Below are 55,716 nucleotides of genomic sequence, written 5' to 3'. Positions count from 1 at the left end.
TGGGCTCTCTGCTCAGCAGGGAGCCTGCTTCCCTCTCTCTCTCTGCCTGCCTCTCTGCCTACTTGTTATCTCTGTCTGTCAAATAAATAAAATCTTAAAAAAAAAGTGTTTCCTTCTCTTGACAATAGGGGTAATCATGCCTCCCTCAGTCTCCTGTAAAGATTACATGAGTGAGTACATTTGCTATGCCACAGATTGGCCTTCCCTAAGACGTGAATCCTGTCCCCTGGGAGCTTACTTAGAGTATGGTGGAGAGGAAGACTCGAGGAGAAAGGATAACATGAAGAAGTTTATGAGCAAAGACCAGCAAGAGTGGCTCAGTCTTATGTGCTGGGCAGTTCTGAGGATGGGAGATCAGGCACAGGCTGGATAACCGGGGAAGAATTGACGCTTGAGATGCCGCTGGGCTCTGATAAGTAGAAAGGAAGGAGTATGTTTTGCAGGAGGAGAGCATACAGTGATGTCTGGCACACAGTAGTAAGTGTTAACTGGATGTAGCTGTTAATATCTGAATTACAAGGGTAGGGGTGTCTCGGTGGCTCAGTTCATTAAGCATCTGACTCTTGGGGCACCTGGGTGGCTCAGTGGGTTAATACCTCTGCCTTCAGCTCAGGTCATGATCTCAGGGTCCTGGGATCGAGCCCCGCATCGGGCTCTCTGCTCAACGGGGAGCCTGCTTCCTCCTCTCTCTCTGCCTGCCTCTCTGCTTACTTGTGATCTATCAGATAAATAAATAAAATCTTAAAAAAAAAAAAAAGCATCTGACTCTTGATTTTAGCCCAGGTCATGATCTAGAGATTGTGAGATTGAGCCCCAGGTTGGGCTCCCTGCTGGCTGTGAAACCTGCTTGAGATTCTCTCTCTCCCTCTGACCCTCTCCTGCCTTGCAAACACACACACACACACACACACACACACACACTCCCTCTCTCTCTCAAAAAATAAATAAAAATAAAATAGGGGCATCTGGGTGGCTCAGTGGGAAAAGCCTCTACCTTTGGCTCAGGTCATGATTCTAGGGTTCCGGGAACCAATCCCTGCATCGGGCTCTCTGCTCAGTGGGGAGTCTGCTTCCCCCACCCCTCTCTCTGCCTGCCTCTCTGCCTACTTGTGATCTCAAATAAATAAACACACTCTTTAAAAAAAATAAAATAAACTCCAAGGTCATGATGATCTCTCTTTCCCTGGGCTCTGACAGCACTGTGGGCACATTCCTGGTACATCAGACATGCTTGGTATATGTTAAATGAATAAAGGGTGGATAGACTAGCCAAGAATAGAGGGGAGGGAGATATGATGAGGTCTAATTAAGCTGGGGAAAATGAGAGTCTCCATCCATCCATATATCCATACACCCACCTACCTATCATCCAGTAATACCCACACACATACACAGACTCAATCGTCTGTCCATCCATCCATCCATCCATCCATCCATCCACTCATCCATATGTTTAAGGCATAGAACAAGACAAAGCCACTGCCCTCGTGAAGCTTATATCAAGTGGGGAAGGGGTTGCAGATATGAATTAAAAAATTACATGGATAAGTGTAAAACAGCAACTGTGATATTTGCTACAAACGAAAGGTGTCTATAGTGCCAGGAGAGCCTGAAACAGGGCAATTTGACCAATTCAAGGAGGTCCAGAAAGCCTCCCCAAGAGAGTGACCATTGAACAGAGAGCCAAAGGGTGGGTAGGAGTAACTAGAAGAACTGGGGGACATAGTAGGGGTGAGAATATTCCAGGCAGCTAGAGCAGAGCACATGGAAGGGCAAGATGAAGTTGGGGATATGGGACTGACAATGCAGGCCTCCGGGGCATGTTAAGGATTTTGGTTATTATACTTAAAGTCTCTAAGCAAGCCTCAGGTAACAGGATCAGATTTGTATTTGTAAGACACCGTCTGGCTGCGGTTATAGAAAATGGAAGCGGGGGATGGGATGAGCAAGTGCAAAAACAGGAAGCCCGTGAGAAGCCAACAGTTGTCCAGGAAGTTCATGATGGAATCTCAGCTGGGGAAAGTGGTGGGGGGAGGGGAGTAGTGGGAGACTTAGAGGCCATTTAGGAGATGAAATGATTAGGCCGTGGGTTTGGTGGGAAGGATGAGGATGAAGGAGTGGTCTCTGGGATGACACCTAGGTGTCTTGAGAGAACTGTTGCCAGGCAACAGAGTAAAAGACTGAAGAGAGTGGGGAACAGGACGGACACATTTTAACTTGAAGTTATTATGCCCATGTTTGCAAAATTAGGGGCATGAGAAGATGGGCGTGCATAGCTCTCTGATTGCCTGCACGGAGGTGAAAAGGCTGGTTTAAGCAGGTTGCACCTTACAGGCTGAAGAGTTGAGCCTGGGAGTTAGGGCTTCTAATCTTGGCTCTGCATCTATCTTCCTGAGTGACCTTGAGGGGGCAGCTTTACCCCTCTGGGCCTAGGCTGGTCTGGCATTTTAAGGGCACAAAGCAGCCTGAGTCTTATTTGTGTCCACTGGCACCATTTATAGGGCTCCCCCTGGGAAACTTATTCCTTGTAGATCTGCTTTTCCAGAGCCTGAAGATTAAACGAGCATTAAGTCTAGAGTGAGAGATCTGAAGGGAATCACAGAGCCCATTTGCCCAGTCTTCAAATTGTACAGAGAGGGGCAACACCTGTGTCTGACCTTGATCTTGATCCCCCTTTGTACCCTGCCCCTGGGGGGAGAGGTGTTGCAGTTTGTGCCAAGCCACAAAGCTACAGGGCAGAAGAGCACTTTTTGCGGGGTAAGCCCTGTGTTCCCTTTCTTACTTTGGGGCGGGGTGGGGATTCTTCTGCAGTCTTCAGTCATTTCTTAGGACAGATGGAGCTAGGTAGATCCGTGGGGATGGGCTAAGATCAAAGACATAAGTGATGCTGAGTGTATCATGGAAGCATAATGAAGGGAATGTCTGAAGCTGTGCTGTGCTAAGCTTGGGGTCCTTTCTCACTCTTTGAAGATGCCTCTTGTCGTGCACCCCTAATGCAACTCCTGAATGTTCTCCCGGGGTTGTGAGATGCTCTTTGCCAAAAAGGAATGCAGAAAACCCAGCCTACCCCCTCCCCATCCCCCTGCAAAGGAGGCATGGAGATAAAACGCATTTGGAACCTCAGGGCTGAGGTTTCCATGGTGGCCCCACTCTGCTGCTCTTCCCATTGGCCAGTCGTCCTGCTGCCAGCTTTAGCAACAGAGGCTCAGATACCCATCTCCTTCCTGATTGGCCAGGCTGTGCTGCAGCACCATGGCAACAGGGGCAGAGGGACCAGTCTGCAGAACTTGAGTCACCATCTACCTGGGGTGGAGTTGAGATCCAAAGGGGGCACAGGGGATGCAAAGGAAACAGTTAGCCCCATCCTCAGCTCACAGTTGGGTGGGGAACCTCCTCCGTGGGTTGCCCAGGGGTTTGGGAGGCTGGTAGGCTTCATCTTTTTATCTCATCTGTCTTGTATCTGACAGTATCTTCCCTGGCCCTTCTCTTGCCCTAGGGCTCCTATGTCCTGCAGAAGAAAAACCAAGCCCCTGTCAATAACAAAGACTAACTCATTTGCCTGGAATCATGCAAGTTGCGATCTAGAACTTGACCTCGTATTATACTGCTTAATTTAAAAGCTTTAGTTGTTGTTGTTGTTTTGCTAGAGAATCCAGGTTTGTTTCTTTTTAAATAGACTTTATTTTTTAGAGCAGTTTTAAGTTCACAGCAAAACTGAACAGAAGGTACAGAGATTTCCCATAGTCCTTTCAGTTTTAATAGTTTTCTTCATCAGACAGCTAATGCTTTCCAAAACATTCTTGCATCTGAATCATTATCTGATCCTCCAACCACCCTATGAGTTGGTAATTCAGGGATGAATGACCCATTTTATAGATGAGGACACCAGATAGACCCCAGAGAGGGCAAGTGACTTATTCCATGTCACACAGCTTATTAGTGCTAGACCTGGGCCTCCAACCATGGCCTCCTGAATCCCTACCAGGCCTCTACCCCCAAACCATTGCCTTTTCCATTCTGGGGGTGCTCCACGAGGGTTGGAGGACTGCTCTGAGGGGTCCTCTCATAAGCCTTGTGAAGAGTGCTAAGTAGAATCAGGCATTCCAGTGTTTCCAATATGGACCAACGGGTTCACAGTGTAAACCGAGTCCCTGACACGCAGCTCCTAAATGTGGCTCCAATCCCCAGGAATGGTCTGAGTCTTACTCAAATCTTGCTCTCCACACACCTCGCCCCCCACCCCAACCCCCAACAGCATATGGAGAGGTAAGGAAATACTTAGAGAACTGAACCGTTGATCAGTTCTGTTGCTCGGCGCCGTGCTGCGCATGCGCAATCTCATCGACCACCCCTCCCTCCGACAACCAGCACAACTTTAGACTTTCGGTTTTCATTGTGCGCCATCTGCAGATGCAGAAGCTGGTGCTCAGCGAGGTTAGGTAGCGCACCAAAGTCACACAGCTACCCAGCAGTGCAGCCAGAATTTCAACAGGAGCCCACCCGGCTGGAGAGCTGCCTGGTTTGGACCGTGGCGATGCGCGCTCCGCCCCCACAGAACGCCGCACGGTAGCTTGAAGAGACCTCAAAGCAGATTCTATTGCTCTTGGCTGTGCAGTTTTCCCTCAGCTGAGGTTGTGGCTTTACCCAGTTTTAGGCACTGGAGAAAGCAGGCTCGGAGGATCTGCTTTGTGTTAGGGACTCGGAAATCCTTGGGCCTCTGAGGAGTGACTCAGTGTCCCCGACACTGTCTGCCATTGCCTAGATCCTCAGCTTTTGGCAATTTCCTTTCATTCCTGCTCAACTTGGGCTCCCTGAAGCTCTTGCCCATGAGAGAAGCCTGGATACCTGGCCTTACCTTCCTGACCTCCCAGGGGCATTGGTTTTGGAGGACGCAGCCAAGTGGGAGCTCACACCTACAACTCTGCCCCTGAAGTGCCACACCAGCAAGGGGCAGGCACATGATTTCACCACCATCACCAACTGGGGGCATCTTCCTTGTGTCACACCCCACACAAGTGCTAGGGAGATGGCAGGGAACAAACCATTATGGCCCCTGGCCTCATGGAAACTGCTGTCGCATGGAGGAGAAGAACAAGTCCGTGAGTGAATATATCATGATTTCAGATGGTGACACATGCCCAGGACAGGATGAAACAGGATAATGGAGTAGAGAGCAACCGGTGGGGGGAGTGTGCTGTTTTAGCCAGGATGATCGGGAAAGGACTCTCAGAGGAGGTGACCTCTGAGCAGGTACTTGAACGAAGACGAGCATGTTATGGATGTCCACGTTACAAACACGAACTGTGTGACAAACCCCCAAACTTAGTGGCTTATAACAACCATTTATTATTTCTCATGAGTCTATCTTTGGCCTGGGTGGTTTCTCTGCCTGTTTCTCCTGCATGTAGCTGGAGGCACAGCTGGGCTGTAAGGTCCAAGAATGCTTCACTCAGCCTTCTAGCAGTTGGTATTGGTTGTTGGATGGGGCACCTCAGCTCCCTGTTGCACAGGCTCTCATCCTGCAGTTGGCCTTACATGGTGATTGAGGGGCAGCATTCTAAAAGGGGGAAGGCGAAAGCTGCACTGTCTCTTTAGGCTTAGGCTCTGAACTCATAAAATATCTCTTCTGCCACATTCTGTTGTCAAAGCAAGTCACAGGGCCAGCCTGGATTCAAGTGCTCGGGAGAGACACCACCTCTTGATGGGGCGAGTGGCAAAGTATTTGTGGTCATCTTTAATCTCCTATCTTCCCAGAAGATCCAAGGGAAGATCTTTTGGGAAGAGTGCTTTGGGCAGAGGGAAGAGCAGGTGAAAAGGCCCTGAGGTAGGATGGAGTCCAGAGACCTGAACCACAAACATTTGGTTCCACCACTTCCTTTGTTTGCTGTTCTGTCAGGTCGGAATGAAAGATGCTTCCCTGTCTCCTTTATAGGCATAGAGGATGCAGGTGGCTTTGCTACAGGGAGGGGTTAGGATTTGGTTCCTGACCTCTGAGTAGGGGGAGAATCAGACATAGGAGCTTGGTTTGGTATCCTCCAAACTCACTGGCATTTTTTGACTATCCTCTGGTAGGAAGGTACCGTACTGGGCACTGCAGGTCACGGGAGAGTCTGAGGGGTGCTGCTTTTGCTGAGTTTATGGGATAAAAAGATTTCTCGCTACACTGGAGAATGACTGAACTGGCAGGATCAGGTCCTGAGGAGGCCTCGAGGAGGTTAGATTTCAATAGGGTCTTGGGTGGCATGTAGGATTTAGCTGATAGATGTAGGTGCGAGGGCCTGTGGAATTTAGCAATCCAATATAATAAGTGTGTTTTTTTTTTAAAGATTTTATTTATTTACTTGACAGACAGAGATCACAAGTAGGCAGAGAGGCAGAGAGAGAGGAGGAAGCAGGCTCCCTGCTGAGCAGAGAGCCCGATGTGGGGCTCGATCCCAGGACCCTGGGATCATGACCTGAGCCGAAAGCAGAGGCTTTAACCCACTGAGCCACGCAGGCGCCCCATAATAAGTGTTTAATGAGCCTCTCCTCTGCACCAAGTGAATGAGACAGGCAGAGGACCTTCCCCAGGCACAGTGGGAACCCAGGGGAGGTACCATCTAGGCTTGGAGAGCCAAGAAGCCTTCCAGGAGAAAACAGCAAAGCTTCAGAAGCCCGCGGATGGGTCAGATAAAGCACAGTGGGGCAGTGACAGGAGGAAGAGGTATAGAGAAGGTCCCAGTGGAAAGGATAGCATCTACAAAGGCAGAAGAGAGGGAGAGCTTGAGATTCTCCAGAAAAGCCAACAAGCTGTTTCTGAAGCAGAGAGTTCATGTGCAAGAGAGGGAAAGGATGAGCTTGGGGCTACAATGGGCCTCATGGGCCAGTGAAAGACTCTGATCTTTTTTCTGAAGGCTGTTTGTGTCAGATTGCCAGATTTAGCAAAAGAAAATACAGGTTGTCCCGTTAACTTGGAATTTCAGATAAACAATGAAGAATTTTTTAAAAAGATTTTATGTATTTGAGAGAGAGAGAGAGAGCACAAACAAGGTGGGGGGTGGAGAGGGAATGCGGGGATCGATCCCAGGACCCTGGGATCATGACCTAAGCTGAAGGTAGACGCTTAACTGACTGAGCCACCCAGGCGCCCCAAACAATGAAGAATTTTTTTAGTGTAATCATGTGTGGGTGATACTTGGAACATTCATATACTGAAAAATAATTTGTTCTTTATCTGAAATTCAGTTTTAACCAGGCCTCCTGTATTTTCTCTGGCAACCCTAAGTGTGGGACCACAGAAGGGTTTTAAGCAGGGGATGCCATGGTTGGATTTATGCTTTGGGAAGCTCCCAGGATTTGCAGGGAAACGTATGGGAAGGAGACCAGGAGGGGGTGGAGGATGAAGGTCCTGCTTTGTCCAGTACTCAACAGGGAATGGGGGCATATCCTCAACATTACTGGTGGGGAAGGCAGGCAGACAACTGCAGACCAGGTCAGACCCCAGCTCTGCTGTGTGAGCCTCTGCTCCCTCCTGGGCCCTCGGCATCCTCGTCTATCTGGTGAAGGGGTTGGGCCATCAGAAAGGAGGGTCCACAAGTGTCCCTCTCTTCTGGCCATGCTGGCCAGTGAATGTGTGAAGCATCTTCAGTTCTCCTCACTCCAGCCTCAGGCCCTGCACCTGGTTTGGGAGAAGTATTTACCGAGGTCCTAGTATGTGCTGAGAGGGGTCCTCTATCTAGATCACTTGCTTTATTTAATCCTCTCACAACAGCACTTCAAGGAAGGTACCATGCCCATTTCATAGGTTGGAGAACGGAGGCTCGATGGTGCAGTTGCTCCCCGCTCACACAGCTGCACAGTGCAAACCTGGAGTGGAGTCTAGGTCCAGCTGGCGCCAGTGCTCACCCTCCCACTGTATCCAGAAAATCTCCCCGGGAGCCCCTAATCCCCCATAGGTTTACCACTTGGGCTCAGTCAGTAGTTTCCTTGTCCCCTTGCAGGCACACGCTGCCCTGGCTCTTTCTGAGTTAAGCCAGGAACTAAAATGGGTCAGTGTAATGCTCCTCTGCTGGGGGCTTTCCGGTTTGCGCACCCCTTTTCCATCTGTGCCCTGCCTACAACTCCATGGAGACGTGGCAAGGCCCCCTCCAGCTCTTCTAGCCTGCAGCTCTGCCGCAGTGGAGTCCACATTTAATATTAATAGGACGGCTCCTGGTGCTGCTGTGACATCAGTTACTGGGCTGCTGGGTAAGGGCTGTAGCTGCCTTTCCAAGGTGAAACAGTGACCGGAATTCAGCCAGCTCAAATGGCATCCCAGGGGGTTGACTGTCAGGACTCAGAAATGATGCTGCTAATGTAAGGCATGGCAGGAATCCAAAAGTCTTCCTCCCCTCTCCCCAGCTCCTCAGGGTCTGGGTGGCATCCTGATGCTGACATGATGCCTTCAGTCATTTGGCAAGTATTGACTGAGCACCTGCTATATGCCAAGCACAGTGCTAGGCTCTGGGGATACAGCTGTAAGTGCGACAAAGTCCTTGCCTCTTGGAACTCCCCTGCTGGCTGGTGGAGGAAGGGAAGAAAAAGTCTCAATGCAGAGGACCAGACCAGGTGCCCACCCCAGCCTGAGGTTGAGGGATTCTTCCAGGGGAGCCAAAAACCTGAGGAGCCCCCCGAGTAAGGCACAGAAAAAGGGGGGTAAGTGTTCCAGGCAGAGGGAACCGGATCAGAGCTCAGATCCTTGTTCCAACCATTCCTAGCCATTTATCTGCAGATTACCTCGCAGAGTTGCTATGAAGACTAAATGCAGCCATGGCTGGTGATAGCACAGGGCTTGGGGCATTGCGAGAGCTCAGGGTAGCTGTTAGGAAAACAGCCTGTGTCTTCATGTAATCTCTTTGTCCTGCCAGGAATCCTTGGGGAGTAGGGAAACTGCCGTTCAGAGGGGCGACGGCCCGGAGTTATATTGTGGATTAGACTGCAGGCTAAACATAGGACCCCAGGCTCTGACTTGGGCTTTTTGCCATTTGCCAGCCATGCAAGCAGTTGTCTCAGTTCAGTGAGATCACTCACCAATGATCCCAGTGAGTTCCTCAGCTGCATTTCCAATGTCCATCTCGGCCTTTGAGGTAAGACTGCCTTGTCTTAAGGATAAGCCCAGTTCTTGGCTTTGGGGGGACCTGGCATAGACCTGTTTCTGTTGCTAACCTGCTTTGTGACTGTGAGTGAATTACTTTCCCTCTCTGAGCCTCAGTGCCCTATAGTTAATACTGACTCACTGCCTGGGTCTCTGGTCCTCTCAACAGAACTATGGCAAAGGAATTATGTTTAATTCCATATTAAAATTGAGGAACCAGTCTGAGACAGGCAAAGTAACATGTACGAGGCCACAGAGCAAGTGGAGGCTGGATTTGGAACCAGGCTTATTTGCTGTCTCTGAGAGTGAGAAAGCCAACCTGAGTTGTCTCTAAGACCCTTACTATAAGTCTGTGATCCTGTGAGTTCCTGGATGCTCTCAGACCTTTAGGGCCCACTGATTTCATGGGGAGGGCATTTCATGCTGGGCTGATCCTCCAACTGTCCCAGGAGGCAGCACTCACTCTCTCCCTTAGCACAACCTCATTCCTCCTGGCAGAAGCCCTGGGTGTTTAGGGTGAACAGCAAGCACTGTTGCAACAGGCCCATGTTATAGAGGAGGAAACAAGCTCAGAGAGGTGCAGCCCCTTGCCCCGGCTTCCCCAGCTACTGTGGAAGAGCCAGGGTTTGAGGAGGCTCTGAGTAACTGCCCCTTTCAACTGAGGAGCCCTCCTCTGAGGAGCCTTTCAGTCTCCTCCAACCTGCAATCTCGCCTTCTTCCCCCTTGCTTCCTCCCTTAGCTTATCCTCCTCACCTGCTGTCAATTAGTCAGTTAGCTGTCAACCAGTTAGAAGTGCTACGCCTCCTGAAAGCCCTTGCCACTCACAAAGAGGACTCTAGTGATGAATTTCTGCAGTGTGCGTGAGGTGTGATCAGATTCAATTCAGCACTCATGGAGAGGTACATCCAGGAGTGGGGGCTCAGACGAGGAATGATTCCCCAGTGCTTACATTCTGCAAGGGAAATGACGACTTCCTTGGAAAGTGGGAAGCAGGTGGTGTAAGTGACAAAGAGCGTGAACTTGACAGTCAGACCTGGGTGTGCATCCTGACTGCCCCTAGTAGCTCCATGACTGTGGGTAAGTGAGCTTCACTTTCCCCACCCCCTTGAGTGGGTATAAGAGGAATCCCCACCTCATCGTTGTCAGGAGGATTAAATGAGGTCATATGTGAAGCTGCATAGCATCATGCCCAGTGCCTAACAGCTGTCCAGTACACATCAGCCTTACCAAAATAACTCTACGCACATGGTGGATACCAGAGTCCCTGGGGGAGTGGGCAGAGGGGACAGTGCTTCCTAATGGAGAATCTGAAAGGCTCTCTAGAGGAGGTGAGGTCTCAGCTGGGCATTAAAGGACTTCAAAGCAGAGGAAGAGGCAGCAGGTTGGGAAAGGACATTCTAGTTGGTAGAAACTTTGGGCAGAGTCTGGGAATGTAATGTGGTGAACATAGGATGTTCAGGTAGCAAGCTTGGAAAGACGGCCCAGGGCCACATGATGAAAGGCCAGGAGGGAGGAGCTTATATCTTGTAAGTGGGAAAGGGTCTTACCTATGCCTCCAGTGGCTCTGCTGTGTGTCTGTGTCTCCCTCGTCTGCATAGGCCAGACCCCTGGGGTCAGCCTTCTCCTATGGCTTTGGTCCTCCCACATCTCTTCGTTTCCTGAGTGGGGGCCAGCCTGCTGCTCTTGTCTGGAAGAAGAGAGAAGGCTTCTGTTGCAATCTGCTCACCACCTACTAACATACTAGGTAGGAAAAGATTTTTTTTTTTTTTTTTTAAAGTACAGTTGCCTGGCAGGAAACCTTGGGGGAAACACAGCTACCCTCTCTCACTTACTTCCCAGGGTGTGGTTTAAGCAGCAGTGGAGGATGGCTGTGCTCACAGCTCAACAACCAAAAGGCTCTCAGGAGGTCAGAGCAGCAGTGGAAAGAATGGGGAAGGTGGAGTGCAAGTGCTGGCTCCGGTCCCCTGCTGTCTCTGCGGAAGTTGAGCAGGACACTTTACCTCCCCAGGCTTCAGTTTCCTCATCTGTAAAATCAAAAGGACAATACTGGCCTTACCTTAACTGAGTGGGCATGCACAGGGCAGACTGTGCCCCCACCCCCATCCCTGGCCTGCTATGGAGTAGGTCTCGTTACCCTCCTCTACTCCATGTTTCAACTGGGGGTCCAAACACTGGTCCTTTGAAGCATCCCCGTTTCATCCTCTTGAGTTGTCGTGCCGTTGTTTGCTGAACCTCCAACAGTGAAATACCGTAGACCTTCGGGGCTGGAAGAAAGATTGGACTCTACCATCTGTCAGTGCAGACTCCCATTTCACAGGCAAGAAGTCCAAGCCTCAGAGAGGGGAAGTCACAGCCCTCGAATGTGCCACACAGCCCCTTCCACCTGGTTCCACCTCAGTGGGAATCGCACAGAAACTTGAGACAATTACCCAGAAGGTTCCAAGCAAAGGATCTAGAAAATTCTGTCAAAGAAACACAAGGTCCTCAACCATCTGCAGAACTGAAGCAAAAAAAAAAAGCCCTCCCCCTGCTTTTTTGCCCTTACTCTCACTGTGGTTCCATGGGGGGCAGCTTCGCCAGTCTTCTCTCAGAGCTGAACTCCTCTGAACCAGCTTGCAGGGGGCGGGTGCCGAGAATGGGCTCTGAGCTCCACCGGTTCACAGATTGTAGCTACCAGGACATTTTCACACTTTGGAATACCAAAAGCTGCCTTGAGGAGCCGATCTGCTCCCCAAGTAGGCTTTGACAAAGTGGTGGAGGGCTCTGCATGGTCCTGAAATCTGTGGGCACAGGCCGGTCTTAGAGTGGGGTGCAATTTAGTATGAGCAAAAGGACACTGGGGCCACAGCAAGTGGCAGAATGTGGGCGTGAGTGGGAGGCTGTGCGTTGACCTTTCTACGTTTCATTTTCCTCATCCATATGAAGGGGAGAACCTCCTTCCATGAGTTTTAAGAATCTGGTGGGATAATATTAGGGGGGAAAGTGTTGACCCTTGGCCAGCTGCTGCTGCTGCTATTGGTGGTAGTGTTATCATTGCTTCAGCAAGGATTATTTGGGCAGCAGGAGGCCTGCATTTGGGGGGAAAACCCTAAAATCCTATCTGGGTGACACTAATCTGTGGGCAGGCAGCCTCTCCTGCTCATGGTTACCACCATGCCAACAGTGTGAAAGCCATCTTTCTGGAATAATACCAGGTCTCCTCTGTAGTATGTCTCTTGGTGACCAGACTTCTCAGGGACCTCAGAGTGTCCCAGAGTACACAAGGGGGTGGGGGAAACAGGACGTGCCTCTTCTGGGTCACCTATTCACTCGGCTCTAGTGGTAGGTTCTGGCATTGCTTCTGAAATCCAGTCCTGCAAGAGAAACAGTCGTTCCCCCTGGCTCAGAGTGGGATACAGCAAGGAATTATTCTTTCTTCGGTCATGATGGCTGGTGCCTCCCATGTGCCGCCTCCATGCAGGTGAGGAACATCTGTGCTTTGGCCGGTCCCCAACCCAAAGAAATAGGTGTGGTTGGTCCTATTTTAGGGACTTCCAGAGAGATTCATCTGGTAAAGGGCAGAGTAGAATTTGAAACTAAGTTCAGATCCTTCTTCCCCATCACACCACTCATGTGTCCTCAGGTGGTCAGGGGCAGGTTGCTGTGTTCCCTGAATGAGATTCTGTACAGGACGGAAACGCACTGAGGTTTTGCTCTGAGCTCTGAGCAACATCTTGATCTGGTTCAGGGCCTCTCTCTGAAGTTGTTCAAAGAGAACAACTTTATTGATGGGACTTAGGGCCCTGGGAGTAGATGTCCCTCCCATCCAAGGTAGCTGTCCTGGGGCTTGAGTTGGCAGCCCTTTCCGAAGGGTAAAGATGGGTGCCGGTCAGAGAGTGTAGACTCCAGGTAGGAAGGCTTGTTTGTACTGTTTACAATCTAAATGACTCCAGAGGGGAGTCACACTGTGAGCCCATCTCAGCTAACACCAAAGGCAGTGTTGGACCATCAGGTTTGGGAATCTGTTACCAGCTCTTGACTAGTCAAATCATGAAACATTTTTAAAAAATTTATTTTTTATTACATTCAGTTAGCCAACATATAGTACATCATTAATTTTTTCCCCAAGATTTTATTTATTTATTTGACAGACAGAGATCACAAGGAGGCAGAGTGGCAGGCAGAGAGAGAGGAGGAAGCAGGGTCCCTGCTGAGCAGAGAGCCCAATGCGGGGCTCGATCCCAGGAACCTGAGATCATGACCTGAGCCAAAGGCAGAGGCTTTAACCCACTGAACCACCCAGGCGCCCTACGTCATTAATTTTTGATGTAGTGGTCAAAAATTCATTAGTTGTGTATAACACCCCAAATCATGGAACATTTTTGAGCCAGTTTCCCCATCGTAAGATGGGAATGGACACTGTACTTACCTTGCAGGGGGGAATTTTGAGGGGAAAAAATATACCCATTTCTGCAAAACTCCTTGCCCAGAGCTGGGAATATGGGATATGTTCCCTCAAGAGTGGGTGTGGATGGAGTCACCCAGGATAGGACAGAGCAAGAAAAGCAGAGGGCCTGGGGAAGAACCCCAGTATTTCAGGGTAGGCCAAGAAGACAAGCCCACACGGAGACCAGAGAAGGGGAATAGCAAGCCAGGAGGGTGCAGTGTCATGAAATCTTAGAGGAGATTCTGTCTAGGAAGGGAGAGCAGTTGTGCCCAGTGTAGTCAAGAGGGCCAGGAAGGTGAGAACTATGAAATGACCTTGGACTGACAACAGGAGGCTACTTACTACTGGTGGCCACAGTGAGAGCTGTCTAGGTGAAGGACTAGGGGCAGACAGACCCAGAGTACACTGGACTGAGAAGTGGGTGGGATGTGAGGAAGTAGAGACAATGAACTTTGGTAAGAAGGAAAGAAAAGCTTCATGGGAGATCCAAAGTGTCCCCCATTGACATTTATTAGAATTCAAATGCCCTGATCTACCTAATTTTCACCGATTTTTTTTAGTTAGTATACTAACTATAACTAACTTTCTTTTTAAAGATTTTATTTATTCATTTAACAGAGAGAGAAATCACAAGTAGGCAGAGAGGCAGAGAGAGAGAAGGGGGGAAGCAGGCTCCTTGCTGAGCAGAGAGCCCAATATGGGACTCGATCCCAGGACCCTGAGACCATGACCTGAGCCGAAGGCAGAGGCTTAACCCACTGAGCCACCCAGGTGCCCCAGTTTTCACTGTTTTGAAATCAGTCTAAGTCCCACATGATCAGACAAGCTAGAAGGGTTCTAATCTCTCTAAGGGCTGGAAGGAACCATAAAAATCTCCCCCAGCGCTGGCCCGCCTCCTCCCATCTCTCACTGGAACCCCATTTTCATAGAGGTGGGGTGGACAATTAATTATCATCTATCATGCTCTTTAAAGATATCCACCAGGGGATAGATCAGCCTGGTTTGTTAACCTCAATTCCATTTGTAATTAGCAAAGGTGACCCTTCAAAGCATGGTGAAAACTGCGGCGGGGGCCTCCTCTCAGACTCACACTAAAATCCCGTTTCACAGGTAATGAGGTCCTCATTTTAGCCTCAAAGCAGGGAGAAAAAGGCCAAGAGACAGGAGACCTAGTATGGAGACCCCAGCTCTGCTCACTCACTGTGCAAACTGGGGCTAGCCTCTCTTCCTCCTCAGATCTTGGTTTCTCCTTATACGGGATAATGGGTTGGATGACAGTGACTCTAATTGTCCTGCCACCTTGGACGTTTCCGGATTTCTATTCTACGGTGCATTTAACAGTACTCCAATTGTTGGATGGTAAAACTATGGTCCAGTCCCTCTCTTCTCCCTTCAAATGCATCTTACTCTCCTGAGCAAGATTCCTGGCTTGAAATGGGACTTCCACTCCTCTTCTGGTTCCCAGTTAAGGATAATGACTCAAATCTTCAAGTTAGCATTTAAAACACTCCATTATCTTGTTTTGCCCAACCTCATTTCCCACTGCCTTTCTTCGCACTGTCTCTCAGGTTTTGTTTCTGTCCTCACTGCTAAGTCTTCGTCTGTCCCGGACCCCACTCCCTTTTACCTTTTCCCTGACTTTCATCTCCCTCAAAGTCTAGCTTACCTGCACTTGCATATTTAGATCTGGCTTATGAGACAAGAGAATATATCTTAATTATTCTGTAGCTACTCCTTTCCCCAGTGCTGAGCATGCAATAAAATTCTCAAAGAGCCTAAGGTCTTTCCCTTGGTATGTTGTACTCAAGTGGGCCTATGTTTCAGTCCTTGGAATTTTCCTAGTTCATCTGAGGCCCAGCTCAAGGCCTGGTATGAGGGACCCTTAGCATAGAATGCGACAGCTGGATGGGCTTAGTGACCAGTCAGCCCATCCACCCGACACCCCTTGCCACAGAAGGAAGTTCAGCTTGGGTTTGAACTCAGATCCTGGCTCCACCACTTAGGGGTTACTCAAGTAACCTTGAGTAAATCACTAATCTAGCTTTGAAAAATGGGGAGACCAGCTGTGCCCACCCGCAGGGTGGGTTGTGAGGATTAATTATGTTTATGCCTATACATGCCTAGCGCTGGACTGGCTCCTAGTACTTATGTTACTCATCCCAGTCAGGCCAACCTGTCCCTCCTCTCGTGGAAGGCACGGTATGCCCAAAGTCCATTGTCGGGGTTGGAGCACAGCTCTGCAGAGGGTGTGAAATTCGTGTTTGGGATTAGAGGTGGGGTGCTGTTCCCAAAGTTCGGACGGATAATGCCCTGGCCAATACGGATCCTAGCGCAGAGTGCGTCCCCAAGAAGCGCATGGGCCAGATTGGGGTCGAAGCTGGCAGGACGGCGAGGGCGGCCCCGGCCCGCCCCCCGGGGCACACGGCCTCCTGGCTTCTCCAAACAGAAGGGTTATTTGATTTTTGGGTCCATCTGGAGCCAGACCTCCAACCTGACCTCAGAGATGCGCTTCAAGGAGGAGTTGTGCCACTGAGCTACCTACGCAATCGCCATCACCACGCCCGCTCCTGGGGATCCGCAGTCCCCACCCCACTTTTCCTTCTCCCACCTCCACCTATGCGGCGGTAAAATGCAGCACTGACAGGGCGCCTGCGCAGTTCTCGGGCGGGGCAGCAGCGGCGGTGGCGGCGGCAGCTATTTATAGTAGGTGACGTCACCTTGAAATAGACCGTTAGGGCCGGCCCGCCCTTCCCCCCTCCCACTCCGGTCGCTCCCTGCCGCCAGGCCCGGCTGCTCCCACTGCGCAGGCGTCCTCCATCCTCCCATCCCCCCGCGCCGCCGCCTCTCCTCCCTCCGCGGCGTCGGCGGCGCGAGCCACAGCGTGCGGGGCGAGCCAGCGAGAGGGCGGGAGCGGCGGCAGAGCCTGCAGTCTGCAGCCTTGGGCCGGCCAGCGAGCCAGTGCGCGTGCGCGGCGGCGGCTTCCGCGGCGACCAGGGAGCGGGCGCAGGGCGAGCGAGCAGGCAGGCGAGCGGTGCGGGCGCGAGGCGAGGCCGAGCCACGAGCGACATGGGGGACCGAGAGCAGCTGCTGCAGCGGGCGCGGCTGGCCGAGCAGGCGGAGCGCTACGACGACATGGCCTCCGCCATGAAGGCGGTGAGCGCGCCGGGAGGCCCGGTTGGCCGGCTGGGGATCCCGGCGTAGGGAAAGGATGGGCGGTCGGGCGGCATCTCCCTCCCGGCCCAGAGCGACCCCGCGACCTCGCTGGGCGCGGCCGCCCGCCAGCAGCCCGCGCTTCCCGGGCCCGCCCCGCCATTTCCTGCGACCGGGCCCGGGTGGGGTCTCGGGGGAGGAATGTAGCCCCACGAGGATGGGTGGGTGATAGTGGCCCCTTTCAGGTGGGCGGGGGTCGCGGCATCCCAGCTCGGAGCCGTGGGTGGGGGGGAAGGGGTGCCTGAGGAAACGTGAGAGAACCACATTCCTCGTTCTAGACCGTTCTGCCCAGCGTGGGGGCTCACGCCCCTCTCTCCTTCCTCCATACCCCAAATTGTAATAAAGAATCATCTAGTGAGTGGCACCCTGTCTCCTGGTTCTCTTTGCCACACGACCTGAAGTCTGTTTTGATTCCGATCTGTTATGCTCTACTCTACGGAATCGCTCTCTATTCCATCTTCCCACGCCCGGGTCTGGCTTTGTGTGCGAAGACCCCCATCCTGCAGTCTAGACGTGGACGCGAGCTGGAGGGCGGCGGGCGGCGGGTGTGGAGCCCCACGCCCAGGTCCGATGGAGGGAGCAAATGCTTGGACATGAAAATGAGACGTGACTTCTTGGCAAGACAGGGCTGTGTGCGTTTGCGTTCCCGAGATCTTCATAGATTGATTTTGCAGCTTGATTTCCGGTGAAGGACTCGTGCCTAGCCACACCCTAGCACATACGGTGGATTAGACACCACCTGCATATATGAGACTAAGAGTTCCTGTTATCCTCTTACTGCTCTTCTTACCTTTATTTTACCTTTTCTCTAAATGAACATTACTTCTCTGCGTCAAGGTCACACAGTGGTAGAGCTACAGCTGACGGCCACCAACCTGCTATGTTTAACCAGCGTATATCCTCTGGAGACCTGGGAGGATCCTCCTGGGCCACCTTAGACCTAAAGATTCTGCATCTCTGGGGTCGGGACTCAGAAATCTGCACCCTAACATCCCTCATGGCAATTTTTAGGGGGCTGAAGCCTGACAGTTACTGTCCCGAATTATGGCTCGATTGTCCTTTTGATGGTCTTGTGAGATTTCTTATAATCTACAAATCTCCCTAAAATTTCAGAATCATGTGAAAAACTGCTTTTAATGCTTTTGATATTAATATCAAATGAAATACGTTGCTGAAGTCAGTATTGAAGATTTTCCAGCTAAGAAAGACACTTCAAGAGATATCTTTCCAGTGGTGTCCTTGTTAAATATTGCAGTAGGTGTGTTTGGAAACCAGCATTACCACTCATTTGTTGATAAATTGGTGGTGCTGATTTGAGCCCTGGCATGCTTTCAGGGGTTAGATTGTCTAAACCAGGGACAATCTAGGTCTGGGATCTAAAGCTTTGTAATTCAGGGGGCCCTCAAATGTGAAATGTATTAATTTTGCAAATTTTACAGAATCTACTGTGAATACATTTTCTCTGAAGGGGTTCTGAGCTTAATTTTCTTTGGGATAAGAGCCACTTCTCTTCACACAGCAAGTCACACTAACGGAGTGGTACTGAGATTGTGCAGGCTGAGGCCTCTCCAGACATTTTCCTGAGGCCCTCGTTCACCCTGTGAGTGGGGCTTGAAGAAAGATGACTTGAGGTTAAGAGAAAATGACAAGAAAGGACATTCTGGAGCTCTAGGAAACCTGAGGCAACTTAAAATGGGAAGTAAGGAAGGGTTTGAGAGATGTAACCAGAATGAAATTCAGGTTGGGGAGAGAACAAAACTGACATTCTAGTGTTCATAAGCAGGCTTGAATAATGCTATTCTGTAGCTAGAAACTTGTGTTCACACATTTTTTTTCCCTGAGGCCAAAAGGTGGCATTTTGCAACTAATGAACCCTCCTGTGTGTTGAGAATCTGTAGTATCTCTCAGAAATGATTGATGGGTTGGATAAGCCATCTAGCATTGAAAAATCAATCCAAGCTCCAGTTATGTCATCTGAGAATTGTGATAAAACGATTCCTTCATTGTAACTCCTTTTAAAAAGTCAAATTTTTTGTCATCTAAATTAATGGAATATATTCATTGGAAAGGACATGGCAGGGTTCAGTGGAAGACAGTTTCTGTTCTACTTACTAAGTTGATATTTGTACATTAAATTTTTTTTAAGGTTTTATTTATTTATTTGACAGATCAAAAGTGGCAGAGAGTCAGGTGGGGGTGGCGGGGGAGGGGTGGGGTGGGGTGGGGTGGGTGGGAAGCAGGCCCCCTGCTGAGCAGAGAGCCCCGTGTAGGGCTTGATCCCAGGACCCTGAGATCATGACCTGAGCTGAAGGCAGCAGCTTAATCCACTGAGCCACCCCGGGCACCCCTGTACATTAAATTCTTAATGTTACTGGGAAGTCTCAGTCCCCACTTTGTTAATATTGTAGGCTTAACGTAGAGCTTTTGGAAAGAGGGGATTCTGGTAACGTGGGTTATCTGGTAATCTGGATTTATGTGGGTTTTCTTTGGGGTGGTGGAAGGGCAGGTAAGTAGACTGCTCTAGCGTAGACTTAGCACACCTGAGTGAGGAGATGTTCCAATGTCACCACGCTGTAACCTTGGACCTAACATCTCTGAGCTTTGAGTCCTTTGAAGTGTAAAACTAGAAGTGCAGGTGTTGCTATCAAGTCATTTTTCAGTCTTTATTCTTCTAACTTGTTTTCTGTTTTCTTTATAATTCAAATGGTCACCTAATAATGCCTGCCTATAATCATTGATGTTCCTTATGCTGCCAGCGTCACCTGGAGGATGGTGTTGGTAAGCTTTAAGAAAAACCGTGCATTTTGGAAACAATACTGTTGCCTCAACTCATTTGAGAACTGCAGTTCCCTGCCTCACCCCCTAATTTGAAGAGGCAAGAAGTGCTTCTGAAGTGAACTAAAGGAGTGTCTTCACGATCTCCTCATCTCATACCTAGCAACTTGAAAAGGTGAAACAGTGGGAAGAGAGGCATTGTGAAAGATTCTAAGAACCCAGTTCCTTCTCGGCTGGTCTTGGAATGACCTTACCCAAATTGTAACCTCTGAAACATGGGTATCATACCATCTTATGAGAAAGTGAAATAAACTAAAATAAACCTATAAAGGGGGATAACAGTGTGCATTAGACTTAGTGATTTAAGGAAAGAGGGCAAATAACCAGATTTCTGGTGAATATTCATGGGTGGACAACATTCATTCATGTCTCTTTTGCCTTAAGTCATCTATTTTATAGTAAAACAGATTGTAAATGTGAATCTGTTAAACATCAAAGATTATTTGGGATAGCATGGTGTGTTTTAACACTGTTAACAGTTGATTACAAAATTAACAAAGGACAGAGAAATATATCTGAAGGACTTGAAGAATAGCTGTACAAATGTTGAGTGCAAGAAATAAAGCTTCAACTTAAACAGTTTGAGAGGAAGAGGCACTTGGCCCCACCAGTGGCAAAAGGCTCTTATTCCAACAGCTGTGAGATTATGAGAAGTGGGGAAGTGAGCAGGTGGTATATAAAAGGAGAGCTCGACTGAGTCGATCAGGGTAAGACATAACCTGTGTTGCAGATATTAAAACTAAGTCTGATTTTGAGGTGTACCAAAATTGTGGTTAGTGTGAAATCTTAAAGCCACATCAGTGCTGTAGTTTGAAGTATGTATAAACTAGAGAGCATGATTTCCTACTGGGTGGTAATTTGTAATGTAAGTATTGCTTTGCCATACATTGGCTGAGGAAGGAAAGAAGGAAGGTTCTGGGTTCTTGGAGTAGCTTGAATTAAAAGGATTTCAGATGGTGAATAGGTCACAGAGCTTTGAAATTTCGTATTAGTGGTAGAATGCAGTGTCACACTTTCAGAAATGGTTTGGAAGGAGATACCGCAAATACGTTTTCTGTGTTACAGTTCATCAAATTTATGGAACTTCTATTTTACTTATTAGGTATTCAGTAAATGGTAGCTGTTACTCCCATGTGTACATTCTCATTTAATTTTCACAACAACTTTGGATGAACTGACTATGAATAGTTAACTTCATTTTACAAATGAGGTTAAAGAGGTTAAATTTTTTTTTTTAAGATTCTGTTTATTTATTTGACAGACAGTGAGAGAGGGAACACGAGGGGGTGGGGAGTAGGGGAGGGAGAAGCAGGCTTTCCGCTGAGCGGGGAGCCCAATGCAGGGCTCAAGCCCAGGGCCTTGGGATCATGACCTGAGCCGAAGGCAGATACCCAACCACTGAGCCACCCAGGTTCCCCTAAGAGGTTGATTTTTTTGAGATCAAGTTGTAAAGCCAAAATTTGAATTCTTAAATTTAGAACTCTCACTTTAGCCGCTATGTAATAATGGCCCATGAGGCTAAGGGACTATATATATATATATATACACACACACACACACATAAAAAATTATATATAATTATATAAAATTATAAATTATATATATAAAGATTTTATTTATTTGAGTGTGAAAGAGAGAGTTCGTGAGAGAGCATGAGTGGGAGGAGGGGTGGGGAGAGGGAGAAGTAGGCTCCCTGCGGGGCTTGATCCCAGGACCCTGGGATCATGAAAGGGATAATAGTTCTAGTATACATTCTGGTATATTAGTCATTATTGGTGACTAACTTGCAGGCCCTTTACACAAGTGGGCTTAGTGAAGAAGTAATTTCATGTATCAGATGTAAGTCATTTTTGCCAAGTTTGATTAAAAACAATCTACCACGTATGGTTCTTAGCTATAGCAGAGGAGTGTAAAAGGTAGACTCACACATTTGGATTTTGCTTGTTCTGAAGACCAAGAGTTTTTTTTTAGCTTAAGAAGCAAAGTTTTAATTGAATTTGAATTCCTGCTATGAATTAGGAAGTGCAGAACTATGTTAAATTATACTCCTATTTTTGGGAATTGTTTCATGTACTTGGCACCAGTTGTTTCTCCACATTTTTTAAAAAATATATTTTATAAGCTGATAGGCCTTAATATTTCATTGTCTGGGTTATTGGTAGAATTCCTCCTAGCGTCCAGGTTGAGGCTGCCTGTCCACTGCCCCACCATTGGGTGCTCTTCCCACTTCTTGCAGTGACTTTTCCCATTGTGGGTGGTGGCCATTGCCTGTGATCAGAACCTGGCATAACTTCTGAAGCTTTCAGTGCTGGTACCTCCAGGGACAGTAGCACGCAGTAATGCCATTCAGATGCGTTGGATTTAATCCTTGCCAGTCCTACAGAAGTGCTCAGTTATGTTAGAGTAAGAAAAGGCAGTCTCTCCATGATACAAAGGTGGCTCTTTGACTAATGTTAGGCTTTGAGTGGATATTAACTACCTGAACTTACCAAGCTAAGCTTGAAGTTTAGCTTCCTTTTGGCTTTCTATAACTGCAGCCTTGTTCTGAGGACAGGGAGTGATCTATCCAGGCCTGGGCAAGTGGTGACAGATGGGTAGTTTGCCAGCTTGGGACTAGGCAAAATCTTCACTTGGAGGGTAGTAAATTGGGGAGAAATCGTTAAAAAAGCTCTTATTCCCTGACTCACCATTTTTTTCTTTATTTTTCCCCCCTCTTTAATACATACAGGACTCAGCCAATGAATCCTAAAGATTTTATGATGTGGCATGTTTACCTCATCGTTCATGAGAATTGTTTTCTCCTTTTGCCAACTCTTATATCAAATGCAAGCTTGTTAGTAGCAAGTGGGTGTGGGTAACTATAAAAGGTGGGATGGTAGTGGGTGTGTGTAGCCCTGAAGGATGGAAGTGTCCTTTAGGAGAAGTAACCTTTACCTTGACTTTGGCAATGTGGCCTGGCAATCCATCCTGGGGGGCATTTTTTGTTTGCTCAGTGTTACTTTTGAGGTTGGATGTTTCCCAGATTAAGAACTTTTAAGTTTTCCCAAATAGTCCCTGGGCTATTTTTGGCATTGGGTCTATTTTTACCCACAAACACATAGTTTATTGCCTGGCCAGTTAGTGGGAGGAGGCCCTTAGGGATTTTTGGGTAAACGAATGGTGTCATAGGAAGATAAATGAGTTAGTGGCCTCTAAGGTTGCTTGTAACTTTAGTACTGCTGTGTAGTCCTAGAGCCGAGGAAAGGGGTGAAGTGATTCCCACCGCCTCCACCCCCCTACCCCCGCCAGGGGAGTTGGTGCAGCCAAAGGTGGTGGTATGGTAAGGACCTCAGTCAGGACACAAGTTGAATGTCTGGCCTGGAGCCCAATCCTTAAGGGAGGTGGAAAGAGGGGCCTTTATAAATGGGAATGGTCCACCAACTCCAGGTTTTCAGAAAGAGGGCAAATTGGATTAGGTGGGGGGATGGCGAACAGGAAGGCGGGGAGACTGAACAGAGGTGAGGAGTCCGGCAGAGGTGGTGCTGCCCCATGAAGATGTGTCTAGAATGGCTGCCCTGAGGGTAGCCGATGTGTGGCAGAAATGAGGCTATTGAAACTGGCTGGAGTAGAGACCAGGTTGAGAACCACTGGGCAGGGCTCTGTATCCCGGAAATTCTGTGTCTAGGCTTTGCTTCACGTTCCCAGTTAGAAACCATTTGGAAACTTCTAATGGTAAAGCTCCAGTAAATCATCTCCGTAGACTATGCATGCGGAGGACCACGCCGCTGCTTAGCGCCGGGTTGGGACTAGTAGTTAGGTTTTCCTTTTTCTTGTACTACATTGCCTCCCAATGTCTACTTCTCTTGATGTGTGACCAGACTTTCCTGCCTCCAGTAGTTTGGAATTTGAAATACTGGGAACTGGTGCTAACAAATCAAGACTGGCTATAAATTTTGTTTGTTTTAGTAGCCTGTCTGATTTCACTTCGGTCTATACTTTTCCAATCTGGGGAAAGCTCCCTTTATTTTAGTTATCCAATCAAGTGATAAAATGATCTTCCTTCCATAAGTTTCCCTTTCTTAACTGAGTTGTAACCCAGGAGTCTTAAAAATACTATATTTAAATGTATCCAGTTATTTCCTAGTTAGGCCCTGGCTGGGGTTCTAAGAACAATGCTTGCTTAGCTGTTAGTCACACTCAGCTGATGCTGATAGTGATTCATTCAGACTGGCAGGAAACCAGATAGTTACATAAACACTAATACTCCTAGTAAATGATTTTTCTTGGGAAGGTGTCATTATAAATATTGCCCAGCAGACTTTTTGGGCAGTTTATTCCTGATGGAGAAGGGCTGCATGAATTCCTGAAACCTACAGATACAACCAAATTTCATTTACACCAATATCAACCTCCTGCCTTTCCACACCTTTTGTTATTGCTCAGGAAAAACAGAATCCTAGAATATTAGAGCTGAAGAGGTCCTTAGAAATAATTTAGACCAGTGCCCCTTGTTTTGCTTTTGATCCTCAGACAAGGTCACATAGCTAGCTCAGGCTAGACTCTGTATTTCTTACGGGGCTTTTTGTGTTGTTTGTTTGTTTGTTTTTTAGTTATGATAATGTCTATTATACAAACACCGTTAAGGGTGTTCTGTATTCACATATGCATGCAATTTTATTTTATTTTTTTTTTTAAGATTTTATTTTTTACTTACTTGACAGAGATCACAAGTAGGCAGAGAGGCAGGCAGAGAGAAGGAGGGAAGCAGGCTCACCGCTGAGCAGAGAGCCTGATGCGCGGCTCGATCCCAGGACTCTGGGACCATGACCTGAGCCGAAGGCAGAGGCTTTAACCCACTGAGCCACCCAGGTGCCCCTATGCACGCAATTTTAAAGATATACTCTGGGGAGTTACTTTGGTGTGTCTGTGAGTCTAGCTAGCAGCTTTATTAGCCACAGGGTGAAATCTTATTGACTCCTTATGGATAACCTTTGCCTTTTAACGTCAAGTGATTTACAGCAGGATCTAAGGAGCTCTGTGATTCTGTGCTTGCCTCATGTTTTACTGAATATTGTCACTGGAAAAGTGAGTCATTTGAGAGGATTCAACAGTCTGAGATTTGCCAGGGTATTCAAGATGTAATTTTGATTTATAAGGATTGCTTCCTTAAAAGATCAAATTCACAAATATCTATAAAGTCTCTTTATTTTTCTAATAAATAAATATGAGTATGTCTTGAAGGAACTCACTGGAGGAGGAAACAAGTGGGGTTACAGGTCTTCACCTGGATTTGAAGGGAGCATGGATTTGGGGTTAGTAGAGAGATTGCCTGGGACTGGGGCAAATCATGGAGAGAAGCGTGGAGACTACTCGATCTTTGTGTGAGGAGGAATGAGGAACCTGGTTTGCAGGCAGCCCTTCCACGCGATGGTTAGAAGCAGCCAGTAGCCAAAGATCACACTCAAGAAGAAAGTGGGATTGGGTTGATTGAGTAGGCAGAGGTGGAGAGACAATCCTAGGCTAGGGATTTGTAGCAAAGAAGTAGGGGTGCTGGGGACAGAGAAATGGGGTAATTTTGGTATTTTTATTGGGGAGGAGATTGCTAGTAGACAATGAAGAACTTAGCACAAGTTTTCTAATTTTACACATAATGATTGTATTTGTTGCTTATGTCCTTGAGTTAATTTTTTGGATCTTTAAAAAAGTTTAAAAGCGTTTCTGATTCTCTGCTGCTCAGTCTTTTCAATCCACGTTAAAGCATGTCTATTTTAATATGCTGTTAATGACTTTCTCCACCAAACCTGGCCTTTACCCCTTTCCCCTCAGTTGTAGGAGTTTCTGTCCTTACAGTTTAAGTAATATTTTTCTCTGTTGAGTGTTTTATGGTTTCCTAAATATTTTTCTTTTTCTTCTCCTGAAAATTAAAGACTTTTACCAGTCAGTCATGTAATTAAGGAATCCCCCTACCTTATAAAGATAGATGCCAATTTAGAAAATTAGTGGCTTTGCTGGGACCCAGACCCGGGTTTTTCTGATTCCGAGTCTGTGTTAGTCCCCTTGGGCTGCCAAACAAAGTACCACAAGTTGGGTAGCTTAAATAGCAAATTATATTATTGCATTTGGGAGGGTTAGAGGTCCAAGATCAAGGTGTCAGCAGGGCTGTGCTCCTTCTGAAGGCTTTAGGGAAAAATCCTTCTTTGCCTCTGCCTTGGCTTCTGGTGGCTCTTGGTAATCCTTGGTGTTCTTTGGCTGGTAGACCCATCTCTCCAGTCTCAGCCTCCATCATTAAATGGCATTCTCCCTGCGTTTGTGTGTCTCCAAATCTCCCACTCCTTATAAGGGCACCAGTCCCTGGATTTAGGATCCACCCTAATACAGGATGACTTCATCTTGACTTGATATCTGTAGAGTTCCTGTTTCCCAATAAGGTCACATTCACAGGTCCTGAGGTTAGGACTTCATTGTAACTTCGGGTGACACAATTAAACAACATAGCAAAGTCCAGCACCCTTTTTACTAACTACATAGCTGGCTCACTTGTTGTTGGCATCATGAACTACCTAAAGTTACAGCTTAGGAAATTTAACATTGCTCCTTAAAGTAATTGGTGCTTCCATCTTGATGGAAGAGCTAAGTAGAGCTTACTGCTGAGTAAGAGGTAAACATTGAGAACTGGAGAGTTCCAACATGCCCCCAGCCTCTGCTTTTAGGAGAGGCTGGTGGCACGTTCTTGTCACTAATGTATCCATTTGGATTGGGGGAGGTCTCAGTGTAAGCTGGGATTTTCTTGTGTAACCAACTCAGGGCAAAACTGTGGCCACTTGACCTGTGTTTGATCTCATCTGTGAATCTCTTATCTATTAATATATATTTGAGGGAGGTATGATTGGTTCTTTCTAGAATATAAAGTTGGAAGTAGAATCTGGAATGTACTTCCCAGTCTCTAGTCTTTGAACATTTGTTGACAATACCTTTTGCAGAATAGCTGAACCTCAGGGCTTTTTCATTCACTACTACGCACCAATCTTTAGATAATTATATTTATCCCTGTACCTCTGCCAAGATGAAGGCAACATCTTGGCCTGAATTAAGAATTTCTGAAATCCCTTATCACTGAATTTTTTTTTAAGATTTTATTTATTTGACAGAGATCACAAGTAGACCGAGAGAGAGGAGGAAGCAGGCTCCCTGCCGAGCAGAGAGCCCAGTGCGGGGCACGATCCTAGGACCTTGAGATCATGACCCGAGCCGAAGGCGGAGGCTTAACCCACTGAGCCACCCAGGTGCCCCATCACTGAATATTAAAAAAAAAAAAAAAAAAAAAAAAAAAAGATTATTTATTTATTTATTTAACAGACAGAGATCACAAGTAGGCATAGAGGCAGGCAGAGAGAGAGGAAGGGAAGCAGGTTCCCTGCTGAGCAGAGAGCCCGATGCGGGGCTCCATCCCAGGACTCTGGGATCATGACCTGAGCCAAAGGCAGAGGCTTTAACCCACTGAGCCACCCAGGCGCCCCTGAATATTTTGTTTCAAGTATTTATTTCTTCTTTTTAGACTACAGTCTTCCTTCAGACAGGATCCATGTCTGTTTTTTCTCCAGCTGGTCCATGCTGGCTTGAGAAGGGTTGTTGATTAGGTTCAAAGGCAGATTTCTTTCTAAGAGTTTTGGATTTGGATCTCAGTGTTTATCTTTTGGGGATTTTGCAGGTGACAGAGCTCAATGAACCTCTTTCCAATGAAGATCGAAATCTCCTCTCTGTGGCCTACAAGAACGTGGTTGGTGCCAGGCGATCTTCCTGGAGGGTCATCAGCAGCATTGAGCAGAAAACCATGGCTGATGGAAATGAAAAGAAGTTGGAGAAAGTTAAAGCTTACCGGGAGAAGATTGAGAAGGAGCTGGAAACAGTGTGCAATGATGTCCTGGCTCTGCTTGACAAGTTCCTCATCAAGAACTGCAATGATTTCCAGTATGAGAGCAAGGTATTTTACCTGAAAATGAAAGGTGATTACTACCGCTACTTGGCAGAGGTAGCTTCCGGGGAGAAGAAAAACAGTGTGGTGGAAGCTTCTGAGGCTGCCTACAAAGAAGCATTTGAAATCAGCAAAGAGCACATGCAGCCAACACACCCCATCCGGCTGGGTCTGGCCCTCAACTTCTCCGTGTTCTACTATGAGATCCAGAATGCACCCGAGCAGGCCTGCCTCTTAGCCAAACAAGCCTTCGATGATGCCATAGCTGAGCTGGACACACTAAACGAGGATTCCTATAAGGACTCCACGCTTATCATGCAGTTGCTGCGAGACAACCTCACCCTCTGGACGAGCGACCAGCAGGATGAAGAAGCAGGAGAAGGCAACTGAAGAGTCTTCGGGGCCCTGGGCCTTCCCTTCACCCACCACCCCCCATCATCACTTGATTCTTCCTTGCCACAATCACTAAATATCTAGTGCTAAACCTATCTGTATTGGCAGCACAGCTACTCAGATCTGCTCTCCTGCCCCTTGGGAAGCAGTTTCAGATAAATCTTCATGGGCATTGCTGGATTGATGGCTGTTTTAAGCCCATAGGGGCTCCCTTTTCGAATTGTGCAGACAGGGGCGTTCTGAATGAGGCATTCTACTATGCCTATTGATCTATGTGAAATACAAGCAAAAGCAATGGGGAAGTTTAGAAAGAAGAATTAGCCAACGCAGGCTACGATTGATACTTAAATGATCCATTTAAAAAAAGCCGATAGTGTTTTGTTAAGCAGTATACATCTTGTGCATGCAAAAAATGAATTCACCCCTCCCACCTCTTTCTTCAGCTAATGGAAAACTGTTAAGGGAAGCTGATTACAAAGAGACCACTCCTCCTTTCCATCAGCTTTATAATAAACTGTTTAACGTGAAGTTTCAGTAGCGCCTTGTTTTGCCTCTTTAAATTATGTGCACAGACCTTCTTTTTCAATGCAATGCATCTAAAGTTTTGATACCTGTAACTTTTTTTTTTTTTTTTTTGGTTGCAATTGTTTAAGAATCATGGATTTATTTTTTGTAACTCTTTGGCTATTGTCCTTGTGTATCCTGACAGCACCACGTGTGTCAGCCCACATCAATCAAGATGGGTGATATGAAATGCCAGACTTCTAAATTAAATGTTTTGGAATTCAGTGGGTAAATAAATGCTGCTTTGGGGATATTATGTCTTTGTGTGTGGTTTTCATCCCCATCCCCCTCCCCCCCCACAAAGGAGCTCTCTAACAGATGACCATTTTGAATCCTGGTTTTAGTCTCTCAAACGCAAGCTTTTTTTTTTTTTTTTTTTAAAGATTTTATTTATTTATTTGACAGAGAGAAAGATCACAAGTAGACAGAGAGGCAGGCAGAGAGAGGGGTAAGCAGGCTCCCTGCTGAGCAGAGAGCCCAACGTGGGGCTTGATCCCAGGACCCTGAGATCATGACCTGAGCCGAAAGCAGAGGCTTAACCCACTGAGCCACCCAGGCGCCCCAAACTCAAGCATTTTTGGCATAGTAAGTTTTCTTACTCTCAAATTCCATTACACATTTTGCAGTATACACATTAGACTCGTGAATTTTCATTTGTTTTCTGTGACCCTAGTCCACAAAGCCTCTCTGATCCACTCTTCCTGGTAACTGGTGCTGGTATGGGAGCTGAGCAGATGAAAGTGCACCAGTCTTCCTCAGTATATAGCGCCTGACCAGTGAAAGGTCAAGCCTCTGCTTAACTTGGGAGGGTGTGGCTTGACACACCCAGCTGGAATGTTCGTTGATACTTAACACTCAAGGTAGATAACTGAGCTTGTACACGTCCTTGTTTTCTTCATATCCTTTCTGTATTAGATACAATAAAACATCCCTGAAATAATCTTTAGTGATTATTACTAAGAAAGCTTTGAGTATTCTTTAAAACAAAAGCCTCCATCTGTGTTTAAAAAAGGGAAAGGCCTGACACCTTAAGCTTTCTCCCATCTGCCTTCACCCCAGGGCTTCTCTTGAGGCTTAGGGTTCCCATCTAGATTCATTCTCTGGTGATAGGGACTAGAGCCCCTCACAGTTTTTATCACCTGCAGCTTGTTGCCCAGGAACCAAACGTGCTTGTTAAGTGAAGTGGTTTAGTTACACGAAGGTCTTAAAATCCCTTAATCTTGACTAAAGCTTGGCACTAGACTGCTGGGAATGACAATGGTCTCTGTCCTTGAACTTAACGTGGTGGAGCACAGACCTGTTAAGCTCAGAAGTGTAACCTGTTTACTCATTCTGAAGTAGAGGTCTGTCCCCTGTGCTGCTAAAATACTCCTTAGGAAGCCTGTTTCAGGTTGACCTAATTGCTAGCTAAAGTGGTTATTAAGTTTCACTTCAGTTAGTAGGTCAGGTATTTTAAAGCTACCAGCTTTATGTAGAAAAGATAACTTGGTTGGGATAAACATGTAGACATTAAAACTTAACTAGATTTTGAAATGCCCTTCACAGGAAGAGCTTTAGGAAAATAATTTGTGTCTTCATTTCCTAGGTGTCTAATGAAAGGTTCTGTCCCCACCTTGTGAATCAGGAAAGCTGAGGTACAGACGTGGACCTCGGATTCCCACAGCTGGTTAAGCTGCAGAGAACAATTTAAGGCTCCTAATCCGGAGTTCCAAATGGCTGGGGTTCTGACAGTGCCATGTTCCAGGCAGGCAGCCTTGACAAGTCACACAACCTTTAGAGATTTATGTCTCATTTTCTAGTAAGTGTAGTATTTGTAATATGTTTTCATTGAACTCAAAGTACTCTGTGTAAGGCATCTTATTTGGTCTGGGAATGGAGTGTGGGGATGTGAGGACACATAATTACACTTTAGCCCCCGTAAGTGAAAAATGGGATTCGTTGAGAGCACCAGAGGGAACTATAAAGTGCATGTGCCATACACTGGGAAGGCTTCTCTACTGCACCATCTCAAAGTTTACCTTCCCGTTTTGCACATTCATGTTTTAAAACTTGTCAAGGTAAATTTATGAAATAATAGGGTTCTTTCTGTGTTACTGCAGGGGAAACTAAACTACAAAGAAATGAAATGGCTTTTCCAGAGTCACACTGGAAAAATTGGTAATACAACCTAGAGTAACATTTAGATTCTTTAAATCTTTGTTTCATGGTTCTTTACTATGCTCTTGGGATTGAGAAGAAAAAATGGGTTGTGGCATTCATCCCATTCTGGGGACACTTTCAGAGCTTTTAATATTTTCATTTAGAGTTGAACGAATTCTACTTGGCAAGGGATGTTTAAGTTTGTTGGTACTACTACTTCAAATTTTCAATAACTTCTCAAATTCTGCTCAAAAATCCATTTGTTTCTGGGTGCTTGGGTGGCTCAGTCGGTTAAGCATCTGCCTTTGGCTCAGGTCATGGTCCCAGGGTGCTGGGATCAAGCCCCGCAGTGGGCTCTCTGCTCTGCCTCTCCTCCCACTTGATCTGTCAATCTCTCTCTCAAATAAATAAAACAAAAAAGTTAAATAGTAAAAATAAAATTAAATAAATAAAAAATGTTTTGAAAATCCATTTTTTCAGTTGGAGCAAAGGGTATTGGGTTCTTTTCTAAGTTTTTATTTTAATCATCTAGTGCTCATCACAAGAAGTGTACTCCTATCACCTATTTAACACCTCTCCTCCCCCAACTTTCCTTCTAGTAACCATCAGTTTTTTCTCTATAGTTGAGTCTGTTTCTTGGTTTATCTCTTTTCCCCTTTGCTTGTTGTTTTGTTTCTTAAATTCCACATATGAGTGGAATACAGTATTTGTCTTTCTTTGACTGGTTTATTTCACTTAGCATGATGCCTAGCCCCATCCATGTTGCAAATGGCAAGATTTCGTTCCTTTTTTATGGCTGATTAATATTCCACCGTGTGTGTGTGTGTACACATACCACATTTTCTTTATCCATTCATCAATCGATGGACATTTGAGCTGCTTGTTCAAGGTACAGGATTCTTGCTAATGGAGCTATTGTTGGGTAAATGCTTGGCCATCTTAAATGTTTTGAGAGTGGGGAGTCATAGATGTCTCTTAGCTGTGTGAACTAGGCTGCATTCGAACTGTTGGGCCCTTCACACCCTCTTATACACTCCTACAGACTGCCTGTCATTCAAGAGACCAAGAGGGCCCTCAGTTTTCAGGAGACCCTCCAGAGAAGCACAAATAGTGATTCACAGCTAGCTAGGACTTAACAGATTATCTTCCATTATGAAATTCAGTCATTAGGCTGATGAAAACAACTGTTTCAAATACCTACTATGTTCTGTACACCTCAGGTATGAGGTCTCTGGATCTTTACAGCACCCCTGGAAGGTAGTTTATTTAATTATTTTGATACTCTTTTTAACAGAATAGGAAACCAGGTATGGGGTAGAATGAGCTAGTAAGAATAACACCGAGATCACAACTGGGACAGCCCTCTAAGGCTCTTACCACTAAACCATAGGTTTTTTTTATCCCCATCTAGAGAAAAGGAGTCCTAGGAAAGTACAATAGCTTGCCTTCCTGCCTCTCTGGTTTCTTTCCTCCTTCCTCCAGTCCATCCAACATCCCCCTCAAATCAAATCCTCCTTTTCAGGTCTAATGAAATGCTGTCTATTATGAAACCTCTCATCTGTCTGGGAGCCTTCTGCCAGGTGACTTTGGGTCAGTCTTTGCATTATTATTCTAAATTACTGTGTACATTTCTTCACCTCTACTGGGCTATATGGCCCTATTATGCCTGGCAAAGCTAAGGCTCCAAAAGATTGGGTGAGCTAAAGAATGGTGGAATCCACTGTCAAGTTCATTTTCCTTAAGTATATCTCCAATGCCGTTTTGGAAGGCAGACACTGTAGCAGGGAGGAGAGGGAAAAATAACATTTGCTGACTGCCTTCTGTGGGTGACTTAGTCACCCTGCTAAACGGGGCTTTACGTGCATTTTAAAAAGCAAAGCCAACGATCCTGAGAAAGAGGTTATAGCTGCAACTGAGAGACTCAGAGAGGAAACAGACTTTCATGTGATCACACAGCTGAGAAGTGGCAGAGCATGTCCTGTGCAGGATTCCAAAGTCCTTGTTCTTTTCAGGAGCATGTTGCCTTCAGGCAGAGACTGGAAGCCTGACATTCCAGGTCTTCCTTGATGGGACCCTTCTGTCCTTGTCAGTCAGACTGCTTTCAGTTATATCTTCTTTACATTTGCCTCTTCAAATTAGTCCCGGCCCCAACCCTACCTCCAGGACTCCAGGAATATCCAGCAACAGGGACTTTAATGCCTTTCTTCCTCCTAATCCTTGTCATTCCTTCTTCCAGAAGGGGGGATTCCTTTAGGTGCTACAGCCACAGTATTACTCAAGAGGTAAATCAAAGCACCACTAGGTGAAAGCTCTACACAGGTGGATCCAGCCAGCCTGTTTAACCTGCTTTCCAGTTGGCTCAAGCCATTACTCTTCCCTTCTGGAATGGCTTTCTTCTCTTGACCTATTCAAATCGTATCTATGAGCCTCCCTGACTTAGAACCCTCTCTCTGGGTTCCTGTACTATGGGTCTGTACTACACAACGTCACTGTCACTACATCTTCATCCATTCAACACATTGAGCTTCTACTAGGTGGTAGACATTGGGCAGGGTGTATTGCCTGTCCTCATGGATCTAACACTCTAGTGGGGGAGAAAAAACACATAATATATACATATAATATTTTATATATATATATGCATTTATATATAAAATAAAAAATATGTATTATAATAATTATGAAAATGTCACTCAGGTTCTTTACAGGGCCTAGCACACAGCACACAAGAATTTATTGAATTCATGAACAATTGATCAATTTGAACCAGAAATTTTAAAGAGAAACAACCAAAAGGAATCCTTTATTTCACTGCCCAAGTCTATCAATGGGCCACATAAGAAACAGACGGTCATGATGCCTCACTCATAAATTGGTGGTGTGACCTTGAGCAAGTCCTGGCCTCTCAGCAGCCTCTAAAAACGAGGTGAGTGCTTTGGGTGGTCTGTGTGTTTTTTCACTTCTGAAATTCTGTTATTTTCAACTGCTCTGGGATGGTCCACGTCCTCTTCCTGGCCTTTTTTCCTGTGGCTCCCCCCCTTTCCTTCCGCCCTTCACATCTGTCCCTTCTGCATCCGCCCTCCACCCCCTTCACTTTCCTGGCCACCCCCTAGTTTCACTGAGATGGTTACCATGGCAACCCCCTCCTGGAAATGACATCACTCATCTCTTAGGCAACTGTTTCCATGGCAGTGACATCATTCAATCACCATGGCAACCCCTGGGAGGACAGTCCTGCAGTGAAATGGGCAAACAGAATTCTTTTTTTTTTTTATTAAATTTTAATTTTTTAAAAGATTTTATTTATTTATTTGGCAGAGAGAGAGAGAGCGAGATCACAAGTAGGCAGAGAGGCAGGCAGATGGGGGAGGGAAGCAGGCTCCCCGCTGAGCAGAGAGCCTGATCCCATCCGAGGACCCTGAGATCATGACCTGAGCCAAAGGTAGAGGCTTAACCCACTGAGCCACTCAGGTGCCCCTGGGCAAACAGAATTCTTATGTATATCTGGAGGTTGGGGCAATGCAGGGAGAATATTAAAAGAAGAGAAATATTTCAGGAGCAAGAAGAAAAAACTTTGGGCTTGTAGGGGGAACATGGGAAACCAGTGTGGGGTTGGGAAAGAAGCTCTGGAGTGAACCTCTTCTCCTTTCTAATAACTAGATACATATAATGTATTGCCAAACTGGGATACTTGAGAAGGAACATGGGCACCATTATTATTATTACACTGGAATGACATGTGAACATTGACCCTCTCCAAGTAAACCAGGGAGTATGGCCCTTACCCATAATCAGGCAGGTGCCTTACTCCCTCAACTTTTGTTCATCGAACAAGCATTGATTCAACTCTGTGTGGGGCACCAGTGAAACCACAGTGAGAAAACCAGCAGGGTCCCTGGCCTAATGGAGCTCACAGAGGTAGGTGTGTGTGCTGGGGCTGGGGCTAATCCTGCAGTTACCCAGTGATGGGAAGGGAAGGTGTAGAACACTAGAGACCTGTTTAACAAAAGTATGTAAAGTAGCCTGGGCAGGAGGGGAGTTCACTAAGTGTGGTTGGGATGGGGTGGGGAGATGTTCTGGCAGATGGAACAGCATAAGCAAAGGAAGCATGCAGAACACCAGAAACTGAAAGGCAATGGTCAATGTGGCATTGGAGGGAGCTGGGTCAACAGAGAGGATGTCAAGGACCAGGCCTCATAGGACCTTGAAGTATTGGAAAGCCCCATAGAAGTGTTTTGAGGAATGAGAGACATGATCCTGTTTGCATTAAAAAAATCTTGACCTTGCTATTGTGTGGGGGCAGAGTGGGAAAGTGGTTTGCCAGAGGGAGATTGGGTGGTGGGGACCTGGGTGGTGGCAATGAGATGGAGAGACACAGTGGGTAGAGCTGACAGGATTTGCTGAAGGACTAGATAAAACGCGAGGGTGGTGCACCCCAGGAGGCTCAGTCAGTTAAGTGTCTGACTTTGGCTCAGGTCATGATCCTGGGGTCCTGGGATAGAGCTCCACAGTGGGCTCCCGGCTGAATGGGAAGTTTGCTTCTCTCTCTTTGCCCCTTCCTTCCCTGCTTGTGTGATCTCTCTTTCTCTCTCTCAAATAAATAAAATCTTAAACAAACCATGAGGGTGAGGAAGGACTTGGGATGGTACTTGGGATAGCCTGAGTGACTTGGGATAGGGGTGTGACTGCTTTCTTTCAAATAAGGAAGCAGAGCAGGAAAAAGGGAAACGCAGGGTGCAGCATTTAAGGAGGCAGGCGGAGTCAGGCGGAGTCAGGCGGAGTCAGGGACAGCCTTCAAAAGGAGTGCCTCCTTAACTGCTGAGCCTTGGAAGGAGAAGTGTTTGTTTTGTTGTTTTTTAGGAGGTAGGGTGCTATTGTGGCACTCAGCCTTCATTTTCACCAACCCCCTAATAATTGTGGAGAGGGCAGGCTGTAGGTCTGAGAACTGACTGCCAATGCATGCTAGCTGCTTTACTGTCCCCACAGGAGTCCAGTGAGGGAGCTCCTCACCGGCCCACCTTACAGATGAGGAAACTGAGGCTCAGGCTGCCAAAATTTGTTGAAGGCCTTGCAGTTTACAAGTAGCTCCACCAAACCTCAGACTCAGGCTTGCTGACCCCTAAGCCCATCCTCTTTCCACCAGACCGTGTTTACTAGCCTCTCCAGTTTCCTGGTAGAAGGGAGGAAGGAAAGAAGGGAGGGAGGGAAGGAGGGGAGGGGGAAAACCAACTGTTTTCAGGCGGCCCACCTCCTTTATCTTCGCCCACCATTTGTGCTAGGGAGCAAAGTGTCTGAGGAGCGATGAGACCCTGCAGCACAGTGAAGCTTCACCATCAGAGTCGCTTTCTCTCCACCACAGCTGTTCTCAGTTGACCTTTAAGGTTTTGTCTTGGGCAGGTCTCCCTAGGAGGAGGAACAGGTGGGAGGCTGAGACCATGCTCTATGCTTCAGCCTCCTCCTCTGTAAAATGGGGATAATGACAACGTTAATTACCATCCCAAACGTTTGTGCTGAGGTTAAATGAGATGAGGAAATTGGCTGGCATGGTGCTCCAACATAGATCGTAATCGATGAATGTTAGTGGCTGTTAGAATCAGGGCAGGAGGGCAGAAGTGTGGATGTGTGTATGACACACGGTCTGTGGATGGAGGCGGGAGAGGCAGGGTACAGCGACATGTGGACCAGTTTGTTGCTAAGGGAGAAGCCTCCTCCTCACCAGCTGGCTCTCAGGGAGACAGCATGGTTGTACCCCTTGTTCCTAATCCCACACCTGCTGCAGGGGGAGGAGGATGAGTCTGGTCACCCCTGGGAAAAGGGGACTATAGAGAAAGCCCAGGAGCAAGCAGGTGGCATCCATGAAGCTGAAACCTGGGACATGGCTGGTGGACGGGAGTAAGGGTGCTACACCTGGGCCTTCCATTCCCACCCCCCTACCTCACTTCCTAGACTTATCTTAGACCCAACATTATACAACCAAGGTTTTGCTATAGCCCCCAACCACAGGACTCAAAGGCACAAACCACCCTGGGCTTAACAAGGAGTAAATAAACATGAGGACTGGTCTCTGTGATCCCAGTATGCACACACACATACACACACATCCCTCACTTACTCTGGGTATTACTCAGGGTTCAGCCAGAGAAATGGTACTAGTAGGAGGTACATATTAAGAAATTTATTGCAAGGGGGACACCTGCGTGGCTCAGTGGGTTAAGCCGCTGCCTTCGACTCAGGTCATGATCTCAGAGTCCTGGGATAGAGCCCTGCATCGGGCTCTCTGCTCAGCGGGGAGCCTGCTTCCCGTTCTCTCTCTGCCTGCCTCTGTCTACTTGTGATGTCTCTCTCTGTCAAATAAATAAACAAAACCTTTAAAAAATTTAAAAAATAAATTTAGCTCATGCTATTGTGGGGCTGGCTAGGCAAGTCTGAAATCATTGGGTACAGGCTGGAACTCTTGCCAAGGGCAGAAGCTACTGTCCACAGGCAGAACTTCTTCCTCAGGGAAACCCCAGCTCTGATCTTAAGGTCTTTCAACTGACTGAGTCAGCCCCACCAAGATTATCTGGGATAATCTCCTTTAAAGTGAATTTATTTAACTGCATCTACAAAATACCTCACCTGAACATCTAGATTAGTGTTTGATGGACTAACAGGAGTGTAGTGTGGCCAAGCTGACACATTAAAAAAGAGCATCATACTCAGATACCAGCTAGGTGTTGTCTTGGGTGGCCTGTGGAACACTGCTTTACTGCATTCATTTATTGACTATTTACTGAGTGCTTACCAGGTGTCAGGACTGGTGCTGTGATTTCCATGCATCTCAGTGAATCCTCAAAACAAACCAAGAAGCGGGGGCCCTTTTTGTTCCTAAATTTACAGGAAAGGAAATGGAGCTTCAGACAGGTGAGGAGCCTGCCATGGTCACACCATTGGACGTCAAGTCAGAGTGCTTCTGTGCTTCGAGTCATCACTTTCTACAGACTTTCCCTGTTAGCCTCTCCTTTCTCTGCCTTGTTTCCTCTTCTCTTGGGGGTAAGAAGTTGGAGTTCAAATCGCTTCGTGATGTGAGCATGTTCCTAACGGTCTGGACTTCAGTTTCTTCCTCTCTGAAGTGACTCGATCCTTCCCAGCTTTTCTAGTATTCTTGCGAAATGGAGGTACCATTTTTGGGACCACTTTCTCAGGCCTTTGCTGCCACCTAGGGGCTTAACAGTGTTAGCCATTCTCCAGAAGTCGCCCTCTGGAAGGTGGGTGACGTGCGTAGAGGCTGTGGAGGTCTCCGGGATGGGAGGAGGGGGCACGTGGAGGAGAGGAGCAATTCTGGGTCCCATAAACACAGACATTGCAAATTCCACTGGCTCTTGCCCCCACCTCCTCACTCAGTGCCCCCAGGCCCGCTGAATCCTCAAAGATTTCTGGGGCCCCCCCAGGGGGGAGTATGAGATTTCAACCCTTGACGTGCTCTGCTGCCCGCCTGGCCCCGGAAGGGTCCCGCTGTCCCTCACCCCAGTTAGGCTCTAAAGCCGTCGGGATGCCCAGGCTTCTAGAGGATCCGAGGGGCAGCCGTGAACTTTTCTCACCCCATCAGGTCACTGGACAGGTCCTCAGGGCGACACAGGGTCCAGAGGGGGGTCCGCCCATTCCGACTGGAAAGGAGGACAAGGAGACCCAACAGGGGAATGAAGGCGGCGGATAAGAGGGGCGAAATACAGAAAAGTGGGTACTGATGCGCCGGGTGACAGACGCGGGTTCCCGCGGCTCCAGACTCTCCACCCGCGCCCCGCCCCTCTCCCCGCCCCTCTCCCTGCCCCTCCCCGCCCCTTCCTTCCAGGAACGGCCACCAGGGGGCGCCACATGCCGCTCAGGGGGTTCAGCTCGATCCCTGTAGCGAGACGCGTAGGGACTGGTTGGTGGCGGGAGGGGTGGCGGGAGGAGCGGCGGGGTGAGCTGACGTGGAGTGAACTGGAGGTGGAGGGCGAGGCTGAGAGTCTGGCGGCTGCCCGCAACACTCGCAGCCGCCAACCTGCCAGTCAAGTTGGCGGGCGCGTCAGTACAGCCAGCCTGTCAGCCAGTCAACCAGCCCGCTAGTCAATTCCCGTCCACCATCCTGTCAGCCAGTGCAACCAGCCTGTCAATCCTATCCCCTGTCCTTTCAGCCCGTACAACCAGCCAGTCAGCCTGTCAGCCCTGTCAGTCCGTCAATCCCATCAGTTGTCCTGTCAGCCAGTGCAACCAGCCTGTCAGTCATTCTTGTTGGCTATCCTTTCAGCCAGTACAACTGGCCTGTCCGTCAGGCTGTCAGTCCGTCGGTCCCATGCGCTGTCCTGTATGGCAGTCGGGTGTGTCCATCAGCAGAGAGTCAAGACCCACAGCCACAGCCAGTTTCTCCTTCACTCCCTCAGCGGTGAGTGAATGTCTCGCTGGGAGGTGAGTGGGCCATCACGGTGTCCTTGTCACCGGTGTCCTGGTGTCTGGCCCTGTGCACAGCAAAGGTTGGGAGTAGCTACTGGGGAATGTGGTAGCTGGGTTTCAGGAGTCAAAAACCTTCCCTCAGCCCAACATGGATGAGCTTTTGAGAGCCTTGTTGATCCAGGGAGAGGAAGGGAAGGAAATAGTCAAGCCTCAGCCATACCTGGGGGACAGTGGTCTTCCTTCTTTCTGCTCTAGTCTCTCCCTTATTTCAAAACTGGGTACCTAGATCACATCATGCCTGAGCCTCCTCAGTGGTCCAGTGAGGTGGGAGATGTAGTTCCGGAAGCAGGAGGAGACCAGGCAAGGCAGGCTTCTTGTAGGGATCTGGTAGGAAGGACACCCCTACTAGGTCGCTTACCTGGGCATGACTGGGACCACCAGGAAGAGCTGGTATCATTCAACAGGTATCATGTGCCGGGCTTTGTGCTAAGCAGTGGATGGCAGGAATGTACAGATGTTGCCCCTGTTTATGAAGTGTATAGAGTGGTGTTCAGATCAGTCAAAGGAAGACAAAAAAGAAGAGAAAAAGTCAATAAATTAGCTGTAGTTAAAATTGTAAAATTTGGGGGTAGCAAAGAGGACGCTGAGGTAGAAAATGAGAAGGTGACACTTACTATAAGACTTGAGAGAGAAGGAGCCAACCACGGAATGGAGAGAGTGTTCCAGACTGAGTGAATACCACCCTTCATTCACTCATTCATTCATTTGTTGCTATATGCCACGTATTTCTCCAGTTGCTAGAGGAAGAGAGATGAATAGTAGAAGAGAAATCCTTTCTCTCATAGAGCTTATGTTATAGTGGAAGGAGACAGAAAATAATTTTGGGGAGTGATGAATGCTCTGAAGAAAATGAAAACAAGTTTAGGTAATAGAAAATGACTATGAGAGGATTATGACAGATAGGGTGGTAAGGGAAGGCTACTCAGAGACTGAATGGTGAGAAAGAGCCAGCTATGTGAAGGTCTGGAGGAGGAACATACTAAACAGAGGGAGCGGGAAGTGGGAATGAATTTAGCAGTTTTTTTTTTTTAAAGATTTTATTTATTTATTTGAAAGACGGAGATCACAAGTAGGCAGAGAGGCAGGCAGAGAGAGAGAGAGAGGGAAGCAGGCTTCCTGCGGAGCAGGGAGCCCGATGCGGGGCTCGATCCCAGGACCCTGAGATCATGACCCGAGCCAAAGGCAGCAGCCCAAACCACTGAGCCACCCAGGCGCCCCTAGCAGGTTTGAAACATAGGGCTGGTGGGAGAGTGATGGGCTGTGGGTGGAGGGAGCAGGTAATGAAGGACATGCAAAGTTAGGTTAGGTGTTTGGATTTATTAGAAGGCATTGGGAAGCTGGTGGAGGGATGTGGGTGGGGGAAAGATCTGAGCCCTCTGGCTGCTCTGTGTGGGTGTGGAGTGAGGGGGTGGGAGGGTAGGAATGGAAGCAGTTAAGAAACTACTCTAATAGTCTAGGCAAGATAATGTTGGCCTAGACTAGGCTAGTAGCCATGGAGCTGGAGGCAAGTGAACAGATATATCCATGGGCTGGATTGAAAGGATTTGCTGACTGTTTGGATGTGAGGCAGAGGTGAAGGAAAAGGATGACTTCTTGGATTTTAATTCCAGCAACTGGATTGACAGTGATGCCATTGACTAAATTGGAGTGGGTTGTAGGGATAGGTTTTGGGGTGGAAAAGGGAATACGGTTTTGGGGAACTCACAAAGATTTCTGTTAGGCAAGTAGAGATGACAAGCAGGCAGCTGGCAAGAGCCTGGAGCTCAGGGAAGAGGACTGCTCTACAGGTAGTATTAGGTTTTGGGCACAGGACAGTGCTGGTCAGGCCAGCAGGGGCAGTGCTGTTCAAGGAATTAGAGCTAAGCTGTGCTGTATAGTGGCTACTAGCCATATGTGGCTGCTGGGCACTTGACATAGGATTTGTCTGAACTGAAATGTCTCGCATGTGTAAAATACACACCCGATTTAGAAGATTTAGTATGGAAAAAGGATCGAGAGTATCTCATCAATATATATATATATATATATATATATATTTTAAATAGGAGATGCCTGGGTGGCTCAGTTAAGTGTCTGCTTTCAGCTCAGGTCATGATCCCAGAGTGCTGGGATTTAGTCCTGCATCAGGCTCCTTGCTCAGCTGAGAGTCTGCTTCTTCCTCTGCCTGCAGCTCCCCCTGCTTGTTCTCTCTGTCTCTCTCTGACAAATAAACAAATAAGATCCTAAAAAATATATTTTTTTCTTGATTACATGTTAAAATGCTAATATTGTGGGCCTATTGGACTAAATAAAATATATTATTAAAATTATTTTCACCTGCTTCTTTTTACCCTTTTGAATGTGGCTACCAGGGCATTTGAAATTACACTTGTGTCTCACATTATATTTCTGCTGGGCTGTGCTCCTCTAAGAGGGTAGGGCTGGTGGGACATTGTAGGCTATGGCTAGTCAGGGTACCAGGGAGCTGTAGTGGTTAGGAAATTGGTGGGCATCACCATAGAAAGCAATCCTACATAAAAGCCAGCATAGGGCCTATTGGCCTGGTTCTCCTTTGCCCCTCTTCCTGGGACCCTGCCAGAGCAGAACTGCAGCACACCCCTCTGGACTTCCCAACCCCTTTGCTATCTCAGAGTTGAGGAAGGGCCGATGGGGTCCTAATATGGTTACAGTATGAAGGACTCAGTAGATACTGGTACCTCAAATGCTGAATTCTCTTCCTCTTCATATCACCCCTGCCTAATATCACTCTGCCAGGGGAATATTTCCACCCCCTGGGCTGAGCAGGGTATGCCAACCAACAGCTGGGTAGTCAAGGGAACTGAGGCCATAAAACTCAATCATAATTTTTATGAAATAAATGTGGCTGCAACCCATTTTCATCCATTAACATTCTAAACACCTTGTTCAAACTGTGCCTGTAGTGTTTCTAGCTGGCAGGATAATTACCATTAGTAGAAAAGAGCTGTGAGATGATGAGAGATTGAATTCACTTCAGTTAATTTGATGTGATTTTGTGAGTACTACTGTGTGTCAGATGCTGTGCTGGGTGCTTCGGGTTGTTTAATACTCTGCCCTTAGGGTTTCCTGGGTGGCTTAGTCAGTTAAGCATCTTCCTTCAGCTTGTGTCATGATCCCAGGGTCCTGGGATCGAGCCCCGTGTTGGGTTCCCTGCTTAGCGGGGTGTTGGCTTCTGCTTCTGTCTCTCTACATCGTCCTTAAAGAATATATGTCCAAAATACCTCTGTATAGGGATAAATGCATGGAGAAATAGAGATGCACAAGAGCTCAGAGGAAGCAAAAAGCAAAATTAAGGTCCGTGTGTGTGTGTGTGTGTGTGTGTGTGTGTAACTTTGAACTCAAAGATGGTGCCAGGTATATCAGAGCATATGGGCAGGATTTGGCCATGTAGTGGAGGGGTGGAGAGAGGATTTTCCAGGCACATTGGACAGCAGGAGAGGACATGATTCAGGAAAAGGCAGGGAGAAATATTTGGTTAGGATGTTGGGCATGTGGAGCAGAGTCCTAGGAAAAGAAAGTTGATTGCAGATCTTGAGAGGCCTTGATTTTCAGATTAAAGAGATGTGGCTTTAGATTATAGGCACTTGGGAGTTATTGAGGTGGGACTGATCTAGACAACACTGGGAAGAGGAAACCACTTGCCTGGAGCTTTTGTCTCTCAGAGTACACAAGGCAAAGAGAGCTTGTGTGAGGAGAGCTGAAGAGCCCTTCTGGGATTACCCTGCAAATAAGGCAGTGTGGTATAGTGGTTAAAAGCATTGGTCTTTGGACCTGGAAAGAACTGGATTGGGTGTTATACACAACTAATGAATAGTTAAACACTACATCAAAAGCTTAAAAAAAAAACCAACTAAAAAAAAATTAAATTCCCTATCTGCTCAAAAAAAAGGAAAGACCTTGATTTGAACCACTGTCTTGAAATTTTTTTTGTAAGTGGCTTTATTGAGATATAATTCATATACCACACAATTCACTCATTTAAAATACACAATTTGATGGTGTTTGATATATTTGTAGAGTCATACAACCATAACCACAATTCATTTTTCTTTTTAAAAATTGAGATATTGGGGCGCCTGGGGGGCTCAGTGGGTTAAAGCCTCTGCCTTAGGCTCAGGTCATTCCTGGGTCCTGGGATTGAGCCCTGCATCGGGCTCTCTGCTCGGTAGGGAGTCTGCTTCCTCCTCTCTCTCTGCCTGCCTCTCTGACTACTTGTGATCTCTGTCTGTCAAATAAATAAATAAAATCTTTTAAAAAATGAGATATAATTTATATAAAATAAAATTGATCAGTTGAAATGTACATTTTGTTGGTTTTTAGTATATCCAAAATGTTGTGCAAACATCACTGCTATCTAATTCCAGAACACTTCTATCAGTCATAAAGGGAATCTAGTACCTGTTAACAGTCACTCTCATTCTCCTCTCTCCTGAGTCTGTGACAACCATGAATCTACTTTCTGTCTTTATGGATTTGCCTGTTCTGGACATTTCATATACATGGAACCATAAATATGTGGCCTTTTGTGTCTGGCTTCTTTCACTCAGCACAATGTTTTCAAGGTGCATTCATGTTGTATCAGTACTTAATTTCTTTCCGTTTTTAAGATTTATTTATTTATTTGAGAGAGAGAGAGAGAGAGTCTGTGGAAGTGGGGGAGGGAGAGAGAGAAAGAGAGAATCTCAAGCAGACTCCCTGCTGAGTGTGGAGTCCAATGCAGGGCTCAGTTTCATGACCCTAAGATCATGACCCCAGCTGAAATCAGGAGTGTGGTGCTTAACCACCTGAGCCACCCAGATGCCCCAATACTTCATTTCTTTTTGTAGCTGAATAATATTCCATCATATACCACATTTAGCTTATTCTTTTTTTTTTTTTTAAGATTATTTATTTATTTATTTGACAGACAGAGATCACAAATAGGTAGAGAGGCAGGCAGAGAGAGAGGAAGAAGCAGGATCTCTGCTAAGCAGAGAGCCCGATATGGAGCTTGGTCCCAGGACCCTGGGATCATGACCTGAGCCGAAAGCAGAGGCTTTAACCCACTGAGCCACCCAGGAGCCCCCATTTAGCTTATTCTTTTGTCAATTGATGGACATAGGGTTGTTTTCATCTTTTGGCTGTTGTGAATAGGGCTGCTATGAACATTTGTGTACAAGTTTTTGTGTGTATGAATGTTTTCAACTCTTTGGGTATAAAGCTAGGAGTAGAATTGCTGGATCATATGGTAATTCTGTATTTAACTTTTTGAGGAGCCACCAAATTGTTTTTACGCACTGGCTGTACCATTTTACATTTTTACTAGTAACGTGCAAGAGTTTGATTTCTCCACATCCTCACCAACACTTGTTATTGTATTGATTGATTGATTGATTGATTATAGCTATCCCAGTGGGTGTGAAATGGTAACTCATTGTAGTTTTGATTTGTGTTTTCCTAATGACTAGTGATGTTGAGCATTTTTTCATGTCATCATTTGTTCCACTCTTATCTTGAGCTGAGTCAAGCCTTGATGGATAGAACTGTATCATCCAGAGGAGTTTCTTAGATCTGTCTGTGGCACAGTTTGGGATTCTTTTGGTAGAAGCCTGGTAAATTCCTTCCCAGGTCTTACATGAAAACCTTGCCCTGTGGGAGTTCCCTAAAGGGCTCCCTAAAGGGAATAGTGAGACTTAGACATTAAATGTACAGTTTAAGTGTCCTTCCTGTGTTCTGATTACCCCGTCTCTATGTGGCCTCATTCGAGTCATTGTCTTAGGCATTGGATGCTGTATCAACCTCAAGGGGTAACATTTGTGGGTTTTTTTTTGTTTTGGGTACAGGGGCTCCTTCTTTCTGCAGGATGGCTTTCATGTTCTCTTATCTCTCACTCATTCTTAACATGTTTACTGAGTGCCATCTCTGCTAGGCCCAGAAACTAGAAAGCTCAGCATTTGAGGACCTCATATTTAGGGAGGTAGCTGTAAATACAGTATGATGTGTTGTGTGTTATAATTGAGGTGTGTGTGAAGTAGAGTGGGAACACAGTTGGAGGAAGAATACTTCGGCCTTAAGAAAAAGAATGGGTAGCTTAAGCTTCAGGGAAAATGTGACATTTGTGCTAGGCCCTGAAGGAGGAGAGGCTGATATAGGGGAGAAAGACATTCTAGGTAAACGACTCAAGGATTCTTTGCATAGATTCATATCAAGAATGATTCTGGGGGAAGCTCAGAAGCCCACAGAATTTCCTTTTTTGTGTGTCTCTCTTCAGCTGTACTGGGCAAACCTTGAAGTCAAGAGACCCTGTCTTGGGGTGCCTGGGTGGCTCAGTGGGTTAAGCCTCTGCCTTGGCTGGGGTCATGCTCTCAGGGTCCTGGGATTGAGCCCAGGCTCTCGGCTCAGCAGGGGGTCTGCTTTTCCCAACCCCTGTCTGCCTGCCTCTCTGCCTACTTGTGATCTCTCTCTCTGTCAAATAAATAAAAATTAAAAAAAAAAAAAAAAAAAAAAGAGACCCTGTCTTCCAAAGAAGTGGCCCAGGTTTCAGACCATCTCTGGGGCTTCCATGTAAATTGTCCTATGTCTCACCCACTCTATATGCAGCCAACCGATGTGAGGAACTCACTCATTCTAAGTGTTACTGGAAATGGATGGCCTTATCAATTAAATAAATAATCCACTCATCTAGTATTTATTTTGGTTTATTATATGCAAGGCATACAAGTGATTACAGTGTTGTGCTTAATAGGCAGGACTAAAATTAGAATGACCTGAGTTTGAATTTGAATTTTATCCACAGCTGGGAGACCTCACTTAAGGTATTTAAGCTCTCAATTTTCTCTTGAGTAAAATAGGAATAATAGTTCTTTATAGTGTTGTAGAGATTAAGTAAGATAGTAAGCACACTGAGCATGGTGTCTGATATGGCAAACATGGATTAAATGGTGATATATACAGTATATACATATACAGTATATTATATATACACTTGTAGAATGTACATATATAATATGTACACAGTGTGAGCACGCACACAGTTATTCCCAGGAAGATTAATCTTTTTTGAAAGGGAAAGTGGGACCAATGAATGGAAGTTGCCAGGAGGTATATTTTTGTCTTAGTATAAAAGTGAAATTCTTTTTTTTTTTTTTTTAAAGATTTTATTTATTTGACAGACAGAGATCACAAGTAGGCAGAGAGGCAGGCAGATAGAGAGTGAGAGAAGGAAGCAGGCTCCCTGCTGAGCAGAGAGCCCGATGTGGGACTCGATCCCAGGACCCTGAGATCACGACCCGAGCCGAAGGCAGCGGCTTAACCCACTGAGCCACCCAGGCGCCCTAAAAGTGAAATTCTTAAGAGAGCATCTTGGAGGTAGAGAGATTCTCATGTCCTAGAGGTGTGTAATTAGAGACTGGCTGATTTGTTAGTAGAGAGGCTTCTTGTACCCCTTAGAAAGCTGCAGAGGAGATTCTGGGCTCCTAAGGGACATTTTGCAAGGGCTCTCTTTTTCTACTCCTGTTCCCAAAAGCCTTTGCCTTCTATTTGGGTGGCTTCCTCCTTTGGTAGGACCTGGAGCACTACGGTGCCAGTGGTGGCTGTCTGAGCAGGTGCCTGCTGCAGGTGACCTGGCATCTTATCTCCCTTGCCTTTTCCGGCTTACCTCCTAAAGTAAAAATAACCCAGGGCCAAACATTAACTGTGAAACCATAAATACACGTGAAGCTCAGGTGGCTTCCAGCAGGCTGGACTCTTGTTTCCCTGTTATCAGGTTCTGCCTTCCCTCCCCTAAGGGGGTAGAAAGTGGAGTAACTGTAATGATGAGGGGGAGGCAATACTTCAGCCTTCCACCCTGGCAGAGTATAGAGGATGCCTCCATGGCCCAAGGGTCAGGTGAGTCCTGTTTAATCTGATCCCTGGGGCTTGGGGAGAGAACACAACAGCATTTTTCAGCAACAACAGATGATGTGTCCTCACTTATATGATCAGGAACTTGCCTAGTTTGATGTGGGCCCTGATATACACATACATATATATAGTGATTTCATAGACAGCTACATAGTACTGAAAAAAACATCTACCACTCATGCATTGTGATGTATACCCCTCCATTCTGTGTCTTGTTCATGCCCAGAAACTTGCACAGTGTCTGCAGTATTAGTACACCTTTATAGAACTGATAGGTGACTGGTGAGTGAGCAAATATTTATGCCCAGTCACATACTCATCTGCACATATACACATTTTCCAGAAGAGTACCTACAGATACATGTGGTGGTTCACATTATATCAGAACAACACACACACGAGCGCGTGTGCGCACACACACACACACACACACACCACAATAGCATAAACACACTTCCATATATACCTGCACCTAATAGTCATTTGCACATTAATTTGTGCATATATTTACAGGTTTGTGACTGACCCTACTGAGCAGCAAAGGTGGCTATGATGAGAGAATATGGTTCCGCAGATGCTGGACAGGAAAAGATTATATTCTTGCTGGGAAGCCCATCTCCAGGTTATGTAATGGGATGATTGGCCACAGTAAAAGCTTTCACAGGTCTTTTCTCCTCTGGAACACAGTGGGAGGAGGGAAGGGCCTGAGTGGAGCATCCTAGAGCAAGTAGGATCAAGTTCAGTGTCTTCTGGCTCCTTTTAATCTCTTTGAGAAAAATATTGATCTGACTGGGTTCTGTACTGGGCTGTTTTTTCCTTAAGAATGGTGATAAATGATGGGAGAAAAACAGTCCTAGATTTATAAATGTGGAGCTAGCATGAAAGTATTTATAAAACATAAATGTATGCATGTTCATGTGTTGATATGGAGGTGGCAACAGACTGCAGTTTCTTAGAAAGAGGGTGAGGCTTTGATTTCACTGCATGCCATATACTCAAAAGTCCAGGAATGGAGGACAAGAACTCAGGTGTGTGGTTCCAGCTCTATCTCTTACTTGCCAGCTAGCCTTAGGAGATTGCTTCACCTCCATGTTAAGTGTTTTATACTCCACTTTAGTGGTCTCCCTCCTCACAGGGTTCTTGTGAGGATCCAAGGAGCTAAGAGAGCTTACAGGTGCTTTGAAGAGTTAAAAACATTTCTTAGTGGTCAGGGCTATTTCTGAGATTGGTAAAAAGCATTTCAAGAGTTTCAGCATCCTCAACCAATGAACCTGTGCATTCATGAATTTTAGCATTGATCTAGACACTGGATCCCCTGTATAAAACCTTAAATAAGCATAATTTCTACTCCTAAGGGGAGTAGCCAAGTAGGAATAAGTATCCATAGGAAAGGTCACTAAAACCCATGACAGTTGGTGCTTTATACTAGGATATAGTATAGTACAGTGAGGTAGTCAGTGGATGTTGTGGTCATCGGGCCTTGGGGAATCAGAAAAGGTCTCATGAATGAAGTGACTGTTGGCAGAGTTTAGTCAGCAAGAGAGGAAAGTTGGGAGAAGGGAATGGAACACTCTGGGTAGAGGGTCTGGGGATGGCACACGGGCCACTGAGGCTAGAGAGAGATAATGCCTCACCAGAGTTACTAATGGTAAAGATTAAAAAGGAAAACAGGAGTAGCCAGGTTAATTTTTGAGTCCTTTCTGGAACCGGCCCAGCTCAATGGTTAATCATTTGATGCTTTAGGAATTACCTGGACCCTGTCCCAGGCATACATAATACAACTGGAGAATCCAGTGTGGCCCAGAGCAAAGCTGAGGGTGAATTTGGAAGTCACTCTGTCCAAGCCTTACTCCTTTCCTGGGACAAAACTGAGGCCAGGAGATGACAAAAAGAGGGACTGAGGTTTCCTAGGGGGTCAGTGAATTTAGATCTCTGAGTCTAAGTCATCATCACCTAGATCTTAAAAATGGGTTGGGTTTGGGAGGCTTTTGCCAAGTTTTGTTTCAGCCTGCAAGTTTGGATCCTGGTTTGTAAGTGTAGCTGTATGTATTTGTTAATTGTTTCTGGGTACAGAATCCAAGACTACACACTGGCTAGGCCCGTGAAAGTAACTGGGGTAGACTGTTTCTTGTGCTTGGGAATTTCAGGGATGACCAGAAGGCTCTCTGTATTCCTACCTCATTAACTGAAAGCTAACCTTCCACTGGTAGACCTTTATGTCTATAGCGCTAGGCTTTAATTTTTTGAAAGGCTTTTCGGATCTGGGAGGAAGAACATACATAATAATCTGTGAGTCAGTTGACAAAGCTCAGTGTAAATGGGGTGAGCAGATCCTTTCCTGAGAGCCAATAACGGTGGGGAAAGAAACCATTAAGGTATTCAGAGCTACATAAAGATAAGGGCAGCCTGGAGGACTCAGCCCTCACAATCTACAGATTTTTATTGGGCAGAGAGCCCAATGCAGGGCTCGATCCCAGGACCCTGGGATCATGACCTGAGCTGAAGGCAGAGGCTTTAACCCACTGAGCCTGAGCCACCCAGGTGCCCCCAGCCCTCACAATCTAGAGGTTAGAAGCTTTGTTTTACAATCAGGCAGTTTTTTGTTTTTGTTTTTGTTTTTTTTTTAAATTAAAAAAGCAGTATCCCCTTACTACAGAAGAATTAGAAAACATGGAGGGCAATAATAGCAGAAGGCATAAACTCCAGCCTCATTTACCTGTTCCCTCTTAGGTGATCATCATTAATACCTAGGTATATGTCCCTCCATTCCCTTCTCTATGGATCTTCTGGGTGTATATATGTGGATATTATTTGTAATTGATTCTCGAATGATGCCAGGGTTGGGGCACCAAACCCCTGCATTGTTGAAAGTCCATGTATAACGTTTGGTTCCCCCCAAACTTAACTACTGATTGCCTACTGTTGACCAGAAGCATTACTGATAACATAGACAGTCAGCTAACACATGTTTTTTTGTGTTATATTTATTATATACCATTTTCTTACAATAAAGTAAGCTAGAGAATAGAAAATCTTATTAAGAAAATCATAAGGGGGGACACCCCGAAGGCTCAGTCAGTTAATCATCTGCCTTTGAACCAACAACAAAAAAAGAAATCTTGCCATTTGGGTATTAAGGGTATTAAGCTAAGTGAAATAAGTCAGTCAGAGAAAGACAATTATCACATGATCTCACTGATATGTGGAATTTGAGAAACAAGGCAGAGGATCATAGGGGAAGAGAGGAAAAAAATGAAACAAGGCAAAACCAAAGAGGGAGACAAACTATCAGAGACTCTTAATCTCAGGAAACAAACTGAAGTTTGCTGGAGTGGAGGGCACTGGGAGAGATGGGGTGGTTTGGTGATGGACGTCAGGGAGGGTATGTGTTATGGTGAGAGCTGTGAATTGTGTAAGACTGATGAATCACAGACCTGTACCCCTGAAACAAATAATATAGTATATGTTAATTAAAAAAAAAAGCACCTGCCTTTGGCTCAGGTCATGATCTCAGATCCTGGGATGAAGCCCCAGGCTCCTCAGAGGGAGCCTGCTTCTCCATCTCCCGCTGCCACTCCCCCTGCTCGTGTGTGCAATTTCTCTCTTTCTCTCTCTGTGTCAAATAAATAAATAAAATCTTAAAAAAAGGAAAATCACGAGGAAGAGATAATACATTTACAATACTGTACTGTATTTATTGAAAAAAAATCTGTGTGTAAGTAGATGCACACAGTTCAAACCTGTGTTTTTCAAGGATCATCTGTATATGTATACTGTGTTCATATCAATTAGAGATAAGACATACTTGCCTTGATTTCACTGTGATCTGGGAAGTACATGCCTATCGGCATCTCAAAACAGATGTCTTTGTGTTTAACCATGTTGCCAGTTTGTTCTAATATCCTCTCCTTGTCACTTTTCATTATCCTCTAGAGCAAGGGGTTGGCAAACTACTTCTGTAGAAGGTCAGAGAGTAAATACCTTGTTTTGTGGGCCATATGGTCTCTGTCACAAGTACTTGACTCCACCGTGGTAGCATAAAATCAGTCATGGACAATATGTAAACAAATGGGTACAGCTGTGTTTCAATAATACTTTATTTAGAGACACAAATTTGTCTTTCATATAATTTTTGCATTACAAAATTCTCTTCTTTTTTAACTTTTCAACCACTTAAAAATGTAGAAGTCATTCTTAGCTTGTGGGCCATACCAAACAGGAGATGGACTGAATTTAGCCCATGGGCCTCTAGGATAGTTGTATCCAATAGAATTTTTGCTCTGATGGAAATATTCTATGTTAATATAGTAGTCATGAACCTCATGTGCTGAGCACTTGAAATGTGACCATTGCAACTGAAGAACTGAATTTTCAGTTTTATTTAATTTGATTAACTTAAATTTAAATAGCTACATGTGTCTAAGACTTTTGTTGGACAGAGTATTGTTTTCTGAGGGCTGCTGTAACAAATTGCCGCAAACTGAGTGGCTTAAAACAACAGGAATTTATTCTCTCACAGTTCTGGAGACTAGAAGTGTAAAGTTAGGATGTTAGCAGAGTCTTACTTCTTCTGAAGGTTCTAGAGAAAAATCCTTTCTTGCTTCTCTGTGAGCTTCTGGTAACTCCTCTAAACCTTGGCACTCCCCACCTTGTAGATGCATCTCCCCCTTTGTTGTCACACAGTGTTCTCCCTAAGTATTGTCTCTGCTTCTCTTTTTTCTCAGTTTATAGTGATACTAGTCATTGGACTTAAGGTTCATCCTAATCAACTATGAGCTAAACTAATTACATCTGCAAAGACTCTATTCCCAAATAAGGTCACATTCTGAGGTTTTGGGTATTTGTAAAATTTCAGGGAACACTAAATAAACCAGCTTTAAAGAGTGGTAAATGTAGTATGCATCAGAATCACCTGGAGGGCTTTATTGGGACACAAATTACTGGATCCCCTCCCCAGAGTTTGACTGGTAGGTCTTACTTGTCTAACGAATCTCAGGTGATACTGACCTGGTTTTCCAGGGACCATACTTTGAGATCCACTGCTCTAGAAGGCTTCTGTTAGTTTTCTCTGACTGCCATGCAAACTGGGTGTCTTAAAGAAAAGAAATTTATCATTTCACAGTTCTGGAGACTAGAAGTCTGAAATCAAGGTGTCAGCATGGTTGGTTCTTTCTGAAAGCTATGTAGAAAAGATCTGCTCCAGGCCTCTCTCCTTGGTTTATAGACAGCTGTCTTCATGATGTCATGACATTCTCCTTGTATATGTGTCTTTATGTCTGGACTCCTCCTTTTTATAAGGACACCGGTCATAGTGGATTAGGGCCTACCCTACTGGCTTCATTTTAACTTGATTACTTCTACAAAGACCTTATCTCCAAATAAGATAACATTCTGAGCTACTAGGTGTTAGGACTTCAACATATGAATTTTGGAGAGGACACAGTTCAACCCAGAGCAAAGCTGGACTATGTATTTGGCAAGAGCCAATGGGCATCTTCTTGGAAGCCCTGTATACAAGAGGACCTTGCTTCTTTTGTCTTTCAACTTTTGACAGAAGCTGTCCTAGATAGGAGCTTCGAGAACTAGGAGGCAGCAGTTTTGGCTTCTAGTTCTGGTGTGTTGATATCTGACCTAGGGATCTTGGATAAATCACTATCTTGAGACCTTAGTATCTCCCTGGTGTTTGGTTATTTCTGGCAATCTCTGATTCCCAGGTAGCAAGATAAGGGTTAGTTTTTGGTTAGGTCTCAGCTTCTATGCTATCTTACAGACCTTTGGTTTGTGCTAATGAGATCAAAGTTGGGAATCTGGTTTTTGAGGGACTCATTGAGTTTTTTTGTGCTTTATCAATTTTGCATTAATTAAATAATCAGTCTATCAAGCACTTATTGTGCATCTGTTGTACACTACACATTGCATTCAATGGGACATGATCACAGACTTTCTGAACTCAGTCTGGTGGGGAGGCGAATATATAATGATATAATCAGAAACACATTTGATGAGTACTGTAGCTATGTTGTAAATGTCATGTGCTGTGGGTCCTTAAGAGAGTTAGGTGGATGATTCTGCCTGGCGTCAGAGAAGGTTTTAGTGAGGAAATGAACTCGATCTTAAAGGTTGAATAGTAGTTCTACAAGAAGAGAGGGCAAGAAGAGGAATTCTAAGTAGAGGGAACAACTTGTGCTGCTCCTGGTATTATGAAAGAGTAATTTGATATGGTGGTGCTCTAAGACTTGTGGATGACCAGTGGGAGACAAGACTGAAAATATGGCTTCAGACCACAACATGAAGGATATTATTTGCCAGGCTATGTAGTTTAGACTTCATCCTGAGACAAAGGAAGAACCATGAGAGGTTTTACACTGAGGAAGTTATATATTTACATGTTTGTTTTGGGGATCTCTCTGACAGCAGCCTGTCAGAGGTACTGGTACTGGAGGTGAAGATGTTGGAGGCAGGGTAAACAGTTAGGGACCAGTCCAACAACTCAGCCAGTGATGATGAGGACTGAACCAAAGCAAGGGTTATGATGTTAGAGAGAGGACAAATTCAGGAGATATTTAACAAATCTTTAGTTTGGGCCACTGGGTTTTGGGTTGTGCAGTGTCTGGCCAGGGAAGAGGAGGGGAGTTTGGCTGGAGAAAGTAATGACTTTTGTCTTAGACATTTTGCATTAGGAGGTCTGAGGACCACCCAGACATGTCTGTGCAGTCAGCTTGCGAATTGTAGGTTTGGAGCTCCAGAGAGGGGCAGGGACCATCTTATGTCATTTCCTCGTCACTGCTTCAGCCATACTTTCCTCCTCTCACTTCTTAAATCATACTAGCCAAACTCATTCCTGCCTCCCCGCCTTCATTTCACTCTTCGGTTTTCTGCGTGGCTGGCTCCTCTCATTCTTCAGCTTCTCATTCTCAGCTGGCTCCTCAACTCCATGAAGACAGGGACATCAACTGTTCTGTTCAGTGCCATATCCCCAGAGGCAGGCACAGAGTATGGCACACAGTAGCTGCTTAATGATTGTCTGTTAAATGAATAAGTGAACCATAGCTAAAGTCAGGGAATGAAATAGAGGGAAAGGAGGCACATTAATATTAAAGAAATCTTTGAGGAATCTGAGGTCAGAGCTATTCCCTCCACAGATGGAGGGGAGACAATGGAATCCTTTCTGGGTTATTATTTTTGTTAATGACAAAAATATTAAAAATAACAGTATCAGAGTGCTTGGGTTCAAATTCTTCTCTTACTAGTTATATGACCTTGGGACATTGTTTTGGTTTCCTTTGGTTTCCTTTGGGGATAATAAGGGTACCTAACTTTCTGGGTTGTTGTGAGGATTAAATGAGGTGATGCCTATGTAGATAGGTACAGAGTAAGTGTTCAATAAATAGTAGCTGTTATTATTAAGTGGACATTACCTTATATCCGGCACTATGCTCAAGACATTCAATGCAAGTTCTTAATGAATTTCTCTAATAACCTGGTGAAATGGGAATCTTACTTTTAAAAAATAGTTTCCATAGTTGAAGAAATGGAGACTCAGAAAGAGAAAATTACTGAATCACACATTTACCTGTTGGGTAGTTGAGGCACTGGGACTTAAGCCGAGGTTTATTTGACTTTAATGCAGGTGCGTTAATCATTATATATGTATATGTATACATTACATACATGTAACCATTACATATACTGCCCCACCATATAGGGTGACCCTGAAATTCTGGCATGGTCAAGGGAGCTGGCTGCAGAAGCTGATTAGAACTCAGGGGTTCTGCTTCCTAGATGTTAGCTATCTTGTGCCTGTAGAGGGCCTCTGTAGAAGGGCAATAGAAAGACTATCTCAACACAAGGGACACTCCAAGATCAGTTTTTTTTTTTTTTTAAGATTTTATTTATTTATTTGACAGAGAGAGATCACAAGTAGGCAGAGAGGCAGAGAGAGAGAGACAGGAAGGGATCCCACCTAGCAGAGAGCCCGATGCAGGGCTCGATCCCAGGATGCTTGCATCATGACCTGAGCCGAAAGCAGAGGCTTTAACCCACTGAGCCACCCAGGTGCCCCCAAGATCAGTCTTCATACCTCTGACTGGAAGGCTGGGCAGGGGACTTGACACCTTGTGGCATTTATAGCCTTACCAACCTAGAGATCAGAATGTTTATAAATAGTCATCACATTTCTCTCAAATACCTGAAACTTTGGTTTGGATAAGAGATTTTAACTAAAACATGATCTTTCCCTTTGACCAATCAATCTAATTATCTTTCCAGTCATTAACCTCAGTTGATATCATGACAAGTAACAGGAAATGACTTTTGAATTGTTGATTGACAAGAAAGTCTTATAAGGAAACAGTGTTTTATATATACACAAATACACATGTATATACTGCTCAGCTGTAAACACGTGCCTCCCAGGAAGTGTGTCCACATTCTCCTGGGAACACAATCTTCCAAGGAATTTGCTGCATGTGCAAGAGCTCCTATCTATCCAATTGTGCGCACATAGCAAAAAATAAAACAACCACACAGACAGACACACACAAACCCAGAGATGACTCTCTAGCTTGGAAAGACAGTGATTAGGTAGAAAAATAAGAATATTAATTTCCGATTGTTTTGTGTGCTTGCTGAGTACTGGGGATTGAGTTAAGCATTTTATATATACTGTCTTACCTAATCTCCACAACAAGGGCATGGTCAAGAGGGCTGGCCATA

At 46.0% G+C, this 55,716-nt stretch overlaps 1 protein-coding gene across 1 annotated transcript; it reads left to right on the top strand.

Annotated features, from left to right (window-relative positions):
* The first annotated feature begins 16,255 nt into the window (after positions 1-16,255).
* On the top strand, positions 16,256-28,742 carry YWHAH (tyrosine 3-monooxygenase/tryptophan 5-monooxygenase activation protein eta). Its single transcript, XM_082697962.1, has 2 exons — positions 16,256-16,691; positions 27,271-28,742. The coding sequence occupies exons 1-2, from the start codon at positions 16,605-16,607 to the stop codon at positions 27,922-27,924; spliced, it is 741 nt and encodes a 246-aa protein (XP_082554088.1). The 5' UTR covers positions 16,256-16,604; the 3' UTR covers positions 27,925-28,742.
* The last annotated feature ends 26,974 nt before the right edge of the window (positions 28,743-55,716 follow it).

The sequence above is a fragment of the Mustela nivalis genome, assembly GCF_964662115.1.
Source record: "Mustela nivalis genome assembly, chromosome: 14".
Classification (NCBI taxonomy): Eukaryota; Metazoa; Chordata; class Mammalia; order Carnivora; family Mustelidae; genus Mustela; species Mustela nivalis.
Note: the sequence above shows the minus strand (reverse complement) of the source record. Positions and strands in the feature narration are given on the sequence as shown.

Coding starts and splice junctions, on each gene's coding strand:
- YWHAH (XM_082697962.1), top strand. CDS start 16,605: ATGGGGGACCGAGAGCAGCTGCTGCAGCGGGCGCGGCTGGCCGAGCAG. Junction 16,692..27,270: donor TGGCCTCCGCCATGAAGGCG/GTGAGCGCGCCG, acceptor GGGATTTTGCAG/GTGACAGAGCTCAATGAACC.